This window comes from Schistocerca americana, chromosome 10, assembly GCF_021461395.2.
Source record: "Schistocerca americana isolate TAMUIC-IGC-003095 chromosome 10, iqSchAmer2.1, whole genome shotgun sequence".
Lineage (NCBI taxonomy): Eukaryota > Metazoa > Arthropoda > Insecta > Orthoptera > Acrididae > Schistocerca > Schistocerca americana.
The window spans coordinates 131515912-131588000 of NC_060128.1; positions in this window are offsets into that span (position 1 = coordinate 131515912).

The window sequence follows — 72089 nt, forward strand, 5'->3', positions numbered from 1 at the left end:
CACTCCCTGAAAAACTAATTAAAAGCAGCGTGCTTCGTAGTCTGGTCCCTCCTCATCACTTAACGTATTCCATCTTCTTTCTTCCCTCCTTGCTGAACAGAAATTTTACCCTTCGGCACTCTTTATCGGTCCGTAGTTTCGAATGTTCCTACTGTATTCTACACTATATTTATTTTCTCTCCTTTACTTTACCAGAATTCCTGTCGTGAAGCAGATCGCTGCATCCCCCACACCTAATCTTAAAAGTCTTATGCCTATGAAGACTTTTTTTTTGGATCATTGTCCACACAGTCTTCTTAAACGCCTCGTTAACTTTTTGTGTTTTTCCATGGAGGCATTCCTTCAGCAAGTATAGATTTGCTAAGTCTCTGAATTGTAAAGCACTTTTTTGCGATTGGTGAAGAATAATGGTGAAGAGTTCAAATGGTTCAAATGGCTCTGAGCACTATGGGACTCAACTGCTGAGGTCATTAGTCCCCTAGAACTTAGAACTAGTTAAACCTAACTAACCTAAGGACATCACAAACATCCATGCCCGAGGCAGGATTCGAACCTGCGACCGTAGCGGTCATGCGGTTCCAGACTGCAGCGCCTTTAACCGCACGGCCACTTCGGCCGGCGGTGAAGAGTTCACTGCATATTTGCTAAGCAGTGACATGAACTCAAATATACTCAGTCTGTGCTTAGAAACCTTATGGCAGCCACGGCAGTCAGTACTTCAGACGGCCGTTGAAGGATACCAGTTGTTGCAAAGACTTATCATTTGTTGATATCGGAAACTCGTTCCTAAGCGCCGCAAATGATAGAGAAGTGTCTAAAGAGCTTGTGGAAAAGTTCACTATACGAGCTTGCGTGAGACACATATTTGAGGTAAAGTTGTCAAGTAAATGACATCAAAAGCATAAAGAAAATATTTCTAAAGATATGTTAACAGTTATTCGAAAAAAAAGGAAAAAAACTTTTGTAAACAACAGCAGAGAGATATTACATTACCAAAGTACAGTGTCCAATCACATTAACGTGACCACCTTTCAGAATTTTGGATAGCCACCTTCTGCGACGTGAGACGTAAAGGAAGAGAGCCAGTGAGGTTCTGGGGGGTACTGTCAGGGATGTGGAGCCATGCCAACTGAGTGCTGTTGCCAGCTGCGCTAGTTCTGTCGGTTTAGGATCCATGGTGGAAACAGCGTGATTAACATGGCCCCACTGATTCTCGATTGTTTTTAAATCATCGGAGTTCGGTGGCCAAGGGAGTACGTAAACTCTCCTAACCACAACCGTACGCTTCAAGCTGCGATAGACGTTGCATTGTCCTGCTGGTAGATGCCATCGTGCCGACGAGAAACAACTGCATTTAGGGCTAGACGTGGTCCCCAAGGATGGATGCATATTTGTGTTCGTTCGTTCGTACTGCCTTCCAGAATGACGAAATCCCCCAGGGAATGCCACGAAAACACTCCCCAGACCGTAATTCTTCCTCCTCCGGCCTAGACCCATCCGATGATGGTAGCAGGCCTGTACACGCCACGTATCCCAACAAAAATATTTCCAGTAAACTATCAGTTAAGATGCAGTAGTGGACCCAGTCAATTCAGTGTAGACACAGCCCACAAAATCATGGAACCACAACTAGCTTCGACAGCGCCTTGTCAACAACTTGCGTCCGTGGCTTCGTGGAATGTGCTCCAAAAGTGGAACGCTACCATTAGCTCTTACCAACTGAGCTCCGGAGTCATCTGATTAGGCCACGGGTTTCCAGTCTTCTAGGATTCAACCGCCACGGTAAAGATCCCAGGAGAGGCGCCGCAGGCGGCGACGTGCTGTTAGCAAAGGCACCTGCGACAGTTACCTGCTGCCATAGCCCATTAACGCCAAATTCTGCCGCACTGTCCTAACGGATACGTTCGTCGTACGTTCTTCATTGATTTCTGCGGTTATTCCACACAGTGGTGCTTGTCTGCCACTTGTATATGTGCATATCTCTGTATTCCCTGACATTTGTTACCCCCAGTGGGTAATATTCACACACAGTACTTCCCTCCCTTTGGCGATGGGAAAGACGTCCCGCGCAAAGCTGAAAAAGTCTTTAGAATCTTTAACCTCTACAGCTCCGTCCTGCACCTTGATAGCTACTCGCTGATATCCTCACATAATGTCGTATCGTCCTGTCCTTTCTTCTTCCCAATGTCGCCATATGTTCCTTTCCTCGCCTGTTCTGCGGAGCGTCTCCTCCTTTATAATCTTATCAGTCCACCTAATTATACACATTTTTCTGTAGCACCACCTCTCTTCTTGTTTGCTTTTCCCATAATCCATGATCCAGTTCCAAACTTGCAGTATTTCAAACGTATGTTGTCTGAATTTTTTTTCTTATTAAGGCCTCTGCTTTATGACAGCAGAGTTCTTTTGACGAGAAATACCCTCTGTGCCTTTGCTTTCTGCTTATTGTCTCCACAGTTTTTCATTTCTTTATCTGCGTCATCTATAATTTTTGCTTTACGTTTGTCGATAGTCGTGTGTTTTTTGTCGCTCATTACTATCGTCTTTCTTTCTGTTCTTATCCCAGTCTATATTTTGTGCTAATCAGACAATTACATTCAACAGTTGCAACTACGTATTATTCATCACATTTAGTAAGGATCTACATCTACATTGATACTCTGCGAATCACATCTAAGTGCCTGGCAGAGGGTTCATCGAACCACCTTCACAATTCTCTATTATTCCAATCTCGCATAGTGGACGGAAAGAAAGAACACCTATATCTTCCCATACGAGCTCACATTTCACTTATTTTATCGTGGTGATCGTTCCGCCCTATGGTGTCAACAAAATATTTTCGCATTCGGAGGAGAAAGTTGGTGACCGGAATTTCATGAGAAGATTCCCTCGTAACTTTGAACTTTTTCGATGTACTCCGTCAGTCCTATCTGGTAAGGATCCCACACGGCGCAGCAGTATTCTAAAAGAGGACGGACAAGCGTAGTGTAGCCAGTCTCCTTAGTAGGTCCTGCCAATAAAACGCAGCCTTTGGTTATCCTTCCCCACAACATTTTCTGTGTGTTCTTTCCTATTTAAGTTGTTCGTAATTCTACCTAGGTATCTAGTTGAATTTACGGCTTTTAGATTAGACTGATTTATCGTGTAACCGAAGTTTAACGAGTTCCTTTTAGTACTCATGTGGATGACCTCACACTTTTCGTTATTTAGGGTCAACTGCCACTTTTCGCGCCATCTTTTCTAAATCGTTTTGCAGTTTGTTTTGATCTTCTGATGATTTTATTAGTCGATAAACGACAGCGTCATCTGCAAACAGCCGAAGACGGCTGCTCAGATTGTCTCCCAAATCGTTTGTATAGATAAGGAACAGCAAAGGGCCTACAACACTACCTTGGGGAACGCCTGAAATCACTTCTGTTTTACTCGATGATTTTCCGTCAATTACTACGAACTGTAACCTCTGTGACAGGAAGTCGCAAATCCAATCACATAACTGAGACGATATTCCACAAACACGCAATTTTACTACGAGCCGCTTGTGTGGTACGGCGTCAAAAGCCTTCCGGAAATCCAGAAATACGGAATCGATCTGAAATCCCTTGTGAATAACACTCAGCACTTCATGTGAATATAGAGCTAATTGTGCTTCACAGGAACGATGCTTTCTAAACCCATGTTGACTATGTGTCAATAGACCGTTTCCTTGGAGGTAATTCATAATGTTCGAACACAATGTGTGTTCTAAAATTCTGCTGCATATCGAAGTTAACGATATGGGTCTGTAATAATAATATTATCTATAATAATACTATCAGCGAATCTTACTGATATTATTTTACCCTACATTTTAATCACACTCACGACTCTTTCATTCCTATTATTCCTTCTCGGATGTGTAATTTGAGTGTTAGTGGAGAAACACTGCATCCCTGCCTTATACTCATTTTAATCTGAGCACTGCTTTGTAGGCCTTTTACTCTGATGTTATACAAGTTGCATATTACCCAACATCTCCTGTTGCTTCCAGTATTTTACTGAGAATTTAAAACCTCTTGCATCTTTTTACGTTCCAAACACTTTTCCTCGTTGACAGATACTGTGGATGTGTCTAGAGTTTCCTGTGCCTCTTGCCTCCATTATGAAGCCGGCCGGAGTGGCTACAGTCTGGAAGCGCGCGACCGCTACGGTCGCAGTTTCGAATCCTGCCTCAGGCATGGATGTGTGTGATGTCCTTAGCTTAGTTAGGTTTAAGTAGTTCTAAGTTCTAGGGGACTGATGACCTCAGACGTTAAGTCCCATAGTGCTCAGAGCCATTTCAACCATCCATTATGAAGCGCAACCTCAGAATACCCCAGTCGCCCAAATACTGGACGCTTGTACTCTATGTACCGCAACAACCGTTGAAGAAGCAGATATGTACGGTGCGTGGCAGCGAGCGGGGAATGGAAAGAGATTGGGGCCTCTGTGGCTGGATAAGCTGTCTTCATCAGCGCCGGTGACCGCACTCGTATTTCTTCTCTCTCTCTCTCTCTCTCTCTCTCTCTCTCTCTCTCTCTCTCTCTCTCTCTCTCTCTCTCTCCACTGTCCCTCTCCGCCTTTTTCCCCTTCTCCCCCCCCCCCCCTTTCCGCTATCCTCCAGTGTCCGCTCATTGTACACAAGTCACGTTTAACAAAGACTGATTGGGGTCCTGCGAGATTTTTAATTTATCGGCCCGCTGCGCGTTGGAACAACTTTAGTCGCCCGAAACGCAACGCTGAGAAAGCGCTCGCTTTCCTGTTGCTCGCAGGCAAGGCAGTCGAGAAACATGGCTGTCGAGGAGTCTCTCGGTCAATACGTTTACTTCCATTATTCTCTATGTCGGGTCACCTGATACCACACTACTCTAGCTAAGCTTTGGTGGCATTGTGAACGGCCATGACGGCGATGTAATTGGAAGTTACGTTCGTACGAAGAGCAGTAAAGAAGTTCTAACTATCACAACGAAAAAATACAGTAACGAAATAATTTTTTTTTGAAATTTTATTTGCAGGTGAATGTCTGCAGATCCCTTAGCATACTGAAATCCCAGCTGCTTAGTACCACAGCACACTGCCACAAGAGCCAAAGGAAAATTGCGCCGCCCACTTACGAAGTTGAGATGACGTCTGCCATATTGTCTTGTATGATCTAGCGGCTTGTGAAGGTATTCTGCTGCGTAGATTTCATTGTGCAACGGGAACTGTAGCTATGTACCTGCAAATAAAACAAAAAGTTAATATCGGAACTTTAACTTCTCGAGTTGATAATTAGAATGTCAAGAATGTCGCTCCTAGTGGTTCGAAATCTGTTGCTACCATCCTGGATTACTGATTTCATCAGTCGGCGAATCATTAACCCTTGCAGTCCTTGGTTCTGCGATTTCTCCGGCAAGCAAGGTAGCAAGCAACAGTGTATATTGTTCGCTCCGATACTTTGCTGTACTGTATACGTATGAAATATTCATTTCAGGATTTTTATATTTATACATACAAGTTTTTATATACATCTCGCCCGCTGAGTGACGCAAAATAATGGGAAGCCTCTGTGATACTAGTCTACCATCATTTGCTGAAGGTTATGCGATGCATTTTGTCGCGGCACAGTTGTGGCAGAAATGGCCTTCTGATGCCCCATATTCAAATTGGTGGCAATTTAATCCACAGTAAATCGTCAACCGCCCCATCTTCACTGATGGGAAGAAAGTAAGAAAACTGTTTATTATTACCGCATTTATACCACTGTGCGACGTGACGGTCAATGCCTTCATAGAAAAATGTTTGCGGTCGCCCATGGAACCACGATTGTTCCCAGGCGTGCACCTGTTAGAGCCAAATCGACAGCCACGAATGTCTTTCTTCAGGGCTCCAAAAATACGGAAGTCGCGTGGGGAGAGATCGGAACTGTACGGGGGATGTGTAAGGGCTTCCCACTGGAATCCCTGCAGCCTAGTCCGCTTGGCATAATGCGGCGGGCATTCTGTCGGCTGGTTGTTTAGAATACGCTGGAAAGAACTTACACATCCTCCATATAGTCCAGATCTCTCCCCACGCGATTTCCGTATTTTCGGAACCATGAAGAAATTCGTGGACGTGGATTCGCTTCGGACGAACAGGTGCACGCCCGGGTACAATCTTGGTCCCGAACGTAACCGCAAACATTTTCCCATGAACGCATTGTCCGTCTTGTATCACAGTGGGATAGCTATAGCGATTACTTTTGGGATAATAAACGGCTTACTTATTTATTTTCATCCGTCTTGTTGACTTTGTAAACGCTAACTGGCCTGCAGTTAGGCACAAGTGGCTCTACCTTCGGCTGCGACTGTGTAAGTCAAAAGGAGTGAAATCCGGTGGCTCTGGCGGTCATTGTGTGATGACGTTGAAACCACTCCGGAACTGTTAATTGCACGGAGCGATATCTGGCGAATAAGGTGGCTGTGGTAGTACTAAAAAAATGGTTAAAATGGCTCTGAGCACTATGGGACTTAACATCTGAGGTCATCAGTCCCCTACAACTGAGAAGTACGAAACCTAACTAACCTAAGGACATCACACACATCCATGCCCGAGGCAGGATTCGAACCTGCGACCGTAGCGGTCGAGCGGCTCCAGACTGAAGCGCCTAGAACCACTCGGCCACCCCGGCCAGCTGGTAGTACTGAAATTTGTTTTGAGGTTAAAACTTGCTGTACTGACAGAGCAGTATGGGATGGCGCATTGTCGTGATGCAGAATCCAATTATTATTAGACGAACCGTTTCTCGATTGATGTCCAGTTCTTCTGCAATCATTTTCACAGATAATCTTCGGTCACATCGTACGATTTCACGCACCCTGGCCAAGTTGACATCCGTCCGTGAGGTTGATGGTCGTCCACTGCGGTTTTCATCTTCAACATTCGTTCTGCCTTCACTAAACATTTTATGCCGACGACAAACTTGAGCTCTTGACATAACTTCCTCTCCAAAAGCCTTCTGAAGCTTACCGTAAGTTGTCGTCGCGTTTTCACCCAATTTAACGCAAAAAGAAATGGCATACCGTTGCGCAATATCATGCGTTCCATTTCCGTGACGAGAGATACAAACATGTGTTAACTTATTACAGCACAACTCGCGACTGAGCAGTTGCATTGATGTGCCGCTTGGACTAGAAGCAGCTTATAGACCAAGGTCACAGATATTGTGCCTACGCAAGCCTGCGGGGCTGCCACATCTTGCAAAGAAAATCAGTCTCATTACTTAGTTGTCGCACCTCGTACATCACGACCTTCACAGTCTCTCTAAGGACACTGGAAGTCTAGTTCTAAGAGTTTGAAACGTTATGTCACTGCATGTTGCTGTACTGGCTAGGCTGTAATATCTTGCCAAGGACGAGAGTGGGACGCAAATTGCGTAATTTTGGGCCAAGTTAATTCTACAACAACGCTTTCAAACTGTAATTATTAGGTTTGTTTATAAATAACTTTCGTGCTAACAGTCATTATTTTATTTATATTTTACACAACGCATTTTGGGAAGTGATTCCGATTTTCAACCGTGTTTCTCGCTGTGAACTACTGCATTTTCTTTTAATGTTTTTTTATGTGATGTTGACTTTACCGCAATATATTCAAGAACGTGAAATTTTTAGTTGATTGTTGACTTTTATACATAGTTGCTGGGGAAATTGGGAAGAACATGTACTTGAAGTTTTCTTATGGTCCATATGCGCAGAGTCTATCACATGTTTGACATCACATACCATTTTCTGTGCGCTTTATGCATCGACACTAGTGTACTTACATAAACAAACAGTTTCAAAGATGTAATCAGATGTAGTCAACATAAATCACATCATAGAACTTTCACAGAATATGATACTGTTCTGAACAGAGGATTTTTATCTTAACGATCTGGATCATAATTTTCTTATATCTGATTTGAATGGTGCTTATTTCTGTTTCTTACTATTTTTATTTAAGTACATTGTCGAAGCTTCTGAAGAAATTCAGTGATTCACTTTCGAGGTTTTCGCTTATTGTCCTATCTTCATGTTACGTGTAATGTGAATATACTTCCAGTTCTTCTAACAGATCCATTTTATGCCCCTTATTTAGCCGATGGAGTACTTTGTTATGTTCTGCTTTCCCAAATGGGAGTCCGGTATTGTGCATGTGTTTTGCTATTGCTGATGTGTGTGAGTAGGGTTTAATGTGCTCTGTGTACATTTAGAAACATCTTTGCAATTGTTTATGTAAGTTCTTTATTGTCGATGTGAACAGCGCACAGAATATTGTATGTGACGTTATATATGTGTGAGACTTCAAATTTGGCCACTAACTACGTATAAAGATCGATGATCAACCAGAAATTGCGCGTTTTTTTGTATATTGGAAATTTGTAGTAAGTTCTTATACGACCAAACTGCTGAGGTCATCGGTCGCTAAGCTTACACACTACTTAATCTAACTTAAACTAACTTACGCTATGGACAACACACACACACCCATGCGCGGGGGAGGACTCGAACCTCCGACGGGGAGAGCTGCGCGGACCGTGACAAGACGCCCAAGACCGCTTGGCTTCCCCGCGCGGCTTTTGGATATTGCAGTAACGTCAACAGAACAATGCAGAATCTCACACATCAAAAACCTTATGGAAAAATGGAATACTGCACAGAGAAAAACGCACTTGAAAATGGGAATCTTTCCCGAAACGCTTCGTGTAAAATATAAAAGAAAGGAAATTGTCACTGGTAGAAGAAGAGATATTATAAGGCATTGTTTTCAAAGTCGCATATTTTCACGAACAATTTCTTATGGATCAAATCAGAGTATTATTATTATTCACCGAAATGGTGTTGAGCGTTAGGGAAGCCCCTGTGTTTTGAAGAAGGGCGCCAGGACCGGAGGTATACATTTCTCGGAAGTGCATGGTGGTTGTGACCGCCCAGTTCACGGCACCCTAACAGAGGTGGAGAGTTCCCTCACAACTTACTGCTGAGACAGACTTGGCTTTTGCAAGAACGGCCGTTTAGGGTACCAACAGGAAACAGTGCCTACCCAGACACACTGTTGTTTTCGTGATGTCTTCCTCTGATTTTAGCAGGGTCATTTGTCAGCGCATTTGATCGCTGTGGCATGGCGATTGGTCTACACTTACTAAAAACAAGCTTCGGGCCTTGAAACCTCTCCCCACGGCTTGGACGATCTCTCCATGCCCTTCCCGGCGGGAGGAGGTCGTTTTGGCCCGGTTACGAATTGGACACTGCCGGTTCAGCCACCGCCCGCCGTTCTGCCCATGTGGGCAGTTGCTGACGGTACGCCACGTTTTATCGTCCTGTCCGAATTTTAATACACTGCGCATTGATCTTGGCCTGCCATGTACTCTGGTTGAAATTTTAGCGGATGACCCAAGAGCAGCTGCACGCGTTCTTCGTTTTATCCACTTGACAAACCTGTCTAAGGACATTTGATTATGCTGTTTTCTTTTGATCCCTTGCCTGTTAATGTGCCTTTTATAGTGTTGTCCTTTTTAGTTGCTGTTTTAACATTGTGCCTCGCAGTGCATTCATAATTTGGTCTGGGCGCTAATGACCACTGTAGTTGTGCGCCCTAAACCCACAAAAAAAAAAAAAACTGTTGTTTTCGTGCCACGTCCGAGATTTATATAGGCGCAAGTTTTCTCTGGGTCCCAGAGCAGTGAGCACGTTGCGTCTGTGTCCACCGCGGAGGACCTCGTGGGGGGAAAACGCCAGCCGCCGTAGGCACAACACTGCCACATATTAGGTTGCTCGCCATCAAGCTCCATTGTTGCTCTTCACCGATGGATTTTTTCTCTCTAGTTCGCCTGAACCTTATAGGGGCTTCATAACTTACAATATAGATAAAATGGAACTTGATAGTGAGCACTAGTGCTCTCTTTCCTTCGCATTTGAGTGCTTTATATTAGTTTACTGTTGCTTTGTAAGTCTTGAAAGCACAATATATAGCAATTAAGGAGCCGAATATGGGCTTTACCCATCGTTATGTACCACCCTTGCTATTCACCTGTATTCCCATGATTAACTTCAATTAGTCAATGTTCAGGCAGCTTGGTTCACACCTTCCGGTGTCATCGAGTCAGATGAACACATTTTGTTGGTGGAAGTGATGGACAAGGGAGGTGCAGCGTCATTAACGCCCCTCTACTTCTGGGTCCACTCACAGGGGATAAAGTTGTATGATCGCCTACTTTTCGCTAGCATTCCCCTCAAAGAAAGGTACCACGCTCTTCCACAGATATGGTGCTTTCCTGTTGACGGAAGATCGTGGTTTAGCCTAGAGCTATTATAATCTGCTTTGTTACAAGATCGTGGAAGGTATTAGAGTTCTTCCAATATAGCAGCGTGCATTGTTACCATGTTAGAAACAAGACTAGCCTGCAAGTACCGACGCTGTGAGCTCCAGGGTGTACAGGAATGACGTTAATGCCTCCCGAAGTCAACGGCAGACAGTGTAACTGGAGACTGTATCGTAGCATCCGCCACTGGATTGTAACTTCACCTGTGATGTACCCGTGAGTGCTGGCTTTCACATACATCGATATCCCCCCAAACGTGTCGCCTTCCGCTTGTTAGGAAACCTCAATCCATTCAGGAAGCTACGATATTCCTTAACCTCTTGTTTTGTTCGGAAGGCAACAGTAGTGAATTTCACTGAACGACGCCTTCAGGAACTTCAGAAACCCTGAGCTGAGGTATCTGCTTGTTTCTGGATCTGGTAGACATACAGAGCGAACTGAATTGCGTTCGATTTCTCCTTGCGGAATCCCTGTTAATTTCCACAGAGGAGATATTCGCTCTCCATAGAAGCCATAACACGTGAGTATAAAATTTAAAGTTTTGGTGCTTCCCGCCTCCTCCGCCTCGTTGATCCCTCTGCAGCGTAACCATGAATCCAATATACAACATTTAGGAGGTTGTTCGGGTTTGTTCCTGCAGTGTTTTGCTGTCGGCGACCAGTGATCTTTGTTGGGTCGTAACTGCATTTCATTTGATATCTGACTCCGATTTCTCTTTTTGTCACTATTGCACAGAAAATGTCCAAACAACAGCGCAAATCACGGTCTGCGCGCTCTGTCCCCGTTGGGCAGCAAACTTATTCTTTTCACGCACGATAATTGCTCTTGACAACAATAATGCACACTTTACAGTTCGTCCTCAAGGTTGCATTTACTACTGAACCTTTCTGTCTCTGGTTGGTTTTTCTGGCAGTGTAGTTGTACATTAACGGTAACACACATCGCAGCGGATAATTTTACTGAAGAAGAGCTGGCCACCATGTAACGCGTGTATGGCTTCACTGAATGCAATGAAATAAGCGGCACAAAAAAATCAAATGGCTCTGAGCACTATGGGAGTGAACATCTTAGGTCATCAGTCCCCTAGACTTAGAACTACTGAAACCTAACTAACCTAAGGACATCACACACATCCATGCCCGAGGCAGGATTCGAACCTGCGACCGTAGCAGCAGCGCGGTTCCCGACTGAAGCGCCTAGAACCGCTCGGCCACAACGGCCGGCTAGCGGCACAAAGATGTATTGAAAGGTCTCTGTTGGATTCCTTTCATGTTAATTTTTTAAAACTGTTGTCATTTACAGCATAAATTCCTCTTCTAAATTTACTGTGGTGTTTCTGACTATCTGGAAGAAGACTGAGCAGTGGAACGTGTTACTTTTACACATAATCAAGAACGATCTGTCACACTACTACACTTTAAAACACAGTTTATAAGCAGTTCATGTCACACAGTCTCATACAGAACCTACATTCGCTTTCTTTTGTATACTGTATGTGATAAGATACTGTCATCCCCCTTCCCATCTGTGTGACAGGATGAATGAGCAAATGTATTTCTAGTTGCATGCTTGATGGTAGCAGACAAGCCTGTCTGCTAGAGAACAGTAGGACCAATGTCGGAACAGGTAGCTACGCTTTCTAAAAGCAGAGAGGTTTCTATCCTTAGTATGGTCCTGTCCGTCCCTTGTCATGTTGGTATAGGAAGCTGCCCCTCTGGTCACTTCCGTTTCTATCTGTGAAGCACCCTCGGTAGGGGCCGACGCCAGTCTGTCCGCGGCGAGTGTCTGAAGTGGTAAGATCTCCGGCTAAGTGCGTCTCTGCTAAGTCCGTAGGACAATGTATTTCTTAAGGTCATCCTAACTGAAAATTTAATCACCTTCATTTCAGGTTTAGATCTAAAATATCTAATGTTATCTTAAATTACAACGCAGTGTAATTCGAGTGTGAAGTTCAGAATATCTTCCAGTAGTTGCTTTGTCACTACTTTGTGAGTAAAGTGGAACCACGTGTGGATGATCCGTAACTCTAAGATCATCAATCCTAAATGCGAATGTGCGTGAGATTATAACATCTCGTCTTGACAATATTTTTCAATATAGTAACTTTTCTTTATGTTCATCCCACTTGGGGTGTATTTTGTGAGACCAGTACCACGCGCTTATACAATTGTTTGACCCATCAGGTTAATAGTAACACGATAGTAACCAGTTCGAGGTTTTTCTTTTGTAATTTGTGTTTCGATGTAATTTATTTTAATTATCAAAATTATTGTGGAGTTACACTCTTTGTGTAAACCAAGTCGACCACGTGAAGCATGTGGTGTAATCATCAAAGTAGCCCTCAGCTATTCTTTTCAGGAAGATTTCACAGAGAGTTAGTATGAATTTAGTATACCAATGTGTGGTAATTTCATGGCGGACAGGATTGCGCTACGAACGTAACTCCTTTGGGTGAAAATTGAATCGGTTGGTTGTGGTTAATTTCCTCTTGCATATGTTTCAACATTCTTCGTGTTATTTTATGAATGGAGTGTTGTATGCAGTCTCCCAATCTTGGCTCCATATTTGACGTGTTCTGTAAGATTACAAACTCACATTTTCACAATCCTAAATAAGGCAGCAGTTTAGTTATGAAACAAGTTAGATATGGTGAAATTTTAACGGAACAATGATCAATGTTAAAATAAATGTCCAAATATAAACTGATTTATTTCTTTTTATTTAAATTCTCTTTTTATATATAAATCACCGGTCATCGTAAGATGACTACTAAAAGATTATAATTAATGTTAGTCTGGTTGGGAATTTGGTAAGCTAGACTGGATACCTGGTGAAACAGTTGCTCAGTAATGCAAGGTTAACTTCCCCAGATAGCTCACAGCTTTTAACTCGCTTTTATTGTCTTGAATATCAGCACCGCTTTCAGAACAAATTAATGGATCAACATCACAGTATGCTGAAATGTTCCCGCAGCGACGGCGTTGTACTTCTCGCTGACTGATGAGTGAAGACTTCTTTACTGTTGTGAAGTTATCCTCGCATAAATATTGGTAACCAGTGTAGCACACAGAACAAATCATAATTGTGTTACTAGCCTGTAACGAACCACCGAAGATCACGAGTCGCATAAGCCGAAATCAGCACAAAATATCCCTGTGTAACATCCGAAATTTACTCGGTGGCGTTCGGTCTCATTTTGTATAAAAATTGAAAGTATACCTTTAATTATTTTTATCGTTTTAAACAGTGACCTACAGAATTTTCTCTGACAAAGACAACTCAAACTTAACCTATTCATTTATTACCCACAATATACAAGCCCAAAGCAATCTGATTGCGATACAGTGGCAACATGACCTCCAATAATTAATACAAAAGAATGACCCTGAATTGTAAGAAATCCTAACAATAACAAAAGTCTAAAATGAAATTAAAGAAATAAGAAACTACCTCCAACTCTGCAAATTGCCTATACTCATTTCAATCACAAACACCATTTCTTTTTTTATCAGCCACTTACCTCACAGAAAATCTTCATAGCGCGAACTACAGCAGTTACAACAAGCAGCAACTACAGCCAGCTAAATAAAAAAAGTCTAACTACTATAGATTCTAACTACTAGGAGGCATGTGGTTAGCAAAAGAAAAAAATTGTTGAAGATCAAACAATGTATTTAGAAAATTTTATCTGATTCATGTGACATCAGTTCTAAAAATAATACAGTTGTCAATAATTCCACAACCCAAACATTAGCAACAATATGAAGCCTCATTTTACATTTCCTTGCGTCTCACTTTACAATGCAGGGCCTACTAACACAGAGTCTCCACTAAGAGGAACATGTCCATACACTTCTCTATCCGCTCGCTAACTGCTAGGTCCGTCCAACCACAGAGTTTCTTGCCGAGGAAGCTGAGCGCTGTCAGTGATATTAACACAATCTATAGCGCTGCTAACATACAAAGAGGCTACTTATAAAGGCTCTTGATTATTGTTTTCCTCATTGCCTCTATACTTGATTTTTTCAATGTGGTACACATAGTACGTAATAATGGTTCAAATGGCTCTGAGCACTATGGGACTTAACATTTGACGCCATCAGTCCCCTAGAATTTAGAACTACTTAAACCTTAGTAACCTAAGTACATCACTCACATCCAAGCCCGAGGCAGGATTCGAACCTGCGACCATAGCGTTCCCGCGGTTCCAGACTGAAGCGCCTAGAACCACTCGGTCATATCGGCCGGCCGCACGTAATAACTACCTGATCACGTCTTCTCTTATACTCGGCCGACTAGTGATGTCCCCGATCGCGGTCCGCGTTTGTTCCCTTCTCTCATCACTTGAGCCCTTTACCCTTCCTCCATCCTTCAAGCCCTCTTCTTCTACCCTCCTTGGTCCCTCCCCCGCTTGCGGCTTTGCTTGGATTTGTCCTGCGACTCCAAGTTCTCCGTTCCACCTGCCATTCTTCTTCAACAATTCCTGGCTCTTCCTGCCTCGTTTCGCAATTTCAGATGTAGTCTACACCGATGGTTCTGTGGTCGTTGGACGCACTGGGTTTGCTTTCATCCACGGTGACTACGTTGAGCAGCATTCCCTGCCTTGTGGGAGCAGTGTTTTCACTGCGGAGCTGGTTGCTCTTTATCGTGCACTTGCTCACCTTTCCTCGTGCCCTGGGGAGTCATTTGTCATATGCAGTGACTCCCTGAGTGGATTGCAAGCACTCGACCAGTGTTTTTCTCGGGACCCTTTGGTGCGCGGTAATCAAGATGCTGTTTTTGCTCTCGCCGAGTGTGGTCGTTCAGCGACGTTTGTGTGGACACCGGGCCACATCGGCATTCCAGGAAACGAACGTGTCGATCGGTTGGCCAAGGAGGCCACCACTTCGCCACCCCTGGAGCTTGGTCTCGTGGAAAGAGACCTCCGGTCAGCCCTACATCGCAAGGTCCGCGATGTCTGGAGCTCTGAATGGTCTGTCTTGAACATGCCAAATAAGCTCCGCATCGTAAAGTCGTCCACGGCCGTATGGAACTCACCCTTGAGGAGCACGCGTAGGGACTCGGTTGTTCTCTGCCGTCTCCGAGCTGGACAAACGCGGTTGACCCACAGCTATCTCCTTCGTCGTGAGAACCCGCCCAAGTGTCGCTGTGATGTAGGGCTGACAGTGGTTCATCTTCTGATGGACTGCCCCCTTTTAGCCCCCTTGCAGCAGTCCTTTAATTTACCAGCTGCACTTCCTTTAATTCTAGGTGATGATGCGCCTGTAGCTGACTCAGTTTTACGTTTTATCTGTGCGTCTGGTTTTATCACTCGCTCTAGTGTGGGTGCTCTCGCATGATTTCTCGGGCTACACCCACTCCAACGACTTTTAATTGTGACATGGCTTCCAAAATAGTGTCTTTTATGGTCACAAGTTGTGTTGGTACCTCTATCAACGCTTTCCAGCTGGAGGTTCTTCATTTGTAGTTCAGAGGTTGACCTTTTACCTGATCCATCAACCACTGTAGTCTGTTTTACTCTAGTCAACTATTTGCTCTGCTCCTTTTAAGTGTCCTCTATTGTGTGTTATTGCGGTGTTCATTTTAGCTCTGTACCCCCTTGGTGTTCCCTCCCTCTGGGTGCAGAGGCTACGCTTTTACTGTATAGGCCTTTTATAAGTATGTCTGTCTGGAACTGGGGACTGATGACCTCGATGTTTAGCCCCCATAAAAACCCAAAACCAACCAACCTACTAGTGGTGTCGTATTGTCGCAACGTTTCGACGAGTTTCCTAATCGTCCTCTTTAGGGGAAGTGTCGGGTTCATGTCCAACTTGTTCCTCTATAAACGCTGGACCGCAGACTCCCCTGACGAGGCCCAACGGGTGGACCAGTAGCGTGAGATGTCACGGCCGGAGTGCTGGGGGTGGCAGGTGAAGAATCTAGATACTAACTGTCTGTTCCGCCGGCTGCCTCTGCCGATTTCATATCGGAGTGCTCCTGTCGTATCTTTGCTAACGCTACATCCCGTGCGGAGCTCAGCTGAAAACCGCTGTCCCAGTTGACGAGACTTCGGTGCAGTCATTTCCACTGCCTCAGTGCACGACTATCTTGTCAACTGGGACAATGGTTTTCAGCTGAGTACAGCATCGTATATGCCGTTAGCAAAAATACGGCCGAAACACTCAGATGTGAAAGCAGCAGTGACAGCATCTGAAATAGACGGGCGGCACCATGAACCGGATACGAACCCGATACTTCGCCTGAAGATGATGAGTAGGAAACTCGTTGAAACGTTGCGACAACACTATACAGCGATTCTGCTGATATCGTGAGAATATCAATTAAATTCGCAGAGGAAGTTTGCATTCCCACGCACTTCCATGTTATTTGCGACGATTTTCATTTTCTCACTCAGTTATGGAACAATAGCTTCTTTCACCTCGTTCTACACAGTGAACCCAAAGTTCTTCTTAATGATGAGTTTCACAGTAGCTACCTCTCTTTACTGGCACCTCAGCTCCAAGCGTATGTGCACTAAGCAGGCAGCTGGTATATGTTCTGTGTTCTGTCAAACTTTATGCAATTAATCTTCCCGTTCGCTGTTACATAGTTGCTTCTCAGATTCTATTATTCAGTTAGCATCCAGTTGGTTAATTTGCTGCCACAATCGCTGGGATTCCCAGACTAGTACTGCCCCGACAACGTAAGTGATGTTATTCAGTTACAGACGAAATTTCCCCTCGGAGGTCTAAAGTCTCGAACGCAGGACCGCCGCAACTGCGGCCGCCGGAACCCTCTCTAATTACTTCTTATAAATACATAAAGTTTGGCCGGCGCGTAAATCACGCGGCTAGGGGGAGGCTCCATATTTTTCGCCAGCATCCGCGCCGCAGAAGGCATTAAATTCCGCTTTGCATCTTATTACAGAAGCCTCTATCCTAAATGAAGCCGCGGTTAATCAGCGCGAGTCGTAGGCACCGCTGTTGCGAGGTGGCGGGTGGGGTGAGGGGTTTTTGGGGGAGGGGGGGGACAGAAGGGGGGGATGAGGATGGACCGGCTTTCTGTTAGGCTCAGCTGGTTAGGAGGGAGGAGAAGCCGGGAGGAGGGTGGAGAAGTTTTCAGGGCCTCCGGAGTTAAGAGGGGAACCCCCCTTCTCGCACGCGCGCGCCTGTGACTTAGTACAGATTAATCTCCGCCAGAGGCGCTGGCGTCCGCGTCTCTCCGCGCCGCTACCAGTATTAGCAACGTTAATTATGTGGCCGCCATATTGAAGGGAGGGGAAAGGGGTTTCCTTTGCGCCCCTTTTCTCTATCTAAGCCTTCTCTCTCTCTCTCTCTCTCTCTCTCTCTCTCTCTCTCTCTCCCTCCCCTCCAACTCATGCCCCCCCGCTGTGGATGATTTGGCCGCAACTTCTCGTTATAATTACGGGCCATTTGTTCTCGCTACCAAGTGCCGACGGTGACAGCGAGCTGTGGAGCCGTGGAGACAGGCTGTGCTCCTGTTGCTAAAAAGCTCTACAGGGTGCCGACAAAATGCCGCTATCATTTCAAAAAATCATATCTTGGAGACTGAGAGACACAGCATTGTGGTTTGTTGCAAAACGTTTATCAACTCGTAAAGCTGCTTTATTTTCTGTTACGCCAGAATTTCAATATGTGCCTGACTCGTTGCTCCTAGATGATCAAGGCAATAATAAGAGTTCTGGCCACGTATGGGTCAACACTGCAATATCAACAGTTCCGTGCGAAGGGTGACAGTGACAATGACTGGTTTTATGTACACGGATCCTCAGCGTAGCCAGCCGAAGTGGCCCAGCGGTTGTAGGCGCTTCAGTCTGGAACCGCGCTACCGCTACGGTCGCAGGTTCGAATCCTGCCTCGGGCATGGATGTGTGTGTTGTCCTTAGGTTAGTTAGGTTTAAGTAGTTCTAAGTTCTAGGGGACCGATAACCTCAGAAGTTAAGTCCCATAGTGCTCAGAGCCTTTTCAACAATTTGAACAAAACTGGTAACTCATACAGGCGTATCAGCGGACGACAACGACAGGAGCCCGGCCGGTCATAGGCGAAATTTGGGTATGTCGTTCTCCTGGATATAATTTGGTGAATAGGAGTCACTAAAAACAGAGATTATTAAACATAACAATTCCTAGAAAAGCTGTGATTACCGAGGGATCTTGTAAGTAGGCTGTTTAGGTTTTTATGTTGGTAACGGCACGTAGCGCTCTGTATGAAAATCACTGACTGTGCTGTGTGCAGTCTGCGGCTGGTTTGCATTGTTGGAATATTTGCTATTGTAGTGTTGGGCAGTTGGATGTGAACAGCGCGTAGCGTTGCGCAGTTGCAGGTGAGCCGCCAGCAGTGGTGGATGTGGGGAGAGAGATGGCAGAATTTTGAGCGGACGATCTGGACGTGTGTCCGTCAGAAAAACGAAATATGTAAAACTGGATATCATGAACTGATATATATATATGATGACTTTTGAACAATATTAGGGTAAATACATGGTTTGTTCTCTATCAAAATCTTTGATTTGCTAACTATGGCTATCAGTAATTAGTGCCTTCAGTAGTTAGAATCCTTTATTTAGCTGGCAGTAATGGCGCACGCTGTATTGCAGTAGTTCGAGTAACGAAGATCTGTGTGAGGTAAGTAATTCATGAAAGGTATAGGTTATTGTTAGCCAGTGCCATTCTTTTGTAGGGTTTATTGAAAGTCAGATTGCGTGTCGCTAAAGAAAATATTGTGTGTCAGTTTAGTGATGATCAGAATAAGTAAAGAAAGAAATGTCTGAGTACGTTTAGTTTTGTTCAGCTGTTTGAAAATCAAATAACGTAGAGGTTTTGCAGCTCTGTCATTTATAAAATTTTTCTGAGGGGATGTTTCAATCTGGTCCCACATCTGCGACAGGGCAGGCCTGTTTAGGATATATTTTGTCAGATCCAGACACGCCCTCCACCCTCTCTGTGTAGCCGCCCATTTCGTGCCAGGATTGATCTGTTAAGGCACCAGTGCCATTTCCACCCATGAACAGTGATGCACTGAGGGAAACATAGGAGGATAGTGAAAACTCGGATACAGGTACCAGCCTACAATGACATGGTCAGTTGGTCATACTCTGTAATTAGGTATGTTATTCATTTGCATCTAATTTGGGTTATAACAATTACTAATAACCATAATGATTGTACGGGGTGATCAAAAAGTCAGTATAAATATGAAAACTGAATAAATCTCGGAATAATGTAGATAGAAAGGTACAAATTGACACACATGAGCTTGGAATGACATGGGGTTTTATTAGAATCACAAAAATACAAAAGTTCAAAAAATGTCTGACAGATGGCGCTTCATCTGATCAGAATAGCAATAATTAGCATAAGAAAGTAAGACAAAGCAAAGATGATGTTCTTTATAGGAAATGCTCAATATGTCCACCATCATTCCGCAACAATAGCTGTAGTCGAGGAATAATGTTGTGAACAGCACTGTAAAGCATGTCTAGAGTTATGGTGAGGCATTGGCGTCGGATGTTGTCTTTCAGCATCCCTAGAGATGTCGGTCGATCACGATACACTTGCGACTTCAGGTAACCCCAAAGCCAATAATCGCACGGACTGAGGTCTGGGGACCTGGGAGGCCAAGCATGACGAAAGTGGCGGCTGAGCACACGATCGTCACCAAACGACGCGCGCAAGAGATCTTTCACGCATCTACCAATACTTTGCTTTCGGTTCTAATAAAACCCCACGTCATTCCAAGAATGTATGTCAATTTTTACCTCTCTATCTACATTATTCCGTGGTTTATTAAGTTTTCAAATTTATACTGACTTTTTGATCACCCGGTAAGTCTAAAATATTTACGGTGGATGGAGCAACCTGCTCAAATACAAGGTTACATCCTCTACTATCAGCAGGCAAAAGTTAGAACATAGGGAACTGTAGAGGCAGTCAGCTTTTCTTGGACAGAACGTGACAGGCTGCAAGTTAGGGACATGTTTATTAACATCTGAAACAGAGCTACGACGTGCGGAGTGCCTTTAAAGGAATCTAACAATAGCGAGGCGGGAATTTCAGACATATAAATTACAATTTTAAAGCCCAAAAAATTGGGTTTGACCTCACTACCAACAGCAGAATTTTCTCAGTATAGTCAGCTATCATACCCGGAATCATCTCCTGCTTCTGTTAGCAGACACCTTAATTCTCTCCTCTCTCTCTCTCTCTCTCTCTCTCTCTCTCTCTCTCTCTCACACACACACACACACACACACACACACACACACACACACACACACACACGGGAAACTTACATTTTGAGAAGCGTCAGGCCTTCCCTGGCCTCTCATTTTTATTAACGCAAATCTAATTAATAATGTGACATCGCGAATGAATGGCTTAGCTGGTGGTTAACTTCCGGGTTGTATGGTCGTGGTCTGCGAAATTTTTCCATTCGTGGCGTTAATTCAGAAATGCGCTGGATATATTCAAAGGTGCACCTCTCAAGATGTTCAGCGGAGCTGTGGACAAAAAGTTAAGAACGGAAAAGTTCCATGCATCCCCACCATACAATCCGGCAGAAATACGAGCAATTACGTTCAGTACTACTGCCTGCTGGTTTTGGTAGCAGAGTCAAGGGCGCTGTTTTAGTTGCTGCAGCCTCTCCAGAGTTCGTCTTGGGACAACGACGATGTCCAGTATCATCACAGTAACGATATGAATGCCTAGACTTCTACTTCCACATTTCTTTCGCCCGATCTTTCAGATCCCTGTGTTTGAACAGACCAGTTTAGCTGGTTCGTTGTGTGAGCTGGGTTCAAGAGTCTCACTCGACGGGCTCCAGACAGAGTGAAATCGTGGAATTTTCAATGTTTTTTTTTTCTTCTTTGATCTTATGAAATTTCCCCTTTTCACTGATATACAGTACATATATATTATTGCCTTATTTCTGGTTTATTCATTCAACTAAACGGAACATTGTGTTATCGTGACAATGAGCATTTCACAGTACTCAACAAATTTGATTTTTTTAATCACCAACCTTCGCGGGCAGTTATTTATAAGATGTGGATTCAAAAGCTTTTAAAGCAGTTGAGGAAAACAAGCCATATGGAGAAAATTTAACTGTCACTAAACTGGAGGGCCGAGATCAGCGAATGGGTACGAGGCTGCGACGACTGAAAACTGCTTACAACGTAAAGAAATTGGAAAATGACAGAGAATTACATGGTAGGAATAGACTTAGAGCGCAGATAAAATTCAAAATTATTGTTTCACAGCCATCAGGCAAAATGTTACTATCATTGAAGACACGAGAAAAGCTGCATGGGCAGTTACGTTTCCCCTCTCTTCAACAGATGGGAATCCCATTCATGGCCTGTCCCCTCCAGGAAGTGATTCATGGTGCAAATACAACAGACCACAACAAAATGACGAGATATTTGTTCACAAACCATCTATACATTTTGCCATAGTGGAGGTCTTGAAAGAAACTTCAGATATTGATCAGATGTTAGACTACCGCATGGTCATACCCAGAAACCTAACGATTCCGTCACCAACCAGCATAATCTCGGCCAGAATCGCTAAGCCGGCCGCAGTGGCCGAGCGGTTCTAGGCGCTCCAGTCTGGAGCCGCGCGACCGCTACGGTCGCAGGTTCGAATCTTGCCTCGGGCATGGATGTGTGTGATGTCCTTAGGTTAGTTAGGTTCAAGTAGTTATAAGTTCTACGGGACTGATGACCTCAGAAGTTAAGTCCCATAGTGCTCAGAGCCAGAATCGCTAAGACAGTGTTTTTTTGATTATTACACAGCATTTTGATGTCTTTAATGCAGTGTCAATGGTCGATGAAGAAAATGTTGCAAAGGTGTGAAGCTCTGAAAAGACGACTACAAGGTGTTGGTCGTTTCACAGTGAAATAAATGTTACATTTAGATAAAGAAAGACTTAGGGCGTAAGAGAGAGTTGTTACAAACCTTGAAACAAGGGCTAGACAGCGAAGACAATGAGGAAAAAGGATTTTGCCAAATGAGATGGAAGAGGGTGCAGACAATCCATCATATGGAGTTGGGATTCATTGACATCTTTAATGGGGGTTTCCCATAAGTTCATTTTTTTAAAAAAAAGAATATAGTGTACTTTTTATCAGCTCCTCCTTGTCAGATATAGCTCATAATTATTGTATGTACTCAATGGAGTATTGGCATATTTTAAAACAGGAATTTTCTTATTTTGTAAGTCTGAAAGAAGTGAGCCTTAGATACGTAGAAAGCTGAAAATCATTTTTTTTATTTTATGTCCATTTTTTATAAAAATAATATCTGTCTTAAAACTAATTAATACTTCCAGAAATCCCTCTGTTGAAGTAGCTATAAATGTTTGACCTACAACACATATTGTTTTAAAACTTTTATTCCCAATAGTTTCTGAGGAAAAGTATATTTTGTAGGAATAAATTTTACATTGTTTAAGATACAGATGTTCCACCCTGTCCAGAGCCCCTAAAATCTTTATTGATTACTGTCAGTTCCACTGCAACGGATTGTTTATTTGATGCGGTTCGAGTAAATGCTGAATTTTGCATTTCCTACGACAGGGAGAGGATCGAAGAAACTTTTTCATTAAGTAATACTGTTGTCCCAACCTTTGGTTCTGACCTCGCCATTTCTTTTCAAACATTCCGCGGCTCCCACGGTCTGTTATTATTACTATTACTATTATTATATTTGTTACCCAAAACAGAGATTACATTTTTTGAGAAAGTCAAGTGTACTCCAGGATACTTGAAGAGTCCTGAGTAGTGTGCCCGGTGACCACCTAACACTTTATAATAGATCCGTACGGTTTTAGCCAGCAGCACTTTTATTCCATTTCCTTTAATGTGTCCTGGGGTCCTTCACTGAGTGCTCTCCAAGTTAAGCGGCATTAGTCCCAGGGCATCAGTGACAACTAGCGTGAATGTCAATAATTTGCCTATTCCTCATTAGACTGACCTCGAGAAGTAAACAGACAGAATACGGCAATGCGGTTGCACCGTCTGTATAAGACAAGTGCCTCGCGCAGTTGTTAGATCGGTTACTGCTGCTACAATGGCGGGTTATCAAGATAAGTGTGTCTGAACGCGGTGCTATGATCGGCGCATGAGCGACGGGATACAGCATCTCCGAGGTAGCGATGAAGTGGAGATTTTCCAGTACCACCATTTCAAAAATATACCGTGAATATCAGGAATCCGGTAAAACATCAAATCTCCAACATCGCTGAGGGCGGTAAAAGATCCTGCAAGAACGGCACCAACGAAGACTGAAGAGAATCGTTCAGTGTGACAGACGTGTAAACCTTCCGTAAATTGCTGCAGATTTCAACCCTGGGCCACCAACAAGTGTCAGTGTGCGAACCATTCAACGAAACGTCATCGACATGGATTTTCGGAGCAGAAGGCCTACTCGTGTACCGTTGAAGACTGCACGACACAAAGCTTTATGCCTCGCCTGGACCCATCAACAGCGACATTCGACTGTTGATGACTGGAAACATGTTGCCTGGTCGGATCAGTCTCGTTTCATACTGTATCGAGCGTATGGACGTGAACGGGCATGGAGACAACCTCATGAAACCATGGACCCTGCGTGTCAGCAGCGGACTGTACAAGCTGGTGGAGGCTCTGTAATGGTGTGGGGCGTGTGCAGTTGAAACGATATGGGACCCCTGATTCGTCTAGACACGACTCTGAGGTGATACTTAAGTATCATGTCTGATAAACTGATCCGTTCACGTCTATTGTGCATTCCGACGGACTTGAGCAATTCCAACAGGACAATGTGACACCCCACACGTGCAGAATTGCTACAGAGTGGCTCCAGGAACACACTTCTGAGTTTAAAAACTTCCGCTGGCCACCAAACTCCAAAGACGTGAACATTAATGAACATATCTGGGATGCCCTGCAACATGCTGTTCAGAAGAGATTTTCACCCACTCGTACTATTAAGGGTTTATGGACAACTTTGCAGGATTCAGGGTGTCAGTTCCCTCCAGCACTACTTCAGACATTAGTCGAGTCCATGCCACGCCGTGTTGCGGCACTTCTGCGTGCTCGAGGGGCTCCTAAACGATATTAGGCAGGTGTACCAGTTTCTTTGGCTCTTCAGTGTTCATGCTATGGTGGAGGTGATACTCATTTGTTGATCTCACAGCATAACGCAATGACCAACTGCTGTGGCCTGTTCAGATGTTAGGTCGTACCATTTGTGTGCGATGTCTTGTAGAGCTCTGCCTATTTGTTATTGAAGGTATGAGTGCATCTTGAGATTCTTCGGCAAGATACGGCTTTCGTAGTTCTTCAAGAACTGATTTTGGACAGGAAATATTATTATTATTACTAGGAAGCTCTGGTCTATGCACACTGTAAATTCCACTTCATAGCGAGTTTCTAAATACGCCTCGTTGGAACTAAGTGAAGTCTCAATGTCCTACATTGTCCAAGGAAAAGAAATGTATTATGAATCTAATATTAAATTATAAACCTGATAAATTAAAAACGTTAGAAAGGAGAATTATACGGAAAATATTGCCCACAGAAAAACGCAACATTTTGAAAATTAAGAAGTAATGACGTTATTTATGAGAGGATAAAGAAATACCAGAAACAATAAGGAAGAGGAAATCACTATTTTTTTTCGGAATTGATGACAATAGACTCACCAAGCCGTTTTTCAAATATCTTGGGGAAACGAAATTAACAACGAACTGGATTTCAAAAGTTAGGAAAGAGCTGGAAATGAAAACTTAAACAGAATAATAAATACTGTAAGAGGGGTTTTTTAGGGAAAATATTTTATAACTGGAAGTATTTAAGGTAGAAGGGAACGGAAAGGTAGCGCAAAGTTAGGAAAAGGAGAAAATAAAAGAGCAACAAACGAATCATAAAGAATTCTTAGAAGGTCTCCACGCAAGTGGAAGAAGAAACGAATGAACTGCTATTTGCACCGAAAGTCTCGGCTAGTCTGTCTTACATTATAGTGGCTGAAGCCATTTGTTGTGGTATAGCCGGTGTATAGGGGCGTGGATATTATCTCACGATGTACACCTGATTACATGTGATAGTTGATTTTTCTGGACGTTCAGTCACTTCGTTGGGGAATTGTCTACGTTCTCGGAGAAGAGATGGTACCCGCTCAAACGCTTCACTGTGTGTTTGAGCTGGAGTGTAAGAATTCAGGAGAGGGCGGAGTGTAGTAGGTTTGCACCAGAGAAGACAAGGAGCCCGGGCAGGCATAAAAACGCTTTCGCGGGGATAAATCCGACCGGAATTGGACCAATAAACCATCGGAAGGCCAGCCCGGACAGGATAGGATAGAGTAGCGGCCACGGGTAGGGGAGGGGGGGGGGGGGGGCCGGGGAAGTGTGTTTTATTGCCGCGCTGCGCGGGGAAAGTCTTTCGACTGGGAGCCGCCTTCGTTAAGTCTCACCTCAGCTAGGCTCGGCCCAGCTGCGTCGTAGCAGGTGAGCTTCAAGAGACTTAGGCGGAGGAATTCCTCAGTGGACGTCAGCCGACGCTTGAGGCAGTCCTAGCGTCTCGCTCCCTTCCCGTCTCGTAAATACGAGCAAAGCACACTGAGGTGACGAAAGTCATGGGGTAGGGATATGCACACATACAGACAGCGGTAGTATCGCGTACACTAGACGTCAAAGGGCAGGGCTTTGGCGGAGCTGTCGTTTTACAAACAAATGTGTGAAATCTTGTGGGACTTAACTGCTAAGGTCATCAGTCCCTAAGCTTCCACACTACTTAACCTAAATTATCCTAAGGACAAACACACACACCCGTGCCCGAGGGAGGACTCGAACCTCCGCCGGGACCAGCCGCACAGTCCACGACTGCAGCGCCTTAGATCGCTCGGCTAATCCCGCGCGGCAAGTAAGTAGAACTTTTCAAGATTTTTGGGAACAATTTAAGTAACGTCTCGACTGTATAGAGTAGCGTGGACCTACAAGAACAAAAAGAATCGAAGACCAAGAACGAAGTGCCCGGATTAAAAGTGATGTAATACAGGGCTGTAGTCTTTCGCGTCTAATGCCAAGCTATACATCGAAGAAGAATGACGGAAGTAAAGGGAAGGTTCAGGAGTGGGATTAAAATTCAGGATGGAAGGATATCAGTGATAAGATCCACTGGTGACGTTTCTATTTTCTGTGAAACTGAAAGAAAATTCCAGACCTATTGAATGGCAGGTCCCGTCTACTGAGCACGCAGTATGGATTGAAAATAATTCTTTTTAATGAGCACGTAAGGATTGTAGTAGGGAAGTTTACTGCCGCCAACCTACATTTCGCAAACGTTAGACACTGCAAATAATGATACAGACGGACACGTTTATCCCGCTCCTCGACAGTTTCTGGCATTTGACAATAGAGAAGCTTTTGCATTGGTGATCGTTTTTCAGATCAAGCTGTTTAATGTCATACTTTACATAGGTTGGACCTCCACCTCTGTACACTCAGAAATTTAAAAGCAGATTTGACTTCACACGTTATGAGCTTGAGATACACGACAGACTGTGTACACGTACGCTTACCAGGTGTTGTTTGGCCTGATTATTACCTTGTATATTGAAACTTGTAAGCCTTCAAAGAGATTCACTTAACAATCATCGACTTCCTTCACAACACTGACAGTAAATCGTTTCCTTCTGGAGTGGTTATTGAAATCATAACTTTGTAGGGTTTAGTGCTGTTTATTGGTACGGTTCTAATCTTAACCCACGTGAACGAACTGACAAGTTGAATGATTCTGTTAATACGTTACCAGGAACTTATCAGATACCGTGTGACGTATGTCAAATGATGAAAACGTATCTCTCAATATTATAGAAATACATTTGTAGCTGTAAGGTAACCCTTGCGTTATAGTGGTTCAGGGCCGTCGCCTCGGCTAATGCTGTGAAATCTGCACAGTATTCACACATGCGAAGACCTTTGCCCGTTCCTTCGGCAGGGCGCACTGGATGTCGACGTCCTCTATGATCCTCTACGATGACGTTACAGCCCCACCCCTTGGCCCCTGTGCATATATTGGCGAGCCACTTCAGTAGTGCGTCAATAAGCACCTGAAGGTGACGAGCAGCTGTCTCGTTGATATACTGTGCAGCTTTCAATTACCCGTAGCGACACCCGTGAACCACTAAAGGAGTTATTACGTCGAGAAAGTCTCAAATAACACCACACTACGTTCTTCGGCCTAACTAAAGGACCTATTTTAAGTCTTTCTACAGGTGGATAATTTTCATTCCGTCACTCGTGGATCGGACTGGTTTTGAAACAGAAGACAGAGTACGAATATGCGTTTTGACACCTAAAAATGAACTCACATTTGTAAATCCTACTATCATACCACTATGTGACTGCCAGACAAACGCCCAGATGCGTGGTACTGAAATAAGCACCCCCACTGTTGTAAAACTAGTGAATCTATTGAAACCAAAATATGCAGCAGGCGTAATTGAATTGTTCTAATACTTTACATCGAAAAGTGGATGATTATCGAATACTGCAACTCAAATGTATCGAGAATCACGCCATGCCTAGTCCACCACAGTAGAAAAAGAGCGCAGGACACGCCTATTTCTAGAGTGGGTAAAAGAAAGGATGTGCAACATTACGGACCAGTTCCACTAACGTCTGTCTGGTAGATTACGCTATTGAATTATTTAAGACAAAAATATAATGGCGTCGACCGCCTTGGTAGCTCAGTGGTCAGTGTTTCCTACCGCTCTGTGCAGGTCCGCGTTCGATTCGCTACACTGCCAGGAATTATTTCATGGCGGAATGACTGGAACGAATCGCAGTAGCCCCCGTGATGCTAAGTGATGTACAACTTGAGTGAAACATAGCGGCTCCAGGGTCTCCCACTCCATACCTCATCCGAGCGACACCATTGGCGTAGGATGATACGGCGGCCGGTCGGTACCGAATGGGAATGGTCCGACAGGGCTAGTGGTCGGAGCCATAGCATGAGACAATGACGTCCCCCTCTTTCAACATGGGCCAGGAATATCCACTTGTGTGACACACCATTTCATTTTTTCACACACTATTTCCCGTAAAAACACTGTATGACAGAAAACAAAGGCAGTACCCACAAGGGGAGGAGGAAACAAAATGAAACTTTTTAGGTCGGGAGGGTACGTGATGTTATTTCAGTAATTACGAGTACAAAACAAAGTGAAATTTACAAAGAACTTGGCAGCATGAACACACTGATAAGTATGACGTTGCAGTCCATCAGGCCCGGATGCTTGTTCTAATTCGGATGAGAAGGGTGTCGCACAACCGCTGCATCCTTTCTTGATGCGAGCTGTCCCACAGCTGTGCTAACTGAACCTTGATATGCCAGATGCTGGTACCGTGACGGAGTTGACGTGTGATCTGGTCTCACATAAGTTCAGGCAGGGACAGGGACAGGGACAGGGACAGATCTGTGGATATTGCTGGCCACTTATTTCCCCGTCCTTCCCTAATCCCATGAGACCGATGACCTCGATGTTTGCTCTCCTCCCCCGAATCAACCAACCAATAATGTGATCTAATGTTGCGGTTTAAATTTTATCAGTGCCTTTTTTATGGGGTGGTACCTCTTATAGGGAAGTTCGGTAGTGAGCTGTTTTGTTGAGAACCAACGAAAAATGTCTACCGTAAGCACTGATAGTTGAAAAAAAAAAATTCGTTTTCGTAAATGTCGAGTTTAGAAAAATTTCACTATTTTGTGAGCAATATTAAACAGCCAAATAGTACATTTTCATAACTTCTGTGTATTGCAACGGATTCGTCTCATTTAAAAGTAAACGAATAAGTATACAACTTATCTTTTGCTAATTTTGTAGTTCTTGAGTTTTGTGAAAACGGTCCTCAATTATAGTAGATGCACAGCCTTTCAGTAACAATTTTTCGTTCAATAATTATTCCATAAAACATGAAAAAGCATTCGCATTGATGATGGCAAAAATATGTCGAAAAATGTTAGGGCTGTAACAATATTTCGTGGTTTACTTTATGACGCGGAGCGCAGTTCACATTATTTAGTCTGCAAAAACTACTCTTCTTAGAGTGAAATGTAGGCTTTCTGCGAGAAAATCATTTGATCACAGCATTAGAGTTCGAAGTATATTAATGGGTCGACCATATGAAAGATGCTAACAAAGGTACCGGAAATAACTTCTGGCCAAAAAAGGTGGTGAATACTATAGTGATACGAATATTCAGATTGAGAGTACATTCATTTTATGTTAATCTCGTGTTCAAAAGTTTGCATTTATTTACGTGTTGCAAACGTTGTTTCTTCACTTACGACGTTTTACAGAGGCTGTCTTAAAAACTTCCGTTCCAGTATTTTTATAGCGCCTGACTCTCTCTCTCTCTCTCTCTCTCTCTCTCTCAAGCTTTTTCTGCCGGGCGAATTGAAACCAACTGCGGTTCTGTCTGCGCTGCGGACTGCTTGTAACCACGTCTGCCCAGGATAAATGTACTAGTTTCCTATTTCCAGAGAATGGTTTTCGATGAAATCCATAATAATGAAACGGCTCATGACTTCGGTCTTTTGAAAGTTGATTTTGAGGCTTACAGCTTGGGAAGCATCTTTGAGTTCTCGGTTCATTGCTGACAGTTCGTTCCTGTTGCTGCTTAACAGGATGGTATCAACTGCAACGCGAAGATTGTTGAGACGTTTTCCATGTAGAAGGTGGTTATAATTGAACTTTCTCTAGATGAGAGGGCCCCACGTAAAATCAATGATCGTAGAAAAATGAAACTTCGCGAAAACACTTGTAAGGACATGCGGAAGATAAATGACGAATAAGTCGTTGAAAGAAACACATCTTAATATCAACTTTAGAGGGTACCATTAGTTAAATGCATACAGCGTTTACATTCCATGTTGCAAACGTTGCTCAGTGCGACTAACATCTGCATCTACGACAGTCTGGAACTGCACCAAACATTACTCGCAGCACTTTTCAAACGACGAACCATGAAATGTTCAGCTGTCGAGACACAGATCGTGTACCGCTTGAAAATCGCACATTGCGCCCAGCATTCTCAACTATGGCAACATTACTTTCTTCAACAATTTGTACCGCAACTGACCGTCGGCTTCTGCAAGGAACAATTATGGAAATCACCAGTTCATTGGAGCTTCTGAATCACGTTCTTCAACGCCGATGCGGAAAGAGGACCTGTCCCTCGCGAAGAGGAGCATCTTTATTGCTATGGTTTTGATAAAACAGCAGTACGAGTAATGTCCTGTTCACTTTACCCATACCCATGTTGACTGTCTGCACACTGATGCTCATCTTTCAGCGCAACATCGCCGTACCAGTACAGTACCACTGCCTGACACTAACACTGGTACTGCTGCTGAGGAGATGACTCTTGTGCTGGAGCTGATTTTGTATTCAGCATTTGACGATGCCACCATGGCTTCAGTATATTAGGACATGTTTTTATAAAACAGATCTGAAGATGGTCATTATAGATCGAAACCGACAGTTTGAGGACATAAAAAAATTGTTCAAATGGCTCTAACCACTGTGGGACTTAACATCTGAGGTCATCAGTTCCCTAGGCTTAGAACTACTCAAACGTAACTAATCTAAGGCATCACACACATCCATGCCCGAGGCAGGATTCGAACCTGCGACCGTAGCAGCAGCACGGTTCCGGACTGAAGCGCCTAGAACCGCCCGGCCACAGCGGCCGGCAAACAAAATTATGACCGAAAACGTGAAGTAAAGGAAATTTATTCTATTTTCGGATAACCGTTAGCGACCATATCGCAGCTTGTGAACTAACACTAGTAAAAACGCAAATGTTGCACCACTATGTCTGAACGCCCTTCCCATAACGTTGGGTACCCATCCTATAAATAGTTTTCCGTCTACACTGGTTCAGCCAGCGGAAGTTTAATTATAGCCACCCTGTATGGTGGTTGACATCCTTCTGGCGCTCTGTGTGTCTCTTTCGCTGCACATTTTCTCGCGGGAACCTTTCCAGTGATCCAGCCTTCGTTTATTTTCCAATACAGAGTGGCATTCTTGCAAATTTAACGGATTAAGTTGGTCTCTCGTTAGTCAATGTGGGCATTATTCATAGCCCTCATTGCCCTCGATCGTGATGATTTATACCAGCAGTTTGTACCAGACAGATAAAAGACCAATAAGCATGAAATTCTCGAGGTTCGTGCTAACACCTTTCTTGAAGGGGAGAATGTCTTCTGCATATTTCCATGAGTGGAATCTTCCCTCGTTTGTGAAGGACATATCAGTTAACATCGGGACAGTGCAGACGCCGACGTCACGAAGATCCGGCGGTGGGTTTCTGCGGTTTGGCAGCGAACCACTGCCCGCAGGAATGTTCCCGTGCGGTAGGCCGCCGCCCCTGCAGAGCCGCTTCTGGAGGGCTTATCTGTATTGCGGCGCCGGCGCCCCCGTGTAGCAAAGCAATTGGATATAAAACTCCACCCCCGACGCCGCCAGAGGAGGGGGGAGGAGGGCAGAAGGGGAGGAGGAGGACGAGGAGCACTGTGGGCCCTTTGTCTCCGCCGCGCCCAGTTCTTCTTCTTCTCCTTCTTCTGGCCGCGGGGGTGCGCTCGTAAATCTCGCCGCCGCCCCCACTGCCGCCATCCCCGCCACACACACACACACACACACACACACAGGTCCACCCACACGCGTGCGGCCCGGAGGAGCTCCGCCAGTGCTGGCGCTGTCTTTTAAGCCCTGGAAAACGGCAGATCTCATTCCGCGGCCTCGGAATTCCCCAGGGTGGAATTGGGTGGGATTACACCGCCCCCTCCCTTTCCTACCACCCGCAGGCCCGCCTCCTGTACGCACGCACACACACACACACACACACACACACACACACACGGCTCCTCCTAGACTCCTCCTCCCCGTTCTTCCTCCAGTTCCTCTCCCGCCCGGAGGCGTTCATTTCGCGAGTTTCCATACATCTCGAGCTGCGGCCATCCGTCACGCGGGGGAGCTGTCGCAGTTTTTAGATTAGACTTGGGCGCAGCGCCGCCGCTGCCGCCGGCTGTGTGTGTTCCCGCCGTCTCCCCGGCAGGGTCGCGGGCCGGGAGAAAAGAAGAGAAATGTGGAAGAATAGCGGGCGCGCGCACATGGGGTGAAAAGGAGTGGAGCGGCGAAGGAAAAATACGAGAGAGGCGAAGAAATTACTGGGGAGGCCCTTTTTCTAGACGCGGGCCCCTGGTATGTGTCCACCGTCCTCCTGCGGCCGTCTCACGAGCTGGAAGACTGGGTGCCTAGCAGGTGGAAAATGAGCTTCAGATGTGGCGACCGTGACAGGACGTCGCCCGAGTGGCGGAGGGAAAACTCTTTGGGAGCCCCCTGAGCTTGAAAATGGAGTCACTTTGGGGGTGAATAGCATCTTAACTTCCCTCTTACATAATTTCAGCAAATCTTCTGTGGGCAGTTCTCTGAATGTGTCCTAACTCAGTGTCAGAGATAAGGCAGATACTGTACCGAAGCACATGCAAAATATCTTACAACTTCATTATTAAAGAATGAACAACCAGCATATTACACTTGTTATGTTGTTGAAGCTTTTTCCTCTCTACAACAGTTCAACCCTCTTTCTCTTTCTCCCTCCTCCCTCCCTTCCATTTTGCAGCTTGAAATGAATTATAGGTGTAAGCAACATTATGAACTGTAGTTTTTGGCAAATGCGGGGAAAAAATTAAAAAAATACATTTTGTTTGTTACATACGTTTCTGTTTGATACAGGGCATAACGACAGTCACATACTGCCTGATACAGGGAGTCCATAAATTAATAACCTGAAACCTATACGAGGTATTAACAAATGATTATCATTATGTGGTTAGATAAGTCACAGTGTTTTGTTTCCTCATTCATACACATCAGCGAGTGCACTTTTAAACGCATGGATAATGGCTAGTTGGAATTTCATTTCTCTCCAAGTATGGTTCAGGATCTCCACGGTCATATGTTCAAATGCATTGCGAATACATGTCTTCATGTCTTGTAGTTCTCTAACCTTGGTTCGGTACAACAAATCATTTACAGGTATGCGTCAGACATAATATGTTAGTATTCTTGGTAGGCTTCTCTTCTACGTGACGAAGTACGACCTTTTCAAAGTGGAGAGTGCGACACGACCGCGGAGACCACAGTCAACCCAACTAGTTGCGAACGTACCAGTTTCTCGCAGCAGTTGATTTAGTGATAAAAAAGACGGGCACTAACTTGGACGACCTCCTCTCGGTTTGTGTGCGCACAGTGAAGTGGGAGAACTGAAAAAGATCCGATCTTCAAAGTTTTTTCTTCTTTAAGTCTTCGTGTGACATGGGTTCCTTCTCAAAACTTTATCTACCAAGTCTCCTGTACAATCCGTAGAACCTATAATAGGAACTGTGAAACAGCCTGTATATGTATACAGTATGTGTTTGGTGCCAATAAAACAGTAGCCCAAGAGCTTTTCAACTGAAGGAGATCAGCATCTCGATTCTGTTTCGATACGCCATTCAGACAGTTCGAAAAACGTTGGATTCACATTCGATAACCGATGTTCCCCATAGACGAACGCCAAACTATCAGCTCCCAGAGAATATGTAGGCGCGATTTCATAGTACAGTTTGGCTGCAAGCCACCATTCGTATTATCAACTGGAAATTACATGTACATCCAAAGGTTTGTATGAAGGGGTCCTGTAATTTGTGCTCTATCTATTCACCATGCAATAAGGCGCTACTTTTTAAAACAGAAATTCCTTGTTGAAATTTGTAGTCCATAGTTCACGCTATGTGCAGAAACGGTAGTGTAGGTTTAAGGATAAGCGTCCTCATCTTTCAAATCTCTCTAGGCAGTCGCGTATGGGCTCCCTCTATGGTGTACTATCGGTCGCGCTAATGAATCCGCCGCATCTTCATGACCAGTCGACGAGTGCGCGATCTTTGTTTGCACCACTTTCCCAGCTTCGATAACGTCCTACGCTATCGTGAACAGCAAGAGCCAGCGGATCTCTTTCGCGAAGTCACTCATCTGGTCGTAAAAAGATGACACGATGTTCTCCGAAAAAATTATCTTCATGCTTGCAAGGAAGTCGCCTTTTGTGTTCCGAGGATGACATGAAGGTAACTAATGACTGACGGCAAAACTGGGTGTGTGTTGTCCAGGGTCGTAAGCAACAGACTGCATTTACTTGGGCTCCCAAAGGTGAAGCGCGACAGAGTGGGAATGTTATTCATTATCGAAATTGACTATCCTGATACCTTAAGGGGACGCGTGCTACGCAGTCACAAACTGTTCTTTGTTCTAATTAATTAGATACAAAATAAAACAAATGTTCTATGTTACATTTTGGAATGCTTGTTGAGGTAACAGACTGATCTGTAACATAGATTGAGGTGACAGAAGTCACTGGATGCCTCCTAATATCGTGTCGGACCTCCTCCAGCCTGGCATAGTGCAGCAACTCACATGACATAGACTCAATAAGTCGTCGTAAGTCCCCTGCAGAAATAAAGCGCCGTGCTGCTCCTATAGCTGTCCACAATTCCGTAAATGTTTCGGTGAAAGATTTTGTGCACGAACTGACCTATCGAGTATGTCCCATAAATGTTCGAGGGGACTCATCTTGGGCTATCTGGGTGGCGAAATCATTCACTCGAATTGCCCACAGTGTTCTCCAAAAACCAATAGCCAACGTAAACCATCCCGCTCTGTGGCCATTGTGAAGCAACTGTTATATACACTCCTGGAAATTGAAATAAGAACACCGTGAGTTCATTGTCCCAGGAAGGGGAAACTTTATTGACACATTCCTGGGGTCAGATACATCACATGATCACACTGACAGAACCACAGGCACATAGACAAAGGCAACAGAGCATGCACAATGTCGGCACTAGTACAGTGTATATCCACCTTTCGCAGCAATGCAGGCTGCTATTCTCCCATGGAGACGGTCGTAGAGATGCTGGATGTAGTCCTGTGGAACGGCTTGCCATGCCATTTCCACCTGGCGCCTCAGTTGGACCAGCGTTCGTGCTGGACGTGCAGACCGCGTGAGACGACGCTTCATCCAGTCCCAAACATGCTCAATGGGGGACAGATCCGGAGATCTTGCTGGCCAGGGTAGTTGACTTACACCTTCTAGAGCACGTTGGGTGGCACGGGATACATGCGGGCGTGCGTTGTCCTGTTGGAACAGCAAGTTCCCTTGCCGGTCTAGGAATGGTAGAACGATGGGTTCGATGACGGTTTGGATGTACCGTGCACTATTCAGTGTCCCCTCGATGATCACCAGTGGTGTACGGCCAGTGTAGGAGATCGCTCCCCACACCATGATGCCGGGTGTTGGCCCTGTGTGCCTCGGTCGTATGCAGTCCTGATTGTGGCGCTCACCTGCACGGCGCCAAACACGCATACGACCATCATTGGCACCAAGGCAGAAGCGACTCTCATCGCTGAAGACGACACGTCTCCATTCGTCCCTCCATTCACGCCTGTCGCGACACCACTGGAGGCGGGTTGCACGATGTTGGGGCGTGAGCGGAAGACGGCCTAACGGTGTGCGGGACCGTAGCCCAGCTTCATGGAGACGGTTGCGAATGGTCCTCGCCGATACCCCAGGAGCAACAGTGTCCCTAATTTGCTGGGAAGTGGCGGTGCGGTCCCCTACGGCACTGCGTAGGATCCTACGGTCTTGGCGTGCATCCATGCGTCGCTGCGGTCCGGTCCCAGGTCGACGGGCACGTGCACCTTCCGCCGACCACTGGCGACAACATCGATGTACTGTGGAGACCTCACGCCCCACGTGTTGAGCAATTCGGCGGTACGTCCACCCGGCCTCCCGCATGCCCACTATACGCCCTCGCTCAAAGTCCGTCAACTGCACATACGGTTCACGTCCACGCTGTCGCGGCATGCTACCAGTGTTAAAGACTGCGATGGAGCTCCGTATGCCACGGCAAACTGGCTGACACTGACGGCGGCGGTGCACAAATGCTGCGCAGCTAGCGCCATTCGACGGCGAACACCGCGGTTCCTGGTGTGTCCGCTGTGCCGTGCGTGTGATCATTGCTTGTACAGCCCTCTCGCAGTGTCCGGAGCAAGTATGGTGGGTCTGACACACCGGTGTCAATGTGTTCTTTTTTCCATTTCCAGGAGTGTATTTTCAGTGGGAAAATGTCCAGATTGCAAAACGGCATAGGCTTTGTTGACACGTTCCGCCTTTTTGAGGCATCTTCAGAATGCGTATAGCAACTACGGGTAACGCATTAGTCATAAGAAGTCGGTATTTCCACTACTTACGACAAATGTGTTACCCGCAGTTCCTTTACAAATTCTGAAGATGCGTCAAAAAAAGCGAAACGCGTCAGTAAAAGTTGTGTTGTTTTTGCAACCTAGACTATTTTTCCTACTGACTGTAGCGAACAATTGTGGACCAGTAATATGGCGCATTGAAATCCATAAAAATTCTTTTTCTGATTGGGAACATGAAATCGATGAATAGGTGCAAAAGGTCACTAGGTAGCTTAAATGGTTGAAATTGCTCTGAGCACTGTGGGACTTAACATCTGAGGTCATCAGTCCCCTAGAACTTACAACTGCTTAAATCTAACCAAGCTAAGGACATCACAAACATCCATGCCCGAGGCAGGATTCGAACATGCGACCGTATCGGTCGCACGGTTCCAGACTGAGGCACCTAGAACCGCTCGGCCACAGCGGCCAGCCACTAGGTAGCCGAACATAATGATTTCTAGTCAATGATCGATTCAGTTGGATCAGAGGATCCAGTACATTCCATGTAGACGCAACCCACACCATCGTGGAGCCACCATCAGCTTGCACAGTCCCTTGTTGACAGCTTATGTCTATCAGTTAATAGGGTCTGCCCTACCATGAGCTCTTACCAGCTGAAATCGAGACTCATCTTACCACGCCACAGTTTTCCAGTCGTGTAGGGTCCAAAAGATATGGTCAGGAGCCCAGGAGATGCGTTGCAAGCAATGTTCGTGTTGCTAACAAGATCACTCTTGTCGTTCGTCTGCTGCAGCAGCGCATGAACCCCAAATTTCACCGCACTGTCGTAAAAGATACGTCCATTACGCATTGATTTTAGAGGTTATTTCATTGTTGCTTGTCTGTTAGCACTGACAACTCTGCTCACTCGCCGCTGCCATCGGCCACTGCGTTGTTAACAGCGAGAAGAAATGCCCGAAACGTGGTATTCTCGACACACTCTTGGCACTGTTGATCTCAAAATATTGAATTCGCTATCGATTTCTGAAATGGAATGTCTCATGCTAATAGCTCCAACAACCATTCCGCGTTCAAAGTCTGTTAATTCCCGTCTTGCACCCATAATCACCTTGGAAGCCCTTTCACATGAATCACCTGATTACAAATAACAGCTCCATCACTGCGCTGCCCTTTTATAACTTGTGTACGCGATTCTACCGCATCCTATATATGAGCGTATCGTTATCCCATGACCTCCGCCTCCTCAGTCTAGTCAGAGTTCTAGGTTGGGTTGAAAAGTGTCAGTTTGCTTATGAGTTGACGAAACCGACGATTTGATGTTACGAGGATAACATAAGCTTCTATTACACAGGAATTTTTTATGCATAATGGAGCTCAGTGAGTGTTTAACGTCCGTCATTTTGGCGATATCGTGTTTCAGAGCAGACATGTGGTATCGGTAGGTTCAGTATTTCCGTATTTGTATAGTGAAGTTTAATCATTCTCACTCCTACTCCGTTTTCACTGTACCTTCTCTTACTTTCTCGATCCTTACGTGAATCACCATGGGTTTCTTTTTATAAGTTTTAGCAAGGCGAGACCATAATTCGATGGTTTTAACTTTCAGAGGCGGTCGAATAGTCTGGACGATAATACACTCTGCTTGCATAAGGTCCATAGATGGGCCAAAGCGTTACTGAACGTCTCAATTTGTGAAGCTCATTTTGCTGAATAAAATGTTCAAATGTGTGTGAAATTTTATGGGACTTAACTGCTAAGGTCATTAGTCCCTATGCTTACACACTACTTAACCTAAATTATCCTAAGGACAAACACACACACCCATGCCCGAAGGAGGACTCGAACCTCCGCAGGGACCAGCCGTTTCCTGAATAAATCACCCAGTTTTCCTGAAGTTGTTATAATTTGTTCGTCTGTTCATGTCTACATAACAGCTATCGAGTTCTCTTACATTCCGGTAATTCCTTCTCTATCTGCCTCTTTTTCCTTTCTTCTTCTTCCAGTATGTATAATAGAATCTCGGAACACGCTCAGTGGCAAGCTGTAGTTCTTGTACTGAATAACTTTTCTGTACAGAATTGCTCAACCTAACAAGACAGTCAAGTATCACTTGTTACAAGTAACTCAAAGTTTAGTATACTATTCTGACTAAAGACATTAACTGTCTGCTGGATATGAGCTGCGCTGCGCTCTGACGAAGTGGGCTTCCAGCAGCGGTGGCGTACGGAACCTCTTAAGGGTGTGTCTTCGTCGACGTCTCTCGTTCGTGGATACGTTTGGCAGGGACTGTCTTCAGCTTGCGGTTCTGTCGTGAGGTACGAACTTTATCATGGAACCTCACTCTGCTGTCGACACCGCATTCCTTTCTGGACAGAAAGCGAGCAATCTCCTCAATAAAACTGTATCGACAGAAATTGCCTTCCCACGCTATCCGACAAATCATTTATACAAGCTATGGAACGACGAAAACAGTGAGTTTGGACAAGAAGAGAACAGAAGGTGTTTAAATGCGATGCTTCTGAAGAGTGATGAAGATTGGATAGATAGATCAGTGAAGTTATGCGAATACAGTTAGGGAGAAGTATCGAGTGCCGTAAGCGGGATAAAATGGATGTAGGTTGCTGTAGTTTGCCGTGAGGAAGGGGTCTACTGGGATAGAGTAGCACGAAGAGCCTTATCAAACCAGTCTTCAGACTGAAGACGACAACAACGACAATAATGATAAAATAATAATAATAATAATAATAATAATTCAAATCCTTTGACAATTGGAGTAAAGCCGAAATGAACACGAGAGATCAACAATGATCTGAAATTGGCAGGAATTACACCAGAAGATGTGCAAAACCGCGAAATCTTCGTCCCAAAAACTGATTAGTGGAACAAGAGTTAAACCCAAGAAGAAGACTGGAGTAACATGGTCTGCGAAGAGAAAGGAAGCCCCACAGGAAGAAACACGGATACAAAGGAACGAAAATGCCTACCTCTAAGTAATATTGTACTCCTAATGGGCTTATTCTCAAATAAATAATAATAATAATAATAATCATGAAAGCAAGGGGGCCAAGGAGTGATACTTCAGGAATACTGGACGTTATCTCCATTTGTAGTGGACAGTAATGTCACAGAAGTATGTATTGCACGGTACATTACTTAGTACAAACATACGTCTAGATCGCGGTAGAAACGCCTTTGATTTTGAGCGTTTGTCGCTAGAGTTCAGCCGAGCTACTTTTCCCGGCAGTCGCCTCGCACCCGCTCGCAGCAACTTTTCTTTTCCGCGAGAGGGCGATTTTCATTTCGCGGCTTCCCATACATCTCCTCTCTCCGCCATCCGTCAGAGGCGCCCGTTGCAGTTTCTAGATTAGACCTCGCTCCCAAGGGAACAAAAAAAAAAAAAAAAAAAAAAAAAAAAGGCCAGAAAATAATAATAAATATCAGCGGCACCGGCCGTCCCTCCCTCTTCTCCTCGCCTTCTTACTCCCATTTCCTCCGGTTTCCCCATAAGAATTCCCGTGGGCTCCTGCTGTACCTTGGTATGGACGTTCAAGGGCTCCAGAACTGTACTAGCGAACACTGCTATGTTGATTTTCTTCTGCACTCAAACGTGTTTTAAAAGTAACAGTTCTGATGTCGAAAAATTATGGCTTACAAAACTAACGCTTGTGGCTACAGACACGAAGGAAGGGACGAGGAAACATTGCTTTTGAACGTCCGGTCGACGACTGTGTAGCTAGAAACGGAGTGTACGCGCTGGTTGCGGAAGCATCGGGAAGAATATCGGTCTTGTTCTTTTGCAAGGAACCATCCAAGCATTTGATTTGAAGGCACTGTGGAAACCAAGGGAAAACAAAATCTTGGTTACCAGACGGAACTTCGAACTGGAGTTGTACCTGATGCTGCACACACGAGAGACATATAGTCATTGGTACCAAATGCTTAAGTTCACTATTACTCAAACCTAATTCTTTATCATCACTTATTGCTAAAGTTATTATTATCTTATTTTGTCCTCTCCTATGCCTAACTGTGCATCAGAGAGTAGTACTTGAACACACCATCATCAATTATTTATTGGACATGTTACAATTTCTGTCGTCTCCTACAGTTTTAGCTCTCAAGAGCTCTACTTAGTCACCTATGTGACATATGTCCACATAGGTCACATTATCCTATCTCTTCTTCTTGTCAGTGTTCACATTTTCTTCTCCTTGCCAGTTGTGCATAGATCTGATGTCTTGTCACCCTACCAGATTTTCTAAATCCTTCTGTAATACTGCATCTGAACTGCTTCGATTATCGCATTTCTCAGTTTTCCCGAAATCTATGATTTACCAGCATACAAAGCTGTGCTTCAAACGTATAGTCTTAGAAATTTCTTCCTCGAATCAAAGCCGATGTTTCATACCGAGACTAGCAGACATTTTTGCCTGTGTTAGTCTGATGCTTATACCCTCTTTGCTTCGTCAATCATGTGCTATTTTGCTTCCAATGTATCAGAGTTTTTTCGCTTAGTCTATTTCGTAGTCACCAATTTTGATGTTAATTCAATCGCCAATCTCGCTTTTGCTACTGCTAATTACTATCGTCTTTCTCGGTTTACTCTCAATCTGTAGTATACGTTCAGTAGACTGCTTATTCCGTTGCACAGTTTATAACGAAACCGGCTTTGAAGAGATTTAAATAATCGAATTCTGACCGTGAATGAGCGTAAATATGTAACTCAGAACCGTAATGAAGTTAAATATTAGTGATTTCAGATCTGGAAGAATGCATTTCGATACCAAAGTCAGTTTGAAATTCAGTTTGCGATCAGTAAACGAAACTCCAAAGAAATGCATATTACAAAATCACATGACTCTTTTGTAAACATAAGCCCAACAAATCTTATTGTTATCTGAGTCCTGCAGACTTTCGAGGCCGTTGTCACTGAAGGTAAAATCTGGGTTGTTAGGTCGCCCCATACGACGGGGACTGACAACCCAAAAGGTTTTATCTTCAAGTCCTAATATTGCCCAAAAGTAAACACACACATGTCTCCGGGAATGCTGTAATATGACCTATTGTATAACGTAAACGAAGTTCCTGGAAGGCGTAGTATACCGTTAGCAGAGCCTGTTATGTTCATGGTGCGAATGGAGCGGTCTACTGCCTCGTGAATCTCTGGAACAGTTCTGAAGCGAATGCCACGAAGTGGTTCCTTCATCTTTGGAATAAAATCAAAGTCACAAGGACTTGAGTCCGGGGAGTATGGTGGATGGTACAGGCCGGCCGGAGTGGCCGTGCGGTTCTAGGCGCTACAGTCTGGAACCAAGCGACCGCTACGGTCGCAGGTTCGAATCCTGCCTCGGGCATGGATGTGTGTGATGTCCTTAGGTTAGTTAGGTTTAAGTAGTTCTAAGTCCTAGGCGACTGATGACCTCAGAAGTTAAGTCACATGGTGCTCAGAGCCATTTGAACCATTTGGATGGTACAGTACTTCCCAGTCCCATCGACCGAGCAGAGGAGCCACAGCTTGCGTGCAAAATGATGGGTGGGCTGCACAGAAAGTGTCGCCGCTTCTTTCGCAAAGCTGGTCGCAGGTGATGCTCTAAAAACGAACAGTAATACTGTGCATTGATGGTCTGCCGTGGAGGAACTTAATGCGTTAGGATAACAGAATCACAGTCGTGCACGAGAATCACGGTAGCTTTAGACCCTCCATTCGCACCATCAACAGAACAGGCTCTGCTAACGGTATACTAGGCCTTCCACGTCGCTGGCAACGGGTTCTACTCAACGCTTGTGACTACTTTGAAGGACAGTAACGAGTGCAAACATGTAACTCTTTTGTATTGGTTGTGAATAAATAGTTGCCACTATTTAAGTTCCAACCTTCGTATATATATATATATATATATATATATATATATATATATATATATATATATATACACGGTCCGCTACGAATTTCCCTCTTGTGCCAATATTTTCTTCTCAGAGTAGCAATTGCAACACACGTCCTCAATTGTTTGTTGGATGTGTCTGTTTTCCTCTGCAGTTTTTACGCTCTACTGCTCCCCCAAGTACTATGGAAGTTATTCCCTGATGTCTTAACCCATGTCGTATCATCCTCTCTCTTCTTCTCTTGTCAATGTTTTCCATACATTCCTTTCCGCACCGATTCTGTGGAAAACAAGCTCTGCCGGCCGAAGTGGCCGTGCGGTTAAAGGCGCTGCAGTCTGGAACCGCAAGACCGCTACGGTCGCAGGTTCGAATCCTGCCTCGGGCATGGATGTTTGTGATGTCCTTAGGTTAGTTAGGTTTAAGTAGTTCTAAGTTCTAGGGGACTAATGACCTCGGCAGTTGAGTCCCATAGTACTCAGAGCCATTTGAACCATTTTTTTTTTTTAAAACAAGCTCATTCCTTACCTTAACATCATTGGATTGGCTGAAAAAAAGAAAAAAAAGTCAGAGTTTCTGATTTGCACAACTCACATTCTCAAATAAACAAAAGAAATGAAATGATCGTATGGCATTGTTGGCCGGGATGTCCCAGTCGGGGTCGGCCTCCAAGCGCAAGTCTTACTTCAGTCGGCGCCACATTGGGCCACTTGCGGCCGACGATGAGGATGAAATGATGATGACAACACAACACCAAGTCCCCGAGCCGAGAGAATCTCCAATCCGTCCGGGAATCGAACCCGGGCCCAGTGCATGGGAGGCTGGCACGTTACGAACCAGCTAAGCAGGCGGACAAATAAACAAGAGAAATAATCCAATGAACTTGGCATCCACATGGGACGAAGACTGAGTTAAACTGCGAGCCACTCAGAGTGAGAACTCTACAAATGAAAATAACAACTCAAGCTATGACGAAAAGTAAGACGTTCATCTTCCAACTGCACCATCAGGATGCGACGAAGGCCAGGAAACGAATCGTTCGAATTGATGAGAAGTGTATGATCAGAATACCAGGTTCTCTGTATTCAGCACAAACTGTCTTCTGAAGAGGGGTATTCAGGCGCTCAGTCCGGAATCGCGCGACTGCTACGGTCGCAGGTTCGAATCCTGCCTCGGGCATGGATGTGTGTGATGTCCTTAGGTTAGTTAGGTTTCACTAGTTATAAGTTCTAGGGGACTGATGATCTCAGATGTTAAGTCCCATAGTGCTCAGAGTCATTTGAACCATTTGAAGGATTGAGACACTTTTCCCCAAACTTCAAAGCTCAGCTTCGCAATGGTGGAAAAGATGGGGTTTCAAAAAATTGACCTTTTATTTCATTTGCGCTGTGTATTTATTCGTTGTTCGCATCCGTTATCATTTTTGCTCTTAAATGGTCCTTAAAGTGGAATACAATTACCTCAGGTTAATATTTAGGTATTGTCAAATTATAATCATTTGCTAGCTTATTGGAGAAACAAATCGCTCTCTGTAATTTATCTTCCGAGTTCTCTAACTTTTATTTGATTACCTGTAGCAGGAGTGATTTATATAATTTCATTATTAAGTTTATAATGGAGAGCTACTTTGTTCTGCCATGTTTTTATGTTGTCTATATCTGTATTAATTAATATGAGGGAAAAGGGGCACCTTTGCCTCACTACTTGAGAAATTGTTCTCGCAAACGGGGTTCGCCTTTATACTTTCATTTTATCTATCTACATACTTTAAAGTAAACTTATTAGATGCTGATATATTCCTTTCTCCTCTAAAATTTGCCATCATTTACGTAATTTAATCTTATCAAAGGCTTTCTCACTGTCGATAAAGACCATGTTTGCCGCGGTGCATCGTAATGCATCTGCAGCAGCGATTTGACCAGCAGTTGGCACCACAGTGACGTCTACATCTACAGGGATACTCTGCACGTCACACTTAAGTGCCTGGCAGAGGGTTCATCGAACCACCTTCACAATTCTCTATTATTCCAATCTCGTATAGCGCGCGGAAAGAATGAACACTTATATATTTCCGTACGAACTTAGATTTCCCTAATTTTGTCGTGGTGATAGTTCCTCTCTATGTAGGTGGTGTCAACAAAATATTTTCGCATTAGGAGGAGAAATTTGGTGATTGGAATTTCTTGAGAAGATTCTGTCGCGACGAAAAACGCCTTTCTTTTAATGATGTCCAGCCCAAATCCTGTATCATTTCTGGGACACTCTCTCCCATATTTCGCGATAATACAAAACGTTCTGCCTTTCTTTGAACCTTTTCGATGTATTCCGTCAGTCCCACCTGGTAAGGATCCCATACCGTGCAGCAGTATTCTAAAAGAGGACGGACAAGTGTAGTGTAGGCAGTCTCCTTAGTGGGTCTGCTACAGTTTCTAAGTGTCCTGTCAATAAAAGGCAGTCTTTGCCTTCCCCATAACATTTTCTATGTGTTCCTTCCAGTTTAAGTTGTTCGTAATTGTAATACCTAGGTATTTAGTTTAATTTACGGGTTTTAGATTAGACTGATTTATCGTGTAACTGAAGTTTAACGAGTTCCTTTTAGCAATCATGTGGATGACCTCACACCTTTCGTTATTTAGGGTCAACTGCCACTTTTCGCACCATTCAGATATCTTTTCTAAATCGTTTTTCGGTTTGTTTTGATCTTCTGATGACTTTATTAGTCCATAAACGACAGCGTCATCTGCAAACAAGTGAAGACGGGTGCTCCGATTGTCTCGCAAATCGTTTATATAGTTAAGGAACACCAAAGGGCCTATAACACTACCTTGGGGGACACCAGAAATCACTTCTGTTTTATTCCATGACGTTCCGTCAGTTACTACGACCTGTCACCTCTCTGACACGAAATCACATATCCAGTCACATAACTGAGACGATATTCCTTAAGCACTCAATTTCACTACGAGCCGCTTGTGTGGTACCGTATCAAAAGCATCCCGGAAATCCAGAAATACGGAATCGATCTGTAATCCCTTGTCAATAGCACAATCAACACTTCATCTGAATAAAGAGCAATTTGTGTCTCATAGGAGCGATGTTTTCTAAAACCATGTTGACTGTGTGTCAATAGAACGTTTTCTTCGAGGTAATTCATGATGTTCGAACACAATATATCTTCCAAAATCCAGCTGCATATCGACGTTAACGATATGGGCCTCCAATTTAGCGGATTATCCTACTACCTTTCTTGAATATTGGTGTGACTTGTCCAACTTTCCAGTCTTTGGTTACGGATCTTTCGTCGTTCGAACGCTTGTATATGATTGTTAAGTATGGAGCTAATGCATCAGCATACTCCGAAAGAAACCTAATTGGTATTCAGTCTGGGCCAGAAGACTTGCTTTTATTAAGTGATTTAAGCTGCTTCATTTCTCTGAGGATATTAACTTCTGCGTCACTTATGCTGGCAGCTGTTCTCGATTCGAATTCTGGAATATTTACTTCGTTCACAACGGACTGTTTCAAATCGGTTACTTCAAGGACAACTTTGAGGCAGACACCCTGTAGCGTGCATTCCAATGACGTGTCAAGTGAGAGCCCATTAGATGGCAACGTGAAGGTCTGTTGTGTTTTACTATGAAACCCGGTTTGGTCTCGTTGCCACTAATTGCCATCAGTTGGTTTGGAGGAGGCCAGGTAATCGTTTGCTCCCAACCCTTCTTTGTGATACTCGCGCTGGAACTATCTGTTCGTCAGTCTGGTGATTCGGCCTACTCGGCTGCCATTCATGAACGGTACTCCAGGGGGTATTTTCCAGCTGGATAACGCTCGCCCACATACCGCTGTTCTAACCCAACGTGCTTTACAGAATGTCGACATGTTGCCTCTATCACCAGATCTGTCTTCGACCGAGCATATTTGGAACATTATTTGACGACAACCTCAGCGTCATCCACAAACAGCAGTAACCGTCTCTGCGTTGACCGATGAACTGCAACGGTCATGAAACTCCACCCCACAAAGTGATATCCGGTACCTCTACAACACAATGCTTGCACATTTGTATGCTTACATTGAATATTCTGGCGGTTACACCAGTTATTAATGTACTGGCGTTTCACGCTCCCATTGACTTACCTCGCACTTACATTAACCGGTGATCTTGCAATATTAATCAATACGAGGGGTGTTTTTTAAGTAAGTACCGTTCTGAAATTAAAAAAACGTGCTAAGATATCTCAATAATTTTATTTTTATATGAAAGGCTGTACCTTACTCTACTTTTTTACATAATTTCCGTCAATATTGAGGCACTTGTCATAACGTTGTACCAATTTTTGAATACCCTCGTCAATAGAAGTCTGCCGCCTGACTCGATAACCACTGCATCACCACTGTTTTGACTTCGTCATCGTCTCGAAGATGGTGACCACCCAGGTGTTTCTGCAAGTGCAGGAACAGATGATAGTCACTGGGCGCAATATCGAGGCTGTACGGAGGATGATCTAGAGTTTCCCATCAAAAAGATGTGATGAGATCTTTGGTCTGATTCGCCACATGCGGACAGCCATTGTCTAGCAGGAAAACTATGGCCTTGCTCAACTTCCATGGACTGTTGCTTTGATTCTGGTGTGACGTAGGCCACCCATGTTCCATTTCCCGTAACAATTTGACTTAAGAAATCATCACCGTCATTGTGGTACCGTTCAAGGAAAGTCAATGCACTGTCTAAACGTTTGGTTTTGTGCACATCCGTCAACATTTTCGGTACCCAACGTGCGCACGATTTTCGGTAATTCAAGTGCTCGGTCACAATGCCATGCAAAACACTACGAGAAACATTAGGAAAGTCATCCCGCAAGGAGGAAATCGTAAATCATCTGTTTTCTGTCACCTTATTGTCCAGTTCCTGCACCAAACTTTCATTAACGACCGAAGGACGCCCGCTCCGTTGTTCATCATGCACATTTTGCGAGGTGCCGGGGCTAGCAGTGTATTTAACACTAAATTCTTCTAGAATCTACATATGTAAATGATGCTCTAAGCCCCCCCCCCCTATTGTAACTCCGACTTTTGCTGTGGCACAAGGATTAAAAAAAATACGCGAACTGACTCTAATCAACCCTGCCAGTGGAGTAGAAGAGAGTTTGGCACCTGCAATAATTTAATTTGATAAATAAGTTAAATAAACGAAGGTTTCATTAACATAGTGAGGAATGATAAGGTTGCTCTACCGATTAACAGAATGAAAGTTCTGTCCAAAATAACAATATGATTTATTAAGACTAAACACAAAATAATAAACAAAAACACATGAAACATTTACAATACATCAAATTGGCTCAAATTGGATACTCAAACAAACGCTGTGTATGTGAAGTTGTCCCTAAACTAGATTGTGAGGATTATGACGAAGTGGTATGTGGAGCCAATTCCTTGCAACTCAAATCTTAAGAGAAAACACATAGCCAACCCAACATTAATTGCTGCTACCCAAGACAGAACAAAGTTAGAAAAAGACGAACAGGCGCGCTCTGCTGAGCTCTGATTATCACCTAGGAAAATCCCTGTCTGCCGGTGCTACGGACATACCTTACCAATCTGTCTTCTTAACTGCAAGAACACGATTTGGCGTACCGGAGGCGATGGCTGGTTGCTTCGACGTCCTCGACCGAAAGGCGAGAGCCGACTACCTAGAGCACCCGTACAGGCCGAACACACAACATTCCCGCCCCCACGACAGTGGCCGTGGTTAAACGTTCCAATCAGCAACTCGAAAACGGCCGGAAAATTCCACTCTATTGCCGGAACACTACCATTCCACCAATGGAGATTCTTGGCGCCAATTTCTGCGCTGAAATTGCTACGTCACGGAGCTATGCCCTGAGCAAGCCAATCACAGTTACTATTTTGCAGAAAGTGCGGGAATTTTCCCGCCACAACTGCCTGGGTACACAAGTCATTCCCACGCCTCGCTGGTAGCCCGTCAGAAAGTGTTTTCACTAAGTTTCTGCGAAGTAACGAAACCTCTAGCCCAGCCGCTACTTCAGACCCCTCCGGGCATGTCTTTTGACAATGTCGGCGTCTGCAGAGGATTCACTCGACTTCCTCACACCCGTCGGCTTAACCCTTTCCAGATCAGCAGAGCCCGCCTGTCACCGGACCACCCGGGTGACGAGAGACGCTGCGTGGGAAGTCCGCGTGTGAAGGAATAGCGACTTTTCACTGCATGCAATTAGAGAGGAAAATCGTAAGATAGAAATATGAGAGGGGGCTCATGCCACCTCTCAATTTGTGCGGCCATCTTTAAATGCCCTCACCCACTTTCTTACCATTTCATCACTCATAATGTTTTCTCCGTAAACTGCACAGATTCACGATGAATATCCATCGCTTTTAGGCCTTTAGCACTAAGAAATCTTATAACATCCCGTACTTCACAGTCGGCGGTACTCACGGTTATCGGAGGCATCTTAAACACTCAGTGCACGACGTAAACAAGGAAGAATCAGACTGTAATGGCCTCAGTGCGTAGATTAAGGTACAGGCTTTCATGTAAAAATAAAATTATTGAGATATCTTAACACGTCTTTTTTTAATTTCAAAACGGCATTTACTTAAAAAACACGCCTCGTATATAATCCAGATAAGTGTATCTCTGAATTTTCATCACTCGACATTAGATTTTTTTGTTTCGCAGCTTTTTCTCCGTTAATTTATTAATAGGGTGGCCTATTGAAAATGTGCTGATTCCCGTGGACCACCCTGTACGTATTTGTTCTTAAGCTTCAGTTGTTTCGACCTGTAATATGGTGACTGTCTTATAGACTTGCTGCAGTGTGTGGACAAACAGGAGTCCACCAAACAGCTGAGGCAGAATACACTAAGAATACACTAAGAAGCGTATCTGGTGCGGCTGTTGCTCTTCGCAGGACAGATCTGGCGTGCCTTTTTATGTCGGCAAGTCGTTAGGCAGTTTCTGCTCGTGCCCCGCCCACCACCACCACCACCACCACCACCACAGCGACCGCCTAATGGAAATATACGCGGGCGATATCGCGCAGCCGACGAGTTTCTTGCGAGCGCGGTTTCCGCGGAGTTTCTTCTTCTTTTCTGCGCCAGACGGCGGCCGTGCGGAGTGCGGGGGAGGCGGGCAATGAGTCCGCAGGAATAAATAAGCAGCCGAGGAGCGACGCGAAAAAAACACGAATGCGGAATGTTTTCCTCGCTGAGATCTATCGGCGGAAGCAGCGCCGGCGACTTCCTGTTGATACACTCCAGTCGCTGGAAGGGCTGGAGAGAAAGAGAGAGAGACAGGAGCGCACGGGCCTGCCCGGTGGCTGGAGGGTGGGAGGCAGCGAGGGGTGGAAGCGGACATCGAGGACTCGCTCGGGGGATATTTTGTCCCGCGGCGCTCGTCTCGTCCGGCCGTATCTGTCCCGGCGGTGTTTGCTCGCTTCTACGTCGGCTGCTCGGCTCGTAGGAGCAAATAAACGCCGGAACTGAAAGGAAACAGAGATGATGTAGTTGCCTGCAGTTATTCTGCAGTGAATTTCTTGGCTGCCATGTGGACGTCCTGGGTTCGAATTCCAATAGTAGCAAGGATTTTTACTCCGTGGGAGGACTCGTACAGGGTGCAATCAACCTCACGATGCCATTTGAGGAGCTACCTGATATCTCAGTAGCGGCTCCGCGGTTTCGAAAGACTGCTAAACGCCCGTGAGAGCGTTCTGTGGTGAGGAAGAGCAGATGAATTTGCGCCAGTGTGCATGCCTTTATACGTCAGCTCGTCAAATAAGTTCAAATAACTTACGGGATTGCTGCCGGGTGACGTCGTCGAACACCGTCGATATTTCGACAGGAGCACACCCTGCCATTCTCAAAGCGCAAATGCAAGGAAGAAAAAATGTGCAAGCAAAGGAAGACTGATGGTACGTTGGGACATTGTTTATAGGAAGCCCACCCACTCTGACTTGTATCTGCGAGCTGATAGTTGTCACCATCCAGCTCAGCGTGAAGGGGTACTTTGCACCTTGGTTCACAGGGCCCACGTTATATCAGACCCTGAAAGTTTGGCAGCTGAGCTAGCACATCTCGAAGTCACCTTTCGTCAGAATGGTTATAGTGAGAGGCAGATCAAACGTGCGTTGCGCCATCAGCCTACTGTGCAACGGGTGAGTAACGAGAGCAACGAAGTGGCACATAAGTCTATGGCCTTTTTGCCTTACGCAGTAAGCATTTCCAACAGGATTGGCCGTATTTTGCGGAAATATGATGTGAAATGTGTTTTTCGACCACCATCTAAGATTAAGGCCCTGTTGGCGTCCGTAAAAGATGATCTTGGTTTGCGTAAGGCTGGAGTCTACCGTATTCCTTGCAGTTGTGGCATGTCATAGATTGGCCAGGCAATCAGGACTGTGGAAGACCGGTGTATTGAACATAAGCGTTACACACGCATACAACAGCTGAGCAAATCCGCTATTGCAGAACATTGCCTTGACACCGGTCATCCGATGGAATACAACAACACGGAGATTCTGGCTTGCACGTCCAGCTGTTGGGATAGAGTTATTAACGAAGCTGTTGAAATCAGACTATCAAGCAACCTTATTAACAGAGATGACGGATTTTGTTTAAATGCAGCTTGGAATCCGGCTCTGTCTCTCATCAAAAAACAGAGGGACAGAATAAGTGCTACCTCACCTGTTGATTAATAGTAACTATCGATATTTCTGATGTTGGTTATCTTTGGTTGTGTTGACACTTGTTCTGTGTGTGGTGTCTTCCTTGTTTCTCCTCTGTGAACCGAGGTATTCAATTTACTTGCACATTCTTTCTTCCTTGCATTTGTGCCTTGAGAATGGCAGGGTGTGCTCCTGTCGATATATCGGCGGTGATCGACGACGTCACCCGGCAGCAAACCCGTAAGTTATTTGAACATTCGATTCGCCGGGAAAAGTTAAGGTCTCACTCGTCAAATAAGGCTTCGCATGTCACTTACTAGCTTGTAAGATAGTAGTTGTTTGTCCGTGTGGGAAATTTTACATTTTTTTTTTCCTGTGTGACTACCTCGTACTTGATGTTCTAATTTCATCTGAGCTCGGATGTTCTGTTCTCGCTATGTCCGAAAAAACTAAGGGCAGATACACGTTCAGGTGGCGCGAGCAGACGATAATAAAGCGGCTGACCCTCTGCAGTTCGACTGAGGTGCATCACGGCGAAAAAGAAACAAATGAAGAACAATCTTTTTACTGTGTAAAGCCTGTGAGTGTGTGGGTTTTATTCTGTCAAGTTGCGCAATGGACTGATCCAACAGTGCCCTTTGGCTCCTACAGAAGTCAGACAGACGCTCCTAATGTACCAACAAGAACTGCTTGAAAAACGTTCAGCAACAAATATCTTCCGGAGTCGTCCGCTGTAAGGAAAAGACACAAAAGTATTCTATATTCTTACGTAACTAGTGGAATACTTGGGTACTGGAGTATTGCTAGTTAGTGTAAGAAAAACGGTAAACGAACGAAAAATATTTATTCCAAAAATTCTGAGAAATAAAATGAAACTTACTCTTATATAAAAAATAATAAACTTCCGGGTTCTTTTCGGAACAGTAGATTGCCTCTTACGGATAGGAATGCTAGTATTTTACAAAGTATGCAAAGGTTCTTTTCTACCTTTTCTTTAGGAATGTTACTTGGCAGAATGGCTGAGAGCCGCGCCTACACAACTTGAATAACTTTTCTAGGTACGGTGAAGGCTGTCACGTGAAAAATGTATTGGAGTGTACTGTTATGGAGGACGGATGGGGCTCGCATACACTGTAGTGCACAATACAGTGAGCTGCAACGACTGCTGCCTGCGTCACTCGCTGCTGACAAATAAAGCAACTATCTGTCCTATCTGGATTGACCTTCGCCAGTCAAACTCTCCCTACGCCTTGATGAAGTCAAGGACTCCTATCCGCCCCTAGTCTAACTATTGGTATGGTACACTGGTCAGATAACCAGTCCACTGCAATGCCACTCGATATTCGCTTGCAGGCGTTTAACTAGTAGTCTGTGCGTGTTCACACTGCACAATAAGTGTGGCGCCCAACACAGTGCACAATGCTTCATCGCGAGCAACTCAATATAGTGTGTCACTCCAATTCGCTAACGACAGAGTTGCTCTACCAGTGAAGTACTGAGGAGAGACTTTGTTCCTCGCTCTTTGCGTACACGTACGAGCGCACTCGCTCTCGTTACGTGTTCCCGCTCCAAGAGCGACAACGGAACGGCTCCTTTTTCTGAAAAAGCTACAAGGGCATATCATTCGCTGCCTTCCCTCACTCCTCTGACTCTTTGCATCAGAAATATTCCGCCAATCAGCGTTGCTCTTTTAAATGGGAGAATGACGTTTCGTTTAAGTCGACCAATGCGGAAATCTGTAGCATCTCCATTAGGCATATACTGTCCTCCTGTGAGAACTCCATAACTACGCAGTCGGTCCATGAAAAAATGTGTCTTCTGGGCGCTCCCACACAATGTAGCGGAATATACTTTTAAGTCGAACGTGGGGGTCGTTATCCCTTCGCTCCGGCAAAAGCTATCTTTTCTCTGGGCAGTCGCTTCGGCCGAAGTAGGTATGTTGTTGACCCAGCCCTCTGAAGGGACAGTCTTCCCAGCAGGCTGGTTTCCTCTTTAGAACAAAAATTCCTGTGGCCGTCATGTTGTGTACGCTAGCCTCGAATTTTTTCAATGTCGGTGCGCACTTGCGATTTACTTACTAGATTTGCATATCGCTTACGTGAGTTCATACAAAATTGAGTCTAACTTATCGAGTTTGGGTTCGAATGAAGCGTCTTGATGTGCAGAATACGATTGTGAGGACGGAATATGTAAGAAATGAAGGTAGGGAGACCACGCCACCTTACAAGCCGTAATGAGAACAGCATGGGTGTGTGTGTGTGTGTTGTTCTTAGCATAAGTTAATTTATGTAGTGTGTAAGACTAGGGACGACGACCGAAGCAGTTTGGTCCCTTAGGAATTCACACACAATTGAACAACTGAGCACAGCAGCGCCGCAAAGTAGTACGCTGCATAAACTGACAGCAGATACAAGCAGTACTATACGCTGCGAACTTCAAAATTCTTTCTGTTCGGTGGAGACCGGGAGGGGGGTGGTGGTGGTTGAGACATCAATGGGATGAAACTATAACTCTCATTGACTTAATTTGCTGGCCACAAATACCGCACAGAAAGTAATCAGCATGGGTGATATGCTTTTTTTGTCAACCATCCATTAACTCAGTGGATGTAATGTTATTGAGGAGTGTTAAATTCGGAGCAGGCACGTCTTGCCGCAGGCAGCGCCGTTGACAAACGAGCGCTATTAGCAGAGAGGTGGAGGAACAACTGCTGGCTGACAGCGCCTGTGGGCAAGGAGTGCGGGAGTTCACGGGCACACGGGTCCGCTTTAGCATATTTGCCGACCCCGGTGTGGATACTGCATCTGCACAATACGTAAAATTTCGTTACTTCGAAACCTATCTGGTGCAGTAATGTTAACAGCCAGTAGTGTATATCAGCTGCCATGCAGAACAATCAGTTCACCTTCGTGCTGCTGTGTGCAGCGGCGGACAGGGATGCCGCGTGAGGAGGGCCTATGGAGAACAGACGCTGCCTTCCCACAGTACTTCACGCGCTCCGCGCAGGCAGCGGCTATTAATCATGCGGCCAGGTCCGGACGGCCAGGGTCCTGCGTCGCGTGAAGCCGGCGCTACGAGAGACCCAGCCTTTGTCGGGGGCGGCGGAGGCGGAGGAAGCGCCGCATCTCCGGCGGGGGCGGCGTCCATTGTCGCCGAGGCCGGGTCATCCCGCCCGGCGCACCGCGCGCCAGATACATCACGCGCGCTCAATTTCCCACTTTCCTCCTGCGCCGCACCACGCTTCCCTCCAGCTGAAGGGGGACCACGTGGATAGTGCCCGGCGGCCGGTGTCATGTGTGCGCTTCTGTCGCTACGTCTCCTGGAGAAAGAGCAGATACGTTTCTTGCACGCAAGTTGGCGGTTGAGGCTAAGGGAAACCAGTATTCTTATCACATAATGAAGACTTTTACGACTGGATACCTTACAGGGTGACAGTTATTGAACTATACGAAAAACGTTAATTAATTACCTCAGGAAGCCTAGCATTTGTTTCCTCGGTATGGGATTCCTGAAACAGAGATTTCTGAGCTGGGGACTGGTGAGCGGGACTGTTCAGTACTGCTGAAGTGAAATGAAATGTCGTAAGGCGAGGGCCTCCCGTCGGGTAGACGGGTTGCCTGGTGCGAGTCGTTTTAGTTGACGCCACTTCGGCAACTTGCGAGTCGATGAGGATGAAATGATGACGAAGGCAACACAACTCGCCGTCCCCCAGTGGACAAAATCTCCGACCCAAGCGTCAATCATGGCATTCTGTCTCGCTGACCACTCAGCTATGTAGGCTGACTGAGCGCCGCTAGTTCTCTGTAAGCTCTGGGCGAGCTTCACAACCACCGCGCGGTGCGGTGGCGGAACGTTGTATCTTATAGGGATCGGGATCGTGGCTTAAGAGGATGTTTACTATCTTTTTGTTCGAAATATCGATTTTTTTAAATTGCATGTTTGGATCCATAAAAGTGTTTAGAATCCAGTCCTGAAACCCTTTTTCCGAATACAGAACGGAAATGTTTGTTATTCGCGGTTTAACAAAAAAATGCACCAGTCTGAAATCGGCCTTTTTCACGCACCAGTTTTATTCTTTCGGAGGACGAGTTATTGTACCGGTGCTTGGGAGGAAACACAAAAAATTCAAACGAAGGTTTGAAGGCGTGTGTTTGGAAGTTAGTCCATAAGCATTTGCATTCTGGTGCGTAGACTGTGGAGATTGCAACTTTCCTGGCAGTGAGCAGCTTCAACGAAGGGTATTAAGCAATTACGAAAACCATGACAACGATGGACGTCACCCTGGGACTCTACTCGACGCAGTTCGCCAAGCATTCGGACGACCACCGGATTCATGGCCGAAATCCGCTTGTCACCGGCCATACGAGCGGCTCTGGAGCAGCGCAGGATGGCCCAGATTGAGAAGAACGCCCTCTATGAGGAAGAGGAAGGAGTAGTTTCGGACCCGGAATAGCAGATTGAACGTAAGTTGCATAATGTTGCATTTATATGTGATCAAAACTTCAAACGCGTTTTTCTCGAATTGACGTTTTCTTATCGCACGGTATGGTAACTTCAAATCTACTGAACCGATGGGCATGATTCTTTGTTTCCGACGAAGCTAACTAAATTCTCGAGGAGTTGTACCACATTTAATAAATAAATATTTTTACTTGCCCGACGAAGTCGAAAAATCGATGAAAAATCCCTATTTTTTTCAAATGGCCGCCATTTTGTTTCCTATTTTCCAAATAACTTAAGCGAGGTAAAACTCCTAAAGAGTCTTATATACTTCGCTAACGTCAACTCAATTCTGATTTCAGACGAGCCAGCTGACCTGTGACATACCTCCCGTTCCGACGACACTTCCGCCTTTTCTCTTCGACATTTCCGGTCAAAAAAATTCCAATTTGTAGAGGAAATATCAATAAACATTTTGACCAGATTTGACTCTGACATCTATAACACATCCCGAGAAAACAAATCTCAAAGAACGTCCTCTTTTCGGGCCACAGTTATAGTAAACCTCCCTTAAACACTCAAACAGCATACATGGTCCAAACTGCTACACAAAAAACCTCAGTCTCAAGGTGTGCTGCGTGTCGATGAGATGTATGGCTTTTTCACTTTAACAGTCATTAGGGGGCAACATCTGGGGAAGCTGCTGCATCTCTGTTGTGTAAGTCTTACCCAAGCATGCAGGACTAAGTCTGGCTGGACCCTTATATTCCTAGCTGATCGTGTGACCTACGTGGAACCCTCGAACTTAACCATTTCACCTCCCAGTGGTATGGTGGTACCGCGGCTGGGCATGAACAACCAACATCACAGGAGGATTCATGTATCCAATCCTCCTGACGCAGGACTAATTCCTCTGTTTGTAGTAACAGAAGACGTGCTGCTGGACAAGCTGTGTTTTTAGTAGTTAAATGAAGGAGGACAGAATTGGAAAGTTTCATCTTTCTCCATTCAAAGGGTTTAGAGGACATTTTCGATTCCCGGCGGGGTCAGGGATTTTCTCTGCTTCGTGATGGCTGGGTGTTGTGTGATGTCCTTAGGTTAGTTAGGTTTAAGTAGTTCTAACTTCTAGGGGACTGATGACCATAGATGTTAAGTCCCATAGTGCTCAGAGACATTTGAACCATTTTTTAGAGGACATTGCTGGCTGGCACTTTAAAATCTGTAACGGAGTTACGAAATGGGACTCAGTGGGTTAAACTTTCAAGTTCCCAATAAGCGACAGACGTCCATAAAGGTAAATGCTGCATGGAATATGGAACTGAAACGGCGCTACACAACACCTTGAACTACAGCACAGTCGCGGAGTCATGCAGAGATATTGTTGATATTTCCAAAGAGGAACAGAAAGGCGAATTGGCTCAAGAATGTGTCGTTGATGTGCAAAATATAATGAAGTGGCTAGAAGGTAAGCTGGTCAGATCAGCACTTTGGACACGCCACTTTAGTGTGTAACGGATAAGTCACTTCTGGAAAATATGGTAAGGCCACCTATGAAGGCGTCGTTTGTTCGTGTCCTCTGCAGTGTGTCAACTGGTCTGGGGATCACCCTGTCGAGAGTAGAGAAAGGACGATACAGGAGCTCAAAACAACGAAGTGATCTGTGTGCTCCTGCAGATTCCTACTTTCGCTACATTCTTCGCTTGAGCTCTTAAAACCTCTATTTCGAAAGCTGATGCCCCCACATAAATGCAGGTTATTCGTGTCAGTACTAGTACCTGCATTTGTCAGTGCTGTTATTCCAGAGTCCAAACATTCTCCATAGAACACCAGATAAGGCCGTAGCTACCTATACTGAAAATCTTCTGGCTCCTAAAACGGTAGATGCCAGTGGATACGCCACCACTGTTATTACCACTACTGGAACCGTTGCTTCAGAGCCTCCTCAGGCAAACAACCCAAATGGAAGGCGTCAGCTGCAGAAGAAGACCAAGTGCAAACCATCAAATCATGTATTGTCTCTAACGGTTCTAATGATTAGGTTTTAGAGGCAATGGAACACAAAATCTACCTGGGTCAACCATCTAGCCCCCAGACTAAGTCTCCATCCATCTCAGGACAGGAGCGTCCTGTCTCCTTGTCTTCCCAGGAAAGACATTGTAAACCTCGTGACACCCCTGTGCTACAAGGCTGTGCCCTTCATCGCAACGACGACCTGAAGACAGAAAGGCCCAACTGAAGGGTAGCTGTGTTTTGTGAGTAGCACTTACCACTGTTGTACTCTGTCGCTTATTACTAACCTGCAAGCAGGTACCATTTAAATTCATATGGATCAAAAGCTCACTGCATGCTCTTCCTATTTATCACCAGAGAAAGCGATGGAATTTGAGATTTTCGTAGATCTTATGACCCAACTCCTTCGACCATTTCACCTATTGAGGGACCTAGATACCTGTAACGTGTTATGCTCCTCACATTCAGTTTGCCATAGGGGTTGAGTTTGCGAGACACTCACCAAGTCTCAGGAGTTGTATGTCCTCAACATGGGCAGCCCAACTCATTTCTCTGCTGTTACTGTGTTGCGCAGAGCCTTAAACCTAAATTTTTGCTATTCAGCCTCATCGCGCATCATTTCCATAAAAGAATCACTCAAATGATTTATGGAATATGTAACTGACTAATTAAATGGGCCGCGCTGAGTGGCCGTGTGGTTTGAGGCGTCATGTCACGGATTGCGCAGCCCCTCCCGCCGGAGGTTCGAGTCCTCCCTCGGGCATGGGTGTGTCTGTTGTTCTTAGCACAAGTTAGTTTCAGGAGTATGTAAATCTAGGGACCGATGACATCAGCAGTTTGGTCTCTTAGGAATTCATACACATTTTAATTAACTGGCTGCTCTGTCGTTTCTCCTGACAGTGTCCCCAACATCCGGTTACCTCAGGAATTAACTGTGTTCGATATCGTGTTACATGCTGTCTTGAGGGCACTGGGGCATATGAGATGTGCAACAAATGCTAAAGTCCTCGTTTGTTCCGACTCCCTGAGAGTCATTACATCTCTACAACACGAGTACTCTGAGGGTAAAATAGTCCAAAACATCCAGAACGCCCTTCACTTACAAAGGCTGGAGAATCAGGTGTCCTTTGTTCTGGGTGGCGCAGTGGTTAGCACACTGGACTCGCATTCGGGAGGACGACGGTTCAATCCCGCGTCCGGCCATCCTGATTTAGGTTTTCCGTGATTTCCCTAAATCGCTCCAGGCAAATGCCGGGATGGTTCCTTTGAAAGGGCACGGCCGACTTCCTTCCCCGTCCTTCCCTAATCCAATGAGACCGATGACCTCGCTGTCTGGTCTTCCCCAAACAACCCAACCCCCCCTTTGTTCTGGGTATCAGGAAATATGTTTATTAAGTGGAAAGAAGTGACAAATTTAGAATCCAAGGAGCCAATGGCCTTACTGCAGTGGTAACACCGGTTCCCGTCATATCAGCGAAGTAGAGCGCTGTCGGGCTGGGCTAGCACTTGGATGGATGACCATCCGGTCTGCCGACCACTGTTGGCAACTGGGGTGCCCTCAGCTCTTGTGACACAAACTGAAAAGGTAGTTGATTGAGTAGTAGTGGCTGCGGTCTCTTAAACTGACATAAGGGCGGGAGACCTGTATGCTGACCACGTGCTCCTCCATATCCGCATCCAGTGATGCCTAAGGGCTGAGGATGACACGGCGGCCAGTCGGTACCACTGGGCTTTCATAGCCTGGTCGGGCGGAGTTTTGTTTAGTTGTTTTAGAATCCAAGGAGGCATGTCACGGTAATCAGATAGTTTAGTGTGCTATCCACTAACTATTGATGTACAGAGGCTCTCGTGTATGGGACTAAGACAGACGCAAATAGTAATGTTCGCATCGTGGCCGTGGCGTACTTCCTTCCCGTTCCGAAAGATCCTTTTCAATTGTCGTCGCGTAGGGCATACCCTCTGAGTCATACCTTCTTGCTCCGGTGAGAGGACCCTCTCCCAATTTGCAGTGCTTGTGGCTTACGGATTACACGTTATAATTGACTGTATTTCGTATTCGGCCGATAGGGCAGCAGCTAATTATCGGACGGATTTTCCCTCTATTTTAACTGGCAGTCAAACGTAAGTGGCACGCATTTCATGGTTTGTGAAATGTCCAACTTGTCCCCTAAAATTTTTGGAAGAAATTTTTAATATGCTAGCAGCGTGGATGACTCACCCGCGTTTTACTTTAAATGGTCAGCCAGTCATGTATTACTGTGTATCTGTTTTAATTTTCCTCTTCTCTCACAAATGTTTTAGAACATCTGACCATTTACAGCTATGCTGCGGGATGTTGACTGTTGTTATTGTGCGTTTGATCATGAGCGTGATGTGCCTGATTGAACTATTTGATGCAATCAGTATGCGTACAAATTTAAATTTTCGTGGACTTCGGGTATTCGGTTAATGTAACTGGAGCAACTTCGTAAAAGTACCTCTGTGTGTGTGTGTGTGTGTGTGTGTGTGTGTGTGTGTGTGTGTGTGAGTGAGTGAGTGTGCGCGTGACCAAAATTTGCGCACTTGGGAACGGTGCGATTCCTTGCATGCCAACAGTACAAAAAGTTCCGGAACAAAATTTTGTCCTAGGCTTATTTTTAATAGAAATGAAAATCAAAGAAAGACAACTTGACGGCACTGTAATCACTTGTACGACAAGTATCTTCTTTCAATGCTGTGTAGCAGTGGTGCACACTTGATGCAGTGGCTGGAGATTTTCATGTGAAAATAATTCGACTCTGGTCCTAGTCCTAATTTTTATTTTATAATGTTTCTAATTTTAACTGCAAAAAGGAAAGTAATGCTGTCAGTAGACCGGAAAACAAGGAAGGGTGGCGTGGTTCGAAGAGAACAGAGTACATTAGATATTTAAAGGACAAATACGTTCTTAACTGTCGAATAACAAGACGATTATGCTCTCGTCTATATGCTAATATCGAATAATTGCACGTATTTTTGTACAAGATATTGCTGCAGTTGTTGTATAGCGCTTAATAAGGCAGATACAGTACCACCCAGTTGAAAATTAGAAGATTAAAAAAATTACTGTTAGACTTGATAATGAACTCTCGAACTCCACTATTGTAACGCAGAACTCCACCATCAGCATTAACTGCAGTGCACGGCAACACAGTATCGAACGACGATACCTGTTGTAAATGTGATTTCCGTGTCGCCAAACTGCCTGTCAATTCTGTCCATTTTGCACCAACAACATGCGTGGGACTAAGTTTTGTTAGAGAGGTTTGTGTGCTGGGAATCGCCCTGTAGTGTCCGGCGGCGCGCATTTTGATTCGTCCTTCGTGTTCTAACATTCTGCGTAGTGTCTGTTGTTCTATGTCGTGTCTCCCTACCACTTTCGCGCAACGACGCTCTGAGCGTGTTTTTTAGGGAATTGACTAGTTTGAACCTGGGACCTGTTGCTGGTAAGGAGACGCCAGACCACACATGACATGTAGAGTTCAGAAGAGTTCAGTGAGACTAGCGATGATATAACCAAATACTTAATGATTTCAGCGTCAGCTCCACTGCACTCCCTGTAAAAGAATCTTAATACTAACTAAATTTAGTGGAAGGGGTTCAAGGCTTTCCTATTTTTAGTTAGCTGGTAAAATAACGTCGAAAAAGCAGTTAAGTTTACCATTGGAATTTTTATTCTACTCACAAAACATTGTTTATAAATTGCGCTATTGATAAAAGGAAATGTTTTAATACAGGATGATAAAAACCAACTGCGTTCAACAAAAATGTGAACGAATATTCCCTGAGTGGGTTTCCAAGTTCTGCAATGGATCGAAGGATGACCTATGCCATATCACATCTATAATCTAGGTTTAAATTAAGTTTCACAAAAGAGAAAACTATCAAAATGGTCTAGAGTGACCCTCAATTATCTTTAATTACTTATCTAACTTGTAAATTGCAGTTGCTGATGTGGCTTCTCAATAATTATACAGCAGAAAAATCATCGCCTTTCAGATTTTAACTTAAGTAGCAAATGAGAATACCATGAGCTTCAATTGACGATCGACACTAGTATTACGTAAAAAGGGGATGTAGCAGATGAAACTTCTGCAGTTCTGAGTGAAGCTTTATGCGCGCTTATGCGGCATCGCGTGCGTTCATTACCTTGTCGGTGGTTAGTCAGCGTCAGGGAGCGGCGGTCGGCACAGCTCCACGCATCTCGCCGTCTCGGAAGCAACTCCCTTCTAACTTCTCCTTACTACAATTTACCGAACTTGGTTTAAAAAAAAAACTATGTGACTGTGTTTTCATCTGACCAATCAGGGTCTCAATGTTAACCTTAAGCTCCGCCTACAAAAATTCTATCTGTCCAATGAGAAACGTTACACTTTTCGTGGTGGGGCAATGTTTTTAACGTTTGCAACATAACAGAGACGCGAAAAAGTCTCACGCTAAAACTTGCGGCTGGTGTGACCCTTTTAGTGTTATCGTAAGATCTATGCTATTCTTCTCGATGGCTCTAGCTTTTAACATGGGCTGGGGGGTGGTCCTGGTGGTTAGCTGGCGACGTGGGTGTCCGTCCCTTATCGTAGGGCCTTCTGGCTTAACACGGTTCTGCTCTCGGCCTCTGTTCTCGGTTCTCCCCTCGGAACTGCGTCTGTCTCACGGTGGGAAGGTATGACATGCATTTAGGCATTCTTGTGTTAGTCTGTGGTATTCCATTTGCTCACTCGTTACTCGTATTACTTTGGTTAATTTAATATCACGATTTATTCGGAGCTATGTGACATACTACTGGATTTGCTTATCATGTCAGGGTTTTCATGGAAGGTGTTGGATTTGCCTGACACCTTACAGTGTACTGACGTCAGGTACCCAGTAGTGATCGCTTTTGTTTACTTATTGCCCGACAAGTATCTGGCGCACGTGTCCATCAGCAGCGGCTTCTGCTTCACAAGGAATATCTTTCGAAATACATTTATTTCTAGAGTATAATTTTTCGTATTGGTTAATTTAACTGCTGTTTTTAGAGCTTCGTGACTCAGTCGGTAAAAACTCAACCCTGATAGGGTCGTTTGTTGCCCGTCTGCTTGTCCGTCTCTTTAGGCACCTTTGTCTCAGGAATGGGAACAGATATCAAGTAGCAAGTTGTGGTAAATACTAATATCTGCGGTCTCATGGTGGTGTAAAAAATTTAAGCTCCCAAGCCAGTGCAGTCAATAGATACGGTCATGTATGTCACATATTTTAATATTCGTAAGAACACTCACCAAAAGCTTTAGATGAAGTATCTACACGGTGGTCGTAAATTGCCCTTAATTGTAGAGGGGAATGAATAGATAATATTTTGTACCGGAAACCATGTCCGAAAACAGAACTGTTCCGTACTACAGCCATTTGAAAACATGTTGGTAACTCGACCACTGTTACAAGTACATAATAGGGCGTGACCAAGTACATTACTTGTTTTATTAATAGCTAGAGAAGTTGCTCGTTTACTCGTTGACAGGTTCCCTTCAACAAGATGCAGTACGGCCTCTTCCAAATCGGGTGTGCGGCGTCTCCTTGGAGAACCACGGTCACGCCTGGTGATGGTGAAGGTACCCTATCTCGAAGCCATTGCGTAACTGGGTATGCGATGGAGACGATCTTGATAAGGGCGACGAGCGGTTCTTCCATTGCCGTTAGCTTCGCCATACAGAAGGGTTATGTCGGCGTATTGTGTAAATATATAGTCTGCCATGTTGTTGTGACACTTAACCCGCCAGGTTAGCCGAGAGCGCGAATGCGCTGCTTGCTGGACTCGGGTAGGCGCGCCCGCCCCGGATCGAATCGGCCCGGCGGATTACCGACGAGGGCCGGTATGCCGGCCAGCCTGGATGTGGTTTTTAGGCGGTTTTCCACATCCAGCTAGGTGAATACCGGGCTGGTCCCCAAGTTTCGCCTCAGTTACACGACTCACAGACATTTGAAAACGTTCGCACTGGGCATCCGGCCACCCTCTGCAATTAACACAGCCAATTCCGTAATAACAAAGCCAACCCCGCGCTGGAGAGGGACAAAGGCCCCGAGAAAGAGATAAAAGAAGAAATTTGTTGTGACACTCACAGACGCGTGAGTAGGTCTCGAACGAGGTCAGAGAGGTAGGACAGATGTCGAATTACGTCAGCTGATCCGGCGTAACTACTCTCCGACATGACTACCCTGTTGCATACCTACCTAGCAAACATATTTTCAAACGGCTGTAGCACGGAAACGGACATAGGCTCCTGTTCAAAATATTATGTACTCACTCCACTCTACAAGTCGTAGAAGTTTGTAACGGGAATTTCCGAATATCCCGTTTAGATGGAACCCTCACCGCTCAAGTCTTACTCGCATTTGTCCGATTTTAATCATATACGGTAACTTGCCTTACATGATGGTTCCTTAGCGTTTTATACTATTGAGTAAGAGGCATTCAGCCCTCCTTTCATTCGCGCTGTCTTGGTTGCATTTGGAAAATCTGTCTGATACTCGTAGTAGATTGTGCAGTGCAGCGCTCCCATCTCTCCCCGCCTGCAGTGTTTACGTGTGGACAGTCGGCAGTGCGCCCCCCTTCTCCAGTCCGTCCATTCCACACTCAGCCGCACCCCTCAACCACCCTCGCAAACTCCCCTGCTTGGCTCATGTCCGGTCACAGCGCGCTGCTAATTGCGGCAGCTTCGTCGCAGCTGTTGCCCGCCCTCGGTCAGAAGGGTTGAAGGGACTCCCGCGCGGCCTGCACGCTGGGATTGGCGTCAGCTCTGCGACGCGCGATTGGTCGCGCTCGCGGCGCGTCAGCCCTGCAGGGCGTCACGCGTGCGGCCCTTGTATCCGAAGGGGGAATCCCATAAGCGTGGCCGCACACGGCTGGACGACGGACGGGCTGATCAGATTAAGGCGCTCAAGCCCTGTCTCACGAGGAACGAAACTTCGTGTTTGGCTTATGGAAACTGTGTTCCTACTTGTTGCTTGCATAGCTCTGGAAATTGTGGACTTCAGCTTTGAGATATTTTGCTATGAAAACCAGCTTATATTGTGCACAGTGCACAGTTCCCTGGATCGATTCCCGGCGGGGTCAGGGATTTTCTCTGCTTCGTGATGACTGGGTGTTGTGTGATGTCCTTAGGTTAGTTAGGTTTAAGTAGTTCTAAGTTCTAGGGGACTGATGACCATAGATGTTAAGTCCCATAGTGCTCAGAACCATTTGAAGCATTTTACACAGTGCGATATCCGAGTTGCAGGTCATGTGTTATTTTGATTCCAAGGTACCACGAATCCACTTCTTCTACAATGTAGTCAAGACGACCATTTTGCTTGTACACAAATTTAAATAAGAAACCACGAAAACAACGCTAACTTCAAATGGTCGAACTAGAGAGGATATAAAATGTAGACTTGTAATGGTAAAAAAAGCGTTTCAGAAAGAGTAATTTCGTAACATACGAGGGCAGTTCAATAAGTAATGCAACACATTTTTTTTCTCGGCCAATTTTGGTTGAAAAAACCGGAAATTTCTTTTGGAATATTTTCAAACATTTCCGCTTCGTCTCGTATAGTTTCATTGACTTCCGACAGGTGGCAGCGCTGTAAGGAGCTGTTAAAATGGCGTCTGAAACGGATGTGCGTTGCAAACAACGGGCAGTGATCGAGTTTCTTTTGGCGGAAAACCAGGGCATCTCAGATATTCATAGGCGTTTGCAGAATGTCTACGGTGATCTGGCAGTGGACAAAAGCACGGTGAGTCGTTGGGCAAAGCGTGTGTCATCATCGCCGCAAGGTCAAGCAAGACTGTCTGATCTCCCGCGTGCGGGCCGGCCGTGCGCAGCTGTGACTCCTGCAATGGTGGAGCGTGCGAACACACTCGTTCGAGATGATCGACGGATCACCATCAAACAACTCAGTGCTCAACTTGACATCTCTGTTGGTAGTGCTGTCACAATTGTTCACCAGTTGGGATATTCAAAGGTTTGTTCCCGCTGGGTCCCTCGTTGTCTGACCGAACACCATAAAGAGCAAAGGAGAACCATCTGTGCGGAATTGCTTGCTCGTCATGTGGCTGAGAGTGACAATTTCTTGTCAAAGATTGTTACAGGCGATGAAACATGGGTTCATCACTTCGAACCTGAAACAAAACGGCAATCAATGGAGTGGCGCCACACCCACTCCCCTACCAAGAAAAAGTTTAAAGCCATACCCTCAGCCGGTAAAGTCATGGTTACAGTCTTCTGGGACGCTGAAGGGGTTATTCTGTTCGATGTCCTTCTCCATGGTCAAACGATCAACTCTGAAGTGTATTGTGCTACTCTTCAGAAATTGAAGAAACGACTTCAGTGTGTTCGTAGGCACAAAAATCTGAACGAACTTCTCCTTCTTCATGACAACGCAAGACCTCACACAAGTCTTCGCACCCGAGAGGAGCTCACAAAACTTCAGTGGAATGTTCTTCCTCATGCACCCTACAGCCCCGATCTCGCACCGTCGGATTTCCATATGTTTGGCCCAATAAAGGACGCAATCCGTGGGAGGCACTACGCGGATGATGAAGTTATTGATGCAGTACGACGTTGGCTCCGACATCGACCAGTGGAATGGTACCGTGCAGGCATACAGGCTCTCATTTCAAGGTGGCGTAAGGCCGTAGCATTGAATGAAGATTACGTTGAAAAATAGTGTTGTGTAGCTAAAAGATTGGGGAATAACCTGGTGTATTTGAATGCTGAATAAAACAACCCCTGTTTCAGAAAAAAATGTGTTGCATTACTTATTGAACTGCCCTCGTAGAATATAAAGTATTTGAAAGTCTTTCCTGAAGGCTTTTGTCTGGAGTGTAGCCATTTATGAAAGTGAAACATTGACGGTAGACAGTTTAGATAAGAAGAAAAAAATGGTTCAAATGGCTCTGAGCACTATGGGACTTAACATCTTAGGTCATCACTCCCCTAGAACTTAGAACTACTTAAAACTAACTAACCTAAGGACATCACACACATCCATGCCCGAAGCAGGATTCGAACATGCGACCGTAGCGGTCGCGCGGTTCCAGACTGAAGCTCCTAGAACCGCTCGGCCACATCGGCCGGCAGATGAGAAGAGAGTAGAGGCTAATGAAAAGTGGTGCTACAGAAGAATGCTGAAAATTAGATAGGTAGATCGCACAACTAATGAGCGGGTACTGAAGAGAATTCGGAGAAATGAAATTTGTTGCAAAACCTGACTAGAAGAAATGCTCGATTGATAAGACACATTCTCAGACATCAATGGCTTACTTATTTATTATTAGTGATAACTGTGGGGAGGGGGGAGGAGGGTAAGAATCGTGGAGGAAGACCAAGAAATGAATATACGAGGGTGAGTCAAATGAAAACCTTAAATTTGTAATACCAAATCCAAATTCCACGCCGTTATCCTGTAATTAGGTAAGCGTGCTACAAACAGGGTGCAGAATGGCCTGTAGGTGGCAACATAGTGCAGATGCACACACACCGTCGCAGTATCAGTATAAAGTTGGCCGTCCCACTTGCGACTTGCACCAGGGAAGAACAGCGTTCTGTTATTCGATTTTTGCGTAGTGAAGGTGTGAAACCTACTGAAATTCATCGACGAGTGAAGGTTCAGTACGGTGATGCACGTTTGTCACAGCATCAAGTCTACAAATGGAGTAGGAAGTTCGCAAATGGTGTGACTTCAGTGGAAGATGCTCCTCGTGCAGGTCAGACACAACGAGTTGTGACTCCACAGATCATTGCAGCAGTTGAAGCCATAGTTGAGGAAAACCGCCGAGTGACACTGAATGACATTGCAACATGTTTACAGAATAGTCATGGGTCAGCACACCACATTGTGCATGATGTGCTCCAGTTTCGCAAAGTGTCTGCGAGATGGGTGGCATGGCAGCTGACTCCTGAAATGAGCGAACGACGTGTTAATGCTTGTGAAGAATTACTTCGGCGCTTTGAACGAAAAGGTGACGTCTTCCTTGCAAGAATCGTTACTGGGGACGAAATCTGGGTTCACTTCCACCAACCGGAAAAGAAGAGAGCGAGCAAGGAATTGCGCCATTCCCTATCACCAAAACCAAAGAAGTTTCGAACAGAACCATCAGCAGGGAAGGTTATGCTGACTCTCTTTTGGGGCGAAATAGTCGTCATTTTGGCGCATTACATGCCTAGAGGGACCACTGTCACCAGTGAATCATACACAGATCTCCTAAAAAATCAGCTACGGCCTGCAAACAAATCAAAGCGACGTGGATTGCTGTCAGCAGATGTTCTTTTGCATCATGACAATGCAAGGCCCCACACTGCCCGTACAATTTTTGCAACAATCACAGACCTGCATTTTGAGTGTCTTCCTCATCCACCATACTCACCAGACCTTGCCCCCAAGTGATTTCCATATGTTTGGGCCACTCAAAGACGCAATGGGAGGAAAGAAGATTCGTTCTGACGGAGAGGTACGCCACGCGCTGCATGAGTGGTTGCGCGGACTACCAAAAGAATTTTTTTCTAAGGGAATTTGTAAGCGCTGGAGGACTTGCATTGAGCGTTGGGGAAATTATGTTGAAAAGTGATACAGCTTTCTACCACTTCTGCACAATAAATAATATTAAAAAAATATTTAAGGTTTTCATTTGACTCACCCTCGCAGTAAGCAGAGTCAGAAGGACGTAGGTAGCAGTGGTTATTGAGATATGAAGAGGGTCGCACACGTTACATTAGCATGGAGAGCTGCATCAAACCAGTCTTCGGACTGAAGCTCACATTAACAGCAGCTTCAAAGAGACTTCACTGATCATGATGCCTATTAGCATTGCTCCTTTCTATTATGATGCAGGGAGGTGGTTTTGTTCATCAACATGCTTGAATTTTCAGTTTACGGTAAAATCGTAATCTTCATAAAAAATGTTACCTCACCCACCAGAGTAGCAATTGAAAATGAATATTTAGTTACAGACCAAGGCTTGCTCAATAAAGGCTGAATGCAAAAGTAATAAAAGAATATTTAAATACAGGGTGACAGAAACAGCCCCAAAAGATAAAAATAGTAATAACCATAACATCAAAAATAAGACAGTTAATTTGCATTAGAGAAAACCACGGAAATAGACAATTCAGATAGAATATACAAGATTCATAATACATTCAAGCAAGTGTAACCAGAGGGTTAAATGAAATCACAGTACACAAGAAACACGAAACACAAAATGCAAAATTAAAATAGAAGTTGGTTTAAATGGCTCTGAGCACTATGGGACTTAACATCTATGGTCATCAGTCCCCTAGAACTTAGAACTACTTAAACCTAACTAACCTAAGGACATCACACAACACCCAGTCATCACGAGGCAGAGAAAATCCCTGACCCCGCCGGGAATCGAACCCGGGAACCCGGGCGTGGGAAGCGAGAACGCTACCGCACGACCACGAGCTGCGGACAAAATAGAAGTTGGTCTCCTTAATGGGGCCAACTGGTGGTGCCAAATTATAGAACGACATTAATCACACATGCACTTTGGTACATTGATTACTGCTGTACGCATTGTCAGAAATAATCTTAGCCCATGTATTCAGGAGCAGGCCTGATCTGTTAATCCAAAGATCGGTTAACAACTGTATAATAATCGTAGCCTCGACATTCACAAGAAATACCGAGCCATATACACCACACAACAGTAATGTTTGCTGTTTCTTGTAAATAGAATACCGCCTGTATTGTAGGCTTAACAGTAACTATCTCTGTACCAAGAAAAGAGCTGTAAGAGGTGTATGGAAAAAGTAATGAGACTGACATCAATGCGAGCGATCTGACAACGCTGACTTTTCCCTCCCAGACACTCAGTTCTCTGTTAAACTTGGCGGTATAGCCATGCTCTAAATTCCACTGATCCATTTTCGTAAGACACAAGAAAACCACAGCTACACTGGAAGTCGAAACAGGCGTATGGGGAACTTTACTTGTCAAGAGAACAAGTATTTCGCTGGCAGAAATCATTTTGGAAGTTCGAGAACACTCTGAAGAACCTCCTTCAGTGAGACCTTCATTTTAAAAAACATACGAAAACGTCTAATGTATGCATGCTTCTGTGAGATCAGATCTGCGTTTAACGATAAGGATGATAAGTGACCTATTAAAGACTTTCACCATACATCAAATTTTGACCGAACTTCTGCACGTGCGAAAGGTTTGTGGCAGATTTTTTTCGGGTGAATCTCGCGTCTGAGCGGAAGGACAATCGAAGAAAGGTGTGGTTTGAGCTTCTGGAGAGGACTAAAATGAGCACTGACTGTTTAGTCGGATCACAGGTAATGAATCCTGTATTTTTGAGTTTGATCTTGAGACAAAGTGAGAAGTGACACATTGAGACCTCTCTCGACCTAAAAAAGCTCGAATGAGCTAATCAAAGACTGAAGCAATGCTGATTTGCTTTTTTGACAGTGGGGGTATCGTGCATAAAGAGTTTGTTCCTCCAGAACCAACTGTCAGCCAAGTGTTTTACACATGTCCTTGAGAGGCTCAGGAAAAGGGTGAACTGCGTGAGACCGGACATTGCAGACAAGTGGATGCTGCATCAAGACAACGCCCCGTATTATACGGCAGCCTCTGTCGTGCAGTTTTGGTTCTCGAAAGGCGTTCTCGTTCTTCCACAGCCCCTGTGTGACTGAACTGAGTCTCTATGATATTTTTTTGTTTCCCGAAATTGAAAAATGTCTGATAAGGACGTCATTTTGGGACTCAGGGAAACATGCAAAACAATGTGGCGGATGTGTTAACGACAGTACAAGTTGCAGCTCTTCAATGGTGCTACCAACACTGGGAACACAGACTCCACCGGTGTACAGCTGCCGAAGCGAATTAATTTGGAGGGGACAATACTGTTGTTTGAAAAAAAAAGTATAAAAGCTTTGGTAGATAAAAATCGGCCTCATTACTTTCCTCACATTGTATTGTATGTTAACCGGGGGCCTAGAAACGACGGAGAGGCTCCGTCCCCGCCGCAGCCGCAGTGGTCCACAACCCCACGACGACTACCGGAGTCCACTTCACCCCTCCGCCGCCCCACACCGAACCCTGGGTTATTGTGTGGTTCGGCCCCCGGTGGACCTCACAGGGAACGTCTCACACCAGACGAGTGTAACCCCTATGTTTGCGTGGTAGAGTAAGAACGGTGTACGCGTACGTGGAGAACTTGTTTGCTCAGCAATCGTCGACATAGTGTAACTGAGGCGGAATAAGAGGAACCAGCCCGCATTCGCCGAGGTAGATGGAAAACCGCGTAAAAACCATCCACAGACTGGCCGGCTCACCGGACCTGGACACAAGTCCGCCGGGCGGATTCGTGCCGGGGACCAGGCGCTCCTTCCCAATTCTGAAAGCCGTGCGTTAGACCGCGCGGCTAAGCGAGAGGGCTTCCTCACATACCTCGTTTCTAAAACACACACACACACACACACACACACACACACACACACACACACACACACACAAAAAAAAAGCCTGCGCGCGCGCGTGCGCTCCTCAATACGCTGCCACCAGTTCGTGCTCTCCAGGAACTGTCCGACACCACAACAGTTCTGGACGTCCCGTACTTCCAGTCTTTGAGACCACGTACACCCGTATAGTCCGCCGCCAACTTACCAATACCTACCCACGCGACTCTTCTACAAGGTCCATCCTACCGAGCTCCTCCAGTATTCACCCTTGCAGCTCCAGAGTATTGAGTCTTAACGTTCACAGCGGCGCTGCCGTGTTGCGTCTGGACGCCGCTGGAGCTGCGCGGCTGGCAATAGCAGCGCCCTCCAGTGCAGGGCGAGAGAACTGCAACACCTTCGGCGCCGCCACCTAACTCCACGGCGTTCTGAACTTACACAGGCAATGCACTTCAAAAACCTAGTAGGAACCTTACAGTGTAATGTGACAGGGCGGGCCGCCTCTTGACGGCACACTGTCAGCCAGCCACAGCGCAGGACGTGTGAAGTCACGTAGTCGTGTTTCTGCCGGTAGTCTGCAACAGAACGCCAAGAATGTTTACTGCAATACTTCTTCAAAATTATTTTCACTGCTTTTGAATATACACTAATGGCCATTAACATTGCTACACCAAGAAGAAATGCAGATGATAAATGGATATTCATTCGACAAACTTATTATACTAGAACTGTCATGTGATTACATTATCAAGCAATTTGGGTGCATAGATCCAGAGAAATCAGTAACCTGAACAACCACCTCTGGCCGTAATAACGGCCTTGATACGCGTAGGCATTGAGTCAAACAGAGCTTGGATGGCGTGTACAGGTACACACGATACAAGAGTTCATCAAGAGTAATGACTGACGTATTGTGACGAGCCAGTTGCTCGGCCATCATTGACCAGATGTTTTCAGTTGGTGAGAGATCTGGAGAATGTGCTGGCCAGGGCAGCAG